The sequence below is a fragment of the Salvelinus sp. IW2-2015 genome, linkage group LG35 (assembly GCF_002910315.2).
Source record: "Salvelinus sp. IW2-2015 linkage group LG35, ASM291031v2, whole genome shotgun sequence".
NCBI classification, from domain to species: Eukaryota; Metazoa; Chordata; class Actinopteri; order Salmoniformes; family Salmonidae; genus Salvelinus; species Salvelinus sp. IW2-2015.
In genome coordinates, this window is record NC_036874.1 from 5,206,436 (window position 1) to 5,278,524 (window position 72,089).

General features: G+C 41.6%; 2 protein-coding genes across 2 annotated transcripts; both read left to right on the forward strand.

Moving 5' to 3' along the window:
- Window positions 1-12,715: 12,715 nt before the first annotated feature.
- LOC111959204 (ectonucleoside triphosphate diphosphohydrolase 3) lies at window positions 12,716-31,360 on the forward strand. Its single transcript, XM_023980694.2, has 10 exons — window positions 12,716-12,817; window positions 15,280-15,399; window positions 17,220-17,337; window positions 19,214-19,373; window positions 19,678-19,837; window positions 23,937-24,167; window positions 24,870-25,133; window positions 25,250-25,360; window positions 26,119-26,256; window positions 29,686-31,360. Exons 2-10 carry the CDS (start codon window positions 15,283-15,285, stop codon window positions 29,875-29,877), a joined length of 1,491 nt encoding a protein of 496 aa, XP_023836462.1. The 5' UTR covers window positions 12,716-12,817; window positions 15,280-15,282; the 3' UTR covers window positions 29,878-31,360.
- Window positions 31,361-31,747: 387 nt separating this feature from the next.
- On the forward strand, window positions 31,748-55,817 carry LOC111958525 (Golgi-associated kinase 1A-like). The gene is made up of 5 exons (XM_023979776.2): window positions 31,748-32,704; window positions 45,096-46,601; window positions 51,430-51,552; window positions 53,098-53,201; window positions 53,602-55,817. The coding sequence occupies exons 1-5, from the start codon at window positions 32,702-32,704 to the stop codon at window positions 53,804-53,806; spliced, it is 1,941 nt and encodes a 646-aa protein (XP_023835544.1). The 5' UTR covers window positions 31,748-32,701; the 3' UTR covers window positions 53,807-55,817.
- Window positions 55,818-72,089: the final 16,272 nt, after the last annotated feature.

Genomic DNA, 72,089 nt, shown 5'->3' on the forward strand with positions numbered 1-72,089 from the left:
AACCATGTCAAGTGGAGCGGTGGCCTCCCTAATCAGCCCTGACCCTAATGGTCGACTATCTAGGGTGTGCACAGAGAAGGGCATATCCACAGGAACAAAGGGAATCCCTAAACTAAGAGCAAATGAACAGTCAATAAAATTCCCAGCTGCGCCTGAATCTACTAGCGCCTTATGCTGGGAATGCGGGGAAAACTCAGGAAATGAAATAAACACATACATGTGAGCAACAGGGGGCTCTAGGTGAGCCTGGTGCCGACCCTCCTGGGGTGACACGACAGTGCCCTGCCTTCTTCCTTCGACTCCCTGAGGAACCCCCCCAGCACCGACCAGCAGTGTGCCCTCTGCAGCCACAGATGGTGCAGGGAATGGCCCCTCCTCCGATCGCCCTAATTGCAGCACCTCCCAGCTCCATGGGCGTCGGAGCGGAGGTGCTGGGGGATGGAACTGACAGGTCCTGATCCGGACGTCCGTGGGCAGTCAGCAGGTTGTCCAGTCAGATGGGTATGTCAACCAGCTGGTCCAATGTGAGGGTGATGTCTCGGCAGGCCAACTCCCGACGGATGTCTTCGCGCAGACTGCACCTGTAGTGATTGATCAGGGCCCTGTCGGTCCATCCCACGCTGGCGGCCAGGGTCCGGAAGTCCAAGGCGAAATCCTGCGCGCTCCTCGTCCCCTGCCTCAGGTGGAACGTAATGGTCCAACGCCGCGTCTCCCTCACTCCATACGGCGTTGGCCCACTCCAGGGCTTTGCCTGAGAGGCAGCAGACGAGGGCGGACACACTCTCACGCCCCGAAGGAGCCGGGTGGACGGTCGCCAGGTAGAGCTCCAGCTGTAGTAGAAACCCCTGGCATCCGTCAGCCGTCCCATCATACTCCCTCGGGAGCGCGAGTCGAATCCCGCTGGGACCAGGTGGAAGAGTGGTGGACAGTGGGACCTGTTGTAGTGGAGCTGGTGGAGGCGCTGGATAACCTCCTCTCTCCCAACGATCCATCGTTTGCAGGACGCGATCCATGGCTGTGCCCAGGCGTTGCAACATGGTCGCGTGCTGCTGAACGCGCTCCTCCACTACAACTGGGAGGGCGTCTGCTCCTGCCGACTCCATTCTTCAGGTGAGGGATTCTGTAAAGGCGTCTGTGTGTAGCTGGTGAGATGAGTCAGGCGCAGGACAGCAGATATGCGTAATAAAATACTTTACTAAAAAATTCAAACATAACACGTAATATACACGGCCACACAATACAACAAACAATCACTCACAAATACAACATGTAGAACAGGGGGTTAAATAATAAACAAGTAATTGATTAAGTGAAGCCAGGTGTGATTAGACAAAGACTGAACAAATGGAAAATGAAAAGTGGATCGGCGGTGGCTAGAAAGCCGGTGATGTCGACCGCAGAACGCCACCCGGTCAAGGAGAGGGACCGACCTCAGGAGTCGTGATGCGGAAGGCACGGTACATGTAAACAGGGGTAATACTGACTAGTAGCAGGATAAATATATACATTTMAATGGTAATCAATAATCAAAGAATGGCAGTGTAATGCTGGTAATAAATCGACTCAATAATCATATTAGCAACAGCGTAGGTATAAGGGGGTGTAAGTGTGTGTCGTCAGTTATGTGTGAGGGTGTATGTGTGTATGTGAGTGCGTGTGAGTAGCAGTGACAGTGAACGTGTGTGGATGGGCATAGAGTCAGTGTGGACAGTCTGAGGGAGAGCAATAATTGTTAGCCATTTAACAGTCTTATGGTCTGGGGATAGAAGCTGTTTAGGAGCCTGTTGGTCTGAGCCTTGATCCACCATTACCCGCCTGCCGCACGGGAGCATGGAGAACAGTCCATGTCTCGGTCGGGCCTTTCTCAGACACCACCTGGCATGTACTGTACGTCCTGGATGGCTGGGAGCTCGTCCCCACTGATACGTTGGGCCGTCTGCACCACCCTCTGTAGGGCCTTTCGGTCAAGGGCGGTGCAGTTGCCATACCAGACAATGATACAACCAGTCAGGGTGCTCTTTCCTGTAGTCCATGATCAGCTCCTTGGTCTTAATGGCGTTGAGAGAGAGTTTATTGTCTTGGCACCACACTGCCAGGTCTATGACCTCCTCCCTTAGTGAAACAGAAAGCCCATGTGTGTGTGCAGGAAGTTAAAACTGCAAGTGATTGATGCAGATGTAAGTTGCACACTGTCACGGATCCCCCCGTACTGATGCTAATTCTGTTCACCAGTTCCGGAGGTCTATGTCACCAGCTTTCTAGTCTGATTACACACACCTGGTTCCCATTTCCCCTGATTAGTATGTTATATATCTGTTCCCTCTGTCGGTTATTGTTCCATGTCTGTTGGTGGTGTGAGTACCTATGCGTTGGTGCAGCTGTTATGCTGCGTGCTTTAAATATTGTGTACTACGGGTATCGTCCCGTGTCGGTCAACAAGGTTTACCCAAGATCTTTTGTTTGAGTACAGCCCAGTGTTTTTGTACACGTGTTTGTTTTGGGTGTATTAAAAACCCCTATTGTGTATTCCTGCGCCTATCTCCAAAATCTTCTTCCATAATCTTCTTCCGGCGCCGAAAAGAGATGGCCGCCTCGCTTCGCGTTCCTTGGAAAATATGCAGTATTTTGTTTTTTTATGTGTTATTTCTTACATCGGTACCCCAGGTAATCTTAGGTTTCATTACATACAGTCGGGAGGAACTACTGAATATACGATTAACGTCAACTCATCATCGTTCCTACCAGGAATATGACTTTCCCGAAACGGATCCAGTGTTTTGCCTTCCACCCAATACAATGGATCTGATCCCAGCCGGCGACCCTGTGCGACGCCGTAAAAGGGGCAAACGAGGCGGTCTCGTGGTCAGGCTTCGGAGACGGGCACATCGCGCTCCACTCCCTAGCATACTACTCGCCAATGTCCAGTCTCTTGACAATAAGGTTGATGAAATCCGAGCACGGGTAGCATTCCAGAGAGACATCAGGGATTGCAACGTGCTCTGCTTCACGGAAACATGGCTAACTCAAGAGACCTAACGGAGAGTCGGTGCAGCCAGCTGGTTTCTTCATGCATCGCGCCGACAGAAACAAACATCTTTCCGGTAAGAAGAGGGGCGGGGGGTATGCCTTATGATTAACGAGACGTGTGTTGATCATCATAAAACACACACAGGACTCAAGTCATTCTGTTCACCTGATCTAGAACTCCTCACAATCAAAATGTCGACCGCATTATCTACCAAGGGAATCTCTTCAATCATAATCACACAGCCGTATATATCCCCCCCAAGCAGACACATCGATGGCCCTGAACGAACTTTATCTGACTCTTTGTAAACTGGAAACCACACACCCTGAGGCTGCATTCATCGTAGCTGGGGATTTTAACAAGGCTAATCTAAAAACAAAACTCCCTAAATTCTATCAGCATATCGATTGTGCTACCAGGGCTGGAAAAACCCTAGATCATTGTTATACTAATTTCCGCGACGCATATAAGGCCCTCCCCCGCCCCCCTTTCGGAAAAGCTGACCACGACTCCATTTGTTGATTCCAGCCTACAAACAGAAACCTAAACAACAAGCTCCCGCGCTCAGGTCTGTTCAACGCTGGTCCGACCAATCTGAATCCACGCTTCAAGACTGCTTCGATCACGCGGATTGGAATATGTTCCGCATTGCGTCCAACAACAATATTGACGAATATGCTGATTCGGTGAGCGAGTTCATTAGGAAGTGCATTGACGATGTCGTACCCACAGCAACGATTAAAACATTCCCAAACCAGAAACCGTGGATTGACGGCAGCATTCGCGTGAAACTGAAAGCGCGAACCACTGCTTTTAACCAGGGCAAGGTGACCGGAAGCATGACCGAATACAAACAGTGTAGCTATTCTCTCCGCAAGGCAATCAAACAGGCTAAGTCCCAGTACAGAGACAAAATCGAGTCGCAATTCAACAGCTCAGACACAAGAGGTATGTGGCAGGGTCTACAGTCAATCACGGATTACAAAGGAAAACCAGCCCCGTCGCGGACCAGGATGTCTTGCTCCCAGACAGGCTAAACAACTTTTTTGCCCGCTTTGAGGACATACAGTGCCACTGACACGGCCCCCTACCAAAACCTGCGGCTCTCCTTCACTGCAGCCGAGGTGAGTAAAACATTTAAACGTGTTAACCCTCGCAAGGCTGCAGGCCCAGACGGCATTCCCAGCCGCGTCCTCAGAGCATGCGCAGACCAGCTGGCTGGTGTGTTTACGGACATATTCAATCAATCCTTATCCCAGTCTGCTGTTTCCACATGCTTCAAGAGGGCCACCATTGTTCCTGTTCCCAAGAAAGCATGGTACATGAGCTAAACGACTACCGCCCCGTAGCACTCACTTCCGTCATCATGAAGTGCTTTGAGAGACTAGTCAAGGACCATATCACCTCCACCCTACCGGACACCCTAGACCCACTCCAATTTGCTTACCGACCCAATAGGTCCACAGACGACGCAATCGCAACCACACTGCACACTGCCCTAACCCATCTGGAAAGGGAATACCCATGTGAGAATGCTGTTCATCGATTACAGCTCAGCATTTAACACCATAGTACTCCAAACTCGTCATCAAGCTCGAGACCCTGGGTCTCGACCCCGCCCTGTGCAACTGGGTCCTGGACTTCCTGACGGGCCGCCCCCAGGTGGTGAGGGTAGGTAACAACATCTCCACCCCGCTGATCCTCAACACTGGGCCCCACAAGGGTGCGTTCTGAGCCCTCTCCTGTACTCCCTGTTCACCCACGACTGCTTGGCCATGCACGCCCCCAACTCAATCATCAAGTTTGCGGATGACACTACAGTGGTAGGCTTGATTACCAACAACGACGAGACGGCCTACAGGGAGGAGGTGAGGGCCCTCGGAGTGTGGTGTCAGGAAAATAACCTCACACTCAACGTCAACAAAACAAAGGAGATGATTGTGGACTTCAGGAAACAGCAGAGGGAGCACCCCCTATTCCACATCGACGGGTCAGTAGTGGAGAAGGTGGAAAGTTAAAGTTCCTCGGTGTACACATCACGGACAAACTGAATTGGTCCACCCACACAGACAGCGTTGTGAAAAGGCGCAGCAGCGCCTCTTCAACCTCAGGAGGCTGAAGAAATTCGGCTTGTCACCAAAAGCACTCACAAACTTCTACAGATGCACAATCGAGAGCATCCTGTCGGGCTGTATCACCGCCTGGTACGGCAACTGCTCCGCCCACAACCGTAAGGCTCTCCAGAGGGGTAGTGAGGTCTGCAGAACGCATCACCGGGGCAAACTACCTGCCCTCCAGGACACCTACACCACCCGATGTCACAGGAAGGCCATAAAGATCATCAAGGACAACAACCACCCAAGCCACTGCCTGTTCACCCCGCTATCATCCAGAAGGCGAGGTCAGTACAGGTGCATCAAAGCAGGGACCGAGAGACTGAAAAACAGCTTCTATCTCAAGGCCATCAGACTGTTAAACAGCCACCACTAACATTTAGCGGCCGCTGCCAACATACTGACTCAACTCCAGCCACTTTAAAAATGGGAATTGATGGAAATTATGTAAAAATGTACCACTAGCCACTTTAAACAATGCCACTTAATATAATGTTTACATACCCTACATTACCCATCTCATATGTATATACTGTACTCTATATCATCTACTGCATCTTGCCATCTTTATGTAATACATGTACCACTAGCCACTTTAAACTATGCCACTTTATGTTTACATACCCTACAGTACTCATCTCATATGTATATACCGTACTCTATACCATCTACTGCATCTGCCATGCCGTTCTGTACCACCACTCATTCATATATCTTTATGTACATATTCTTTATCCCTTTACACTTGTGTGTGTGTATAAGGTAGTAGTTGTGGAATTGTTAGGTTAGATTACTTGTTGTTATTTACTGCATTGTCGGAAAACTAGAAGCACAAGCATTTCGCTACACTCGCATTAACATCTGCTAACCATGTGTATGTGACTAATAAAATTTGATTTGATTTGAAAATCCTTTATATCAGCGTGACACCCATAGCCTTCCAGCAACCACAAAGTTGTATTAAAAACTATTCCCAATCCCAATTGTCCCTGTAATCCATCGTGGCCATTTCCCTATTAGACATTGTTAATTGGGAGTAGACTAGATAGATAATGTGTTTCGACACTGTCACAGGCCCGAATGGGAAATCACTGCAAGTCATAAGAAGCAAATCTAATTTACAGTCATAGCTATATCCGAGAACTAGCGTATCCTGTTTCAGAGCTTGCGTGTAATGCTTGTGTTGAACTGTGCTTTGATTGCTGTAGTACCACATTGAAATGAGATTAGCACAAAGTGCCCCAGTAATTTAATGCTAATGAAGGTTAGTATTTCACAACTTTACATACAAAGCATATTACCTATTGTACTATGTAACATCCTTTAAGGAGAAGCTGTTTCAGTAATATATTAGAAGTAAGGCTGAAAGATATAATGCATTATGATGCTGTTATAAAAAGAATAATGAGCTTGTATAAATAATTATCATAACATAAAATATTAAATCTGTTAGCATCAAACAGGCTTCACCTCAGGTTTTCAAATGCATCATCTACACATGCGGTACATTAGCAACATACTTTCAGATGACTGATTGTATATAACAGGAGAAAACTGTTCAAATGGGGGTAGATGTCTAGTAGATAACAGACCTAGGTTCAAATAGTATTTGAAACCTTTAAAATACTTAAACTGTGTTCGACTGAGCTTGCCTGGCATAATGGAATCATTAAAATCAATGGAATAGTCCTGAATTCGCAAACATCTCCTATTTGGCACTCCAGGCAGCCTCAACCAAACTATCAAAGTATGTGAAATATTAAAAATATGATTTGAACCCATGTCTGGAGGATATCATGGATGGAATGTGGGCCTACGCCAAACAAACTGTATTTTCTGAGTAAGTCCACATTTCTGAGTAGTTTGGTACTTCATGGAATATACGGTTCCCTTTTCTTGTGATACATTGAACTGCTGGCTATCCAATGCTCCTCTAATAATACTGTCTTTGTATTAGGAGAGACACATTTTGTACACAAAGCAGAGTATCTAACAGTAGCATTTGCCTTACATCATTACATAATTTTCATGAGTTAGTAGGCTACAATGTCAAGATAATATTGATAGATTTGTTGATAGAACTTAGATTTGAATTCAGGAATTCTGTCCCATAGCCTGTTATTGTATAGTGTTCCACTGTTTCAATATCTCATAACGTCATTATGAGAAAATAGCATTTTCAGAAATACTAATTTGACACCTTAAACGTTGTTCTAGACTGAATTAACTCATTTTGTAGAGGCCATTTTAATGGCATTTGTCTCATAATTGATTGATAGTTGATTCCTAGTGCTGCTGGCCGCAGAGAGACCATGTATGATCTGTCTCTTCTCTAATGATCCTCTTTGATTAGCTTGTCCTTCTGTTGGACTTGGACGTCATTTTCTTTTGTGGCTCCTGGCGGTCACCCAACCGAGGATCCAAGAGCTTTCTGTTCTAATTGATCAGGCCACAAGCAAGACCACATACTATTCACGCTAGTGTCATCTCCGAGTGGGGAGTGTAATGCACTGAGATCATTGGGTTCAATGTTATGAATGTTTGGATCTATTCAGATGTCGTAATGCAGTTGTTCAGCGAGGGTGATGCTGATGAACTGAAATGGAAGAATTTGAATAAAAAGGTCAATGGAAAGCCCTGTTATGAAAACAATGCATGGAGCATTTTATAGTTGCAATGCGATCAAAACAGTTATGTTCCAAAAGGTAAATCACAGATGTTCTCAATAGATGTTGTTGCAATATACGTTGCATTTCAGTGTGCAACATTTTTATGCTTGCATTGCATGCATTGTTTACTGCAGGCATTTCCATAGGTAGAGCTTGTATTAAAATTGTAAGACAACCGCGTAACTCCCCTTGAGGTAAGACAACACCTAAGTTTGGGTTAACATTTTAAATAACTATGATAAAACAACTGCAAAAAAGTCTTTACTGTCACAGTGTAAGATGAGCACACACACACACACACACCATCAATTTGCGTTGCTAACTGAATTAAAGTTCACAATCTAAAAGACTGATGTTCGCAGGAGCTATTGTTTGTGTGCAGAGCTATGAAGACAGAGCTTCAGTCAGTATAGGAGATAGTGGAGTATTGCTAGCTTTCCTGCATCTTCCTCCTAAATCTAATTGTAAGGGGCTGCCTTTCCGCTTTCCTCAGACAAACGGGTGTCAGATCACACTCCCAGTAGCTAAAAATACCCCAGTAAATCTCTCTGCGTGACGAATCACAAATCAAATTCAGTTTGATCATCGGCCCTTGCTTTGTATTGTACTCAGCCTTGGACCACACACGAGTCTAGTGGATTTCAATGCAGGCAGCAGTAGTCTAGTTAGCTGTCTTTGTGTGGTACTTTCGACACTGCATACTGTTACTGTAGGCTATCAAAGGAAGCCTGTCCAGCCTGCCCTTCTGAGTGCTGTTTGAGGTTTATTTGTCCATTGATCTGGACAGCAGACTACAGCAGCATATGCAGCCTCCCTTATGACAGGTCCATTGTCATGTGGTCTGTGCATTTCCCAGAACATAAGTTCCACATCATAACACAGCAAAGCTTCTCGGTTTTCCACAGAGTGCTTCAAAATACACTGTTARGGTGCATGTTCAACTGTTTGTGTGTGTGTGTGTGTTAACTGTCGCTTCTGACAACCCCATGCTGAGGCATGTTCATGTTGCCCATAAAATTCTCATTCACCTTGGTTAGAATGGTTACTGTAAAGAGACCGCCCGGCTGGAGTGGTGTTAAGGTGCCAAAACACTGGACAAAAGGACTGTAGGTTTTCTTTTATTTTCAAATGAGAATAATGTTTAAAAAATTAAGAAACTTGAAATACCTTGTCCTACATCAATTAACCAAGGAAGAAACTCAACCCTTGCACAGGTATGTTAGCAATAGCATGACTGGGAGGCAGCCCAGCCTGCTCTCATTACAAATCCTGTGGTTTTTGTGTGGTAATTTGGTGGTACCACATTTTGTGGTAATGTTTGTGGTAATGGTAAACTGTGTGGTAGCTGTATACCACTGGCATTTTTTGACTAGGATGATATGGTCCTATGGTACAATCTGGCTAACTACTTGTCCAGTGGTAACTGAAACAATAAAAATGAGTTTAAACCAATAAAACCTATTGACGTACTGTCATTAAAATCAGATGGGGAAAAACATGGCTGTAAAGTATTAATTACAGCAACAACAAAGGATTTAACTCTTTACATTGTTATATTCAAATGTGTTTTTCCCTGCCAAGCAGTTTTCTTTCGGTTGAAAGTTTGTCTCTAGCAGCTAGCTAAGTCTTCACCTGGATGCAGACGCATTACCTTCTCTGAAAAATATAAGGAAAGGCAGTATATAGATCAGGATTCATACACATTTTGACAGATTGACACATTTCCATGACCATTTCCATTCCAGATTGACACATTTCCATGACCAGTAATTGGTGGCATCTCTGTGTTTTTATGAAAAAATGTGGGATTAAAGGGAAATTTTAAAAGTGTTCAACTTCATATTCATCATCTCCAGCATCAACCCAACATCAACATTTGTGAAAATTGTGCGTTTCTATGTTTTGTAGCAAAAAAGCTAGAGCAAGATTAGTGTTTCCAATGACATCATCAACCAATTAGTAGGCAATTAGTAGGCAATGCCTACTCACAATTGGTCAAAATCACACAATGCACACCGATGATGTTATTGGAAAGACATCTTCCTCTATCATTTAACTACAAAACATAGAAATGCACCATTTTGACATATGTTGATGTTCTGGTGGTGGTGGATATGATGAATATGAAGTTTAACAATTATTAAGTTTCCCTTTAACAATGCGAGGCTGCTCTCTGAATTCATGTATCATATCCTGCCATTGTGCCCTTGAGCAAGGCACTTAACCCCATCACAAAGTAATATAACTGCACTGGTAGTTAGGCTACTGTATAAAACACATGTGGTCAACCCTCCATCAGGAGAGCTACTGGGTGTGCAGGCTTTTGATCCAACTCTGAAACACACCCGAGTGTTTTTCAAGGTCCACATTAAGCAGATACTTTTTTTGAATGTGGTGTGTTAGCGGGGGGCTGTACCAACATTATATACATGTATATATATACAATAGTATATACCAGCGTTGGCCAACCTTGCTCCACTGATCTACTGGGTGAGCATACTTATATTCCAGCCCAGCAATAGAACACTTGATTATCAACCCATTAGGTTCCATAAGTTGAATCATGTGTTTTAGTGCTGGGCTGGAACAGAAGTGTCTCTATTTTGGTTTGGTCAGGGCGTGAGTTGGGGTGGGCATTCTATGTTTTGTGTTCTATGTTTTGTATTTCTTTGTTGTTTGGCCGGGTGTGGTTCTCAATCAGAGGCAGCTGTCTATCGTTGTCTCTGATTGAGAACCATACTTAGGTAGCTCTTGCCCACATGGGTTTTGTGGGTAGTTGTTTTCTGTTTTGTGCGTCTGCACCAGACAGAACTGTTTTGTTTGTTCCGCTTTGTTATTTTTTGTTCTAGTGTTCAGCTTTATTAAAAATCATGAACACGTACCACGCTGCACCTTGGTCCTCTTCCTCAAACAGCCGTTACAAGAAGCCTGCACACCCAGCAGACATCCTGGAGTAGGGTTGGCCTGCTCCAGTTGTAATAGGGTTATACATTGTGTGTCACTTTTAACTGTATACTGCTTTTGGTAACATACACTCTTAGAATAAAAGTTGCTACCTAGAACCTAAAAGGGTTCTTCCGCTGTCCCCATAGGAGAACCCTTTGAAGAACCCTTTTTGGTTCCTGGTAGAACCCTTTTGGGTTCAATGTAGAACCATTTCCACAGAGGGTTCCACCTGGAACCAAAAAGGGTTCTACTATGGGGACAGCTGAAGAACCCTTTAGGAACCCTTTTTTCTAAGAGTGTAGGTATACATATAACCCAGTATACAAGGATAAAGCCTTAGTCTCTTGGGACATTCATTAGGACCTCATCTGAAGACAGGCTTTCATACTGTAGCTCTCCGGTTCTGAGGACAGAAAACATCACAAAGAAACAGGCTTCATTATACAAAAATTAGACAGGCACTGAATATTATATTGCTATTATCTCTCTGTCCTAATAGTTTCCCTTACTAAGGACTGGAACTGGAGAATCTTTTCACAGTGTCCTCCCAGAAAATGACCTGCCGTATCCGGTAGCCTACTCTCTCCCTTTTCTGACAGCTGGAGCTGCAGTCCTTTCACCCTCTTCCATGGCATCTACATGCATTTGTGGCTTGTGGTTTTACCTTACAATTTTAAGAACTTTAAGTTAGCTAGCTTATAGGAAGTTAGCTAGCTGATGATATTTCGTTCACTTAGCTACACAGTAGTCAGCTAGCTAGCAGCTCATACACAGTGAAGTCTGTTTGCTTTGCCACACCAGTGGAACCTTTCCAGGTCAAAAGGGTTCCATGAGGAACCCCTCTGAGAAGGGTCTTCAAGGAACCTCTGTGTAAAGGTACAAACCACAACCTTTTGGTGATGGGAGAGGTTCAATTGTGAACCTTTTTAATAATATATTGTAGAGGTGGCAGCCTATCAGAAGATTGGAGGCATGGATTATTGGAGGCATGGCTTTCAGATTGTTATTTTGGCTACCCGTTAGAGTAAATGTCCTTCCTGTTCATCATATTAAGTTGTTACACTGCACATTTCTATATACCTTGAATAATTATGCATATTATTCCAATATAATATTAATATTTTAAGGTTGCTGATTACATATAGTCATAAAATGGTAACCATTCCAACTTTGGATTTGCATAAACTCTTGAGGAACTCATACACCTCTGTAGGCCTCAATGAAGCTTCAAACCTGTCAGTGTTCAACCTTAACATATAATAACAATATAACAGAATAAATGAACAGATGAACAGGAATGTAATTTACTCTAACGGGTGGCTAAAAAATATCTATCTGTAAGCCACACCCCTAATAAGCCACGCCTCCAGTCCAGGAACCCCTCAACTAACCAAAGGTGCAAATATGAACAATTGACTAGCAATGGTTCCTTGAGGAACTCCAGGGGTTCCTTGAAGATCTCCAGGGTTCCTCGAGTCACCACAAATTCTAAGAGTATACTGTACTGTATGTCAAATAGGTTGGGTTGATTCACTTACCTCACCTGTGTCGGACGGTAAAACTAAACCTGCTACAGTGTGTCCGATATTGGGTCAAATTCTAACTAATGTTCCATGCATTGTTTTCTTCACTGGGCTTTCCGTAAAACTCTGCCTTGTGTTTAAACAATCAATCAATAAATGAAACACTTACCTCACACCCAATTGCAGTCAGTGTATCTACTGTAAATATTTAACTCTGGTCGTTATTGCAAAAGAGAATGTGTTCTCAGTGACTTACCTAGTTAAATAAAGTCTGTTGTGTGATAGATTATCTCTATTGTCTATTTCTCCTAATATAAATTAAACAAACATCTACCGCTTTCTTGATATTTGTCTTCTCAGATGGGAAGGGCCTCTGTTGGGTGTTGCTGGCCTGTGCTTGAGGCCCCTCCTTCTTGGAGTACAAGTCTCCTGGCCTGTTAGGCTGATCAATGAGGAATGAGGAGCTGTATTCTTCAGAACACTTACTTATGCTCTGCTGCTTCCAACTGACGAAGGAAGGTCCACACTCACTCTGAGGTAAGCTAACAGATCTACTCATTCATTCAGAAAAAGACCAGGGAGGATGTATTGTTATCTGCAGGGTAAGATACTGTGTGAGACTACTCATTCTGACCTTTCATATTTAAGTCTATCATTTTTCTATCCGTTTTTTTGTGTATTGCAGTTCATTTGAGTAATTCAGTGAAGGTAATGTAATAACGATCWATTAATAATAACAATACGTTTTATTCCAATTTTGTATTGTCCTTTGAAGGAATACACCTTCAAACCATACTGTGTTAATTAAGCAAATGTTGAACTTTAAGAGATTAACAAAATGAACATGCATGTTTAACTAGGTAAAGAGGTGCAGAAGGACAGGTTTTGTCTTATTCCCAGCACCACAGCAAGAAACACTGTCTTGGTGTGCATGTTCTCATGGAACTCTTTAACCGTAGCAAGTCATGTGAATAAAAACATAGCTGGGATTGTGCCTTGCCTTGGGGTGGAGACTACTCAGTAGAGACGGAGTGTAGTAAGGTGCTTGGGGCACAGTGCCAATAGGTTGGGGTAGGTCAACATCTCACCCTCAGACACTGAAGGCAACATGATACATAGAAAGCAGCAGTATAATACATTCTCACTGTTCCCAATGAAAGATTATTGGTTAGTTAACCTGCTGAATTCGATATGCATTCTGCTTCAGTATACACATTTCTCCATGTAAGAATGTGCAGGACAGTTAATACACTGTGGTTTGTATTATTTCCATGTAAGAAGATGAAGTGAATGAAACAACAACGTGTTCTGAATCTTAATTCATTCGAATCAGTGATTATGTAAGCTCTTTCAAAACAGGTATTTGCTTTGTGTGTTTGATTTTGTATTGACACTGTATTACCGTTAATTTACCCAGACATCAAAACTATCATAACAAACAGAAGGGGACAGATCAGACTGGGTGTTCTATTCAGTCTGGTTCCCTGAAGCGTTACAGATTGCGCAATAGAAATGTAACGGTAATTTCAGAGACAGAAGACATCTGCAGCGTTTCCCGTGAATGCAGACTCTGCTAATGTTGGAACTTTGCCTTTACATTTCATTCACGCTGTAACGCTGAACAACGTCGATACAGATTGAATAGAGCCCTGGGTCTTTACAGCCTGTTTAAGAATCAGGCCAATCTTAAGTGGATGGGGGCAGTTAGCATAGATGGCATTATAAAGTCCAGGGTGGTGTGTATTCTTATCTCTATGTAAGAAGATAAAGTGACTGAATTATGAATATGTGTTCTGTTACTTAATTCATTCAAATCTGTGATTATGTAAGCTCTTTCAAAACAGGTAGGCCTGCTTTGTGACCTCGCTTTTGTGTATACTCCATATGGTGTTTGAGGAAGTAAAATAATATATTTGTTGTTGGCTACTTTGCAGTCATCCTTGACATAAGGATGCAGTTACACTAGTGGTTACCAAGATGGTCTGAATTAAAAGGTCAGAGGTTAGGACTGTAACCTTGTATGAAACTTCATGTCTTTCAGCAGGCAAAAACTTAAGAGTTGAGTGTTTTTGGGGGGACAATATTACCACTGCACTACATTACATATCAGATCGCTATGCAATTAGAAAAGGTCTACAGCAGGGGTACTCAACTCTTACCCTACGAGTTCCGGAGCCTGGTGGTTTTCTGTTCTATCTGATAATTAATTGCAAGCACCTGGTATAAATCAGAAGGGAACAATGACAAAATACAGTGGAACTGGTTTCGAGGTCCAGAGTTGAGTTTGAGGGGCCTACAGTATCCTTGTAAGAAAGAACAACAGCCTTGTTGTTAATTTAACATTATAAAACATCCCTTACAAGGTGTGAAAAACATTGGATTACCTCTGAGTCTGTGAAAGGCTTCAGCTCTGGAAATAGCTCCCACAGAGTCTGTCATCTCACAAATGACAACTGTGACCAGTGTGTTGGTGACAGAAACAGTCACTTTATGGCTAAACTAGACCACTGACAGTCCTGTAGCTGATGACACAGCGCTCATGTCCCAAATGGCATCCTACTCCCTGTATAGTGCACTCATTTTGATCAGGGCCTATAGGGCTCTTGTCAAAAGTAGTGCACTATGTAGGGAATAGGGTGCCATTTGGGACACAAACAATAGGTGATGACACTGACACACAGAAGAAAGAGATACTGGTGATATAATTGCTGTATTTATCAGCAGTTGCAAGCATGTAATTACTGTGTCATAACGTTCTCAAAAAAACAAGTCAAAACAAAAAACAGACAGTGTATTTAGCTTATCAACCAGCTTATTATTAGAATAAGGTGTGCTAGATTATAGAGTTGGTGCAGAAACCTATAGGATGGTAGCGCTCCAGGAACAGGGTTCAGCATCCCTGCTTATTGCATTGGGGTTTGTTCAGTCTGTGTAAGGCCTGGACAACATGATAAATGTCAAATGTCAACGGCTAAAACATGCTGTCCTCTGCCCTACAGGAAATGGCAGGCAAGTTTTGGACATATCTAGCTTTCTTCTTTCTCCTGGCTAGTCTGGCTGTCATCATTACTATGTCCGTGATCCAGGGTCATAAGCGTGTCTTTGAGTCACGTCTGAAGGTAAAAACAACAAGCACATTCCTGATCCTTCTCTTCTCAAATAGCTGTATTGACAGTGTGAAGCATCTGCTAAATGACTCAAATGTAAATGAATTACCTCGTATTTACCCAGACATCAAGACAATCATCACAAACAGAAGGTGACAGATCAGACTGGGTCTCTACAGCCTGTTTAGGAGTCAGGCCAAACTACAGTGAATGGGGGCAGTTAGCATAGATGGCATTATAAAGACCAGGGGAGTTTGTATTCAAGGCAGGTTGGTGTTGGGGAAACATTTGCTCCAAGTGGGACACACTCGAAAGGAAGGACAAAGGGACTCTTGACTAGTTGACTTGATACAGCTTTGGGTAACAGGGTTAATACATCATTTCCTATTAATAAGAAGATGACTAACGTTTAATAATTCTGTGAAATGAAAATCAATCACCTTTAGTCAGCACACCAGGTCTATATATGAGAAGGGAAAACTAACTTCAACTCTGCAGGAACTGAGACTCTGAGGTTAGTTCAAATAGTATTTGTTTTCTTTCCAAAAAATGTAGCTTTATTTAATCTTGCTTGACGCACTGGAATGGTACTAATGGAAAGTAGTCCACAAAAGTGCAAACCCTGCCCATCTAGCACTACAGGGCAGGCTCAAACAAACACTCAAAGATAGCAAATACTTGGCCTGTTTGAATCCATGTCTGGGTCTGGAATGTGTATTATTGCTGCCTTTTTAATTTGATTAGGATCCCCATTAGCCAACACCAATGGCAACAGCTAGTCTTACTGGGGCCTGACACATGACATTTACAATTTACATACATTTAAAAACAATAACATGTAGTGTGTGCATGTGTTTGCATCTATCAGTACATGTCAGTACATACACACAAAAAAATACACACAATCAGTCCTTTTGGACTGATGTGAGGACAAACTTGAACCAGAATCTTGTTCCAGGGGGCAGATCAAAACATTTCTATGGATTTGTCTTCATGCCTGAGTGAGTGTTTCCTGTGTTTACAGACTAGCTGCATTTTTTATGTATTCACGTTCTGTCCCTGTTCTCAGCTTTATGGAAGTAATAATCACATCATAATGGAGTGCAATCATTATGCTTCTAGTCAATCAGGAATGTAGTGCAATAATTGTGTGATAATGATGAGGTATTTGATGGACTGTACTTTAGGGGATAGTGGTTGTTTACCATAACATACATAATTGCCTTTCATTATATAACGATTATGTGCGTGCCACTGCATCATTTCTTCATCTAATAGAATCCTCCTACTCTTGGACAGCAGTAAAGACTATGTTTTCACTCCTTAGGTTCAGATCCACTATAGCTGTTTCAATTGACTTTGACCAGTTTCGTTGCAGGAGGGAAATAATCCTGCAGCAGGAGGATTTGATCATTCAAAAAAAGAAAAACGGATCATTTCTAACAGGAAATTAGTTTTGATAGGCTAGAGTAGGCTATAATTTAGGTGTAGCCTATGGTTGCATTTCAGATACACTTGTATATCGTAGTAGAGATCAATATCTATCTTGTGTTATTGAGCTATATGAAACAAAGGTTGTGTATGGCTGCATTTCAGATACATTTTTGTACATATGAATGTCGCAGTAGTAGGATCTAAGGTAGTAGGACATTTATTCTGTCTGGTTCTTTAGCATTTGAGCGAGCGAGAGAGAAAGAGAACTGCGGGTTTTCAGTGAATTAATCACAAGGCTCATCTGCAACAACAAAGTGATCAAATGAAGATAAACCATCTGTATATGAACTAGCATCTTGGATATGTAGTGTGATTTCCCTGCTCTCCTCTGTGTGCAGTATGGCATAGTAATCGACTCAGGCTCCTCCCGCTCTACTATGTATCTGTATCAATGGCCAGCCGAGAAGCAAAATAACACTGGAGTGGTGAGCCAGACACTCAGATGCATGGTCGCTGGTGAGTCTGCATGTTTTTTAATTTTATTTTATTGGCCCAACCCTCTTCAGAGGACTAAAGAAACTTTATTTTCACAGCTATTTTGTGAAATAGACATTTTACATATATGCACAGTATTACAAAAACCGAAATATATGTTTGGGATAAAGACATACTGAGACATATCCGGTGTACATGATAGTGTTTTCGGTCCTAACTATTATAGAGCATATGCTTTTAATCCCACCCCTCAGCTACTCTCAGCCCATCCCATCTATCTCCGTACACCACCCTCTCTTGATTTCCATGTGACATATATTTTTCAACTGTGCTGTGATGTCTTACATCAATTCTGAACCTTTCCAATCGCATAGTATCCACAAATTGTAAGTTAAAGATTAATATATTTGCTGAGAGTATTATTATATTGCTGATATATTGACTTTTGCTTTCCAAATCGTCCAATGGTGCATTTTGTAGGGTTCATTTTAGATGAATGTTGTGATTTTTCAGCCTCTCCTGAACCTGTGACCACAACAAGCTACATGGGGGCAAAACCAGAATAAATTATCGAATGATTATATCTCTTCGCAGCTAAATCTGCAGAGCTGAGATGGTTGTATGCCTCATATACTGTATACTGTCTAACATTATGTTGATGGCAAGAATGCTGTATAATAATTTACATTTAAAAACAGTGTCTGTATGTTCATAATGAGATGCAGTGTCACTGTTGAGTCTGCATCGTAATGTGATGAACCTGACACATTCTCACACAGGTCACAATCTTTTCCTCATATTTTTTTGTTGTTGTATTTTACCCCCTTTTTCTCCCCAATTTCGATCTTGTCTTATCGCTGCTACTCCCCAAAGGGCTCGGGAGGCAAAGGTTGAGTCATGCATCCTCTGAAACATGACCCGCCAAACCGCGCTTCTTAACACCTGCCCGGTTAACCCAGAAGCCAGCTGCAGGAAACACTGTACAACTAACAACCAAGGTCAGCCTGCAGGCGCCCGGCCTGCCAGAGCGCGATGAGACAAGTAAAGCCCCCCAGCCAAACTCTCCCCTAACCTGGGCGACTCTGGGCCAATTTTGCGCCTCCTTATGGGACTCCCGATCACGGCCAGTTGTGACACAGCCTGGGATCAAACCCAGGTCTGTAGTGACACCTCTGGCACTGTGATGCAGAGCCATAGACCGCTGCGCCACTCGGGATGCCCTTGTACTCATCTTTTTTATGAAGATGCCATAATACATTACTTTTTGGAAAAGGACTTGCATGTGAAATGCACTTATCATCATACAGCCTTTCAGTACTGTATGTCATACTCCTTTTATAGACTATGTTGAAGGGCAATTCCGCCACTTTCCAACCTCATATTCATCATCTCCAGCACCAACAAGTCTTAATATGTGAAAAAAGTGTGTTTCTATGATATGTGGTTAAAAAGGTAAGAAGAAAGGTCCTAAAATAACGCTTCTCTGTGACATCACATGGTAGGATTAAAAGTWAAAAAAACAGTGATTTTCAAAACCAGCAACCTAAGTTTCTAGACCAAGGGAGGGTCTTTTCTTGCTCCCACGTCACTGCGAACCTCGTAGTGTTTGAAAATAACAGTTTTTCACTTTTGATGATGTCATCGGGTAGAACTTTTMAACTTTATATTTTTTTCCACAAAACATGTACTATTTTCACAAATGTTGAAACTGGTCTTGTGCTGGAGATAATTAAAATGTGGTGGAGTTGCCCTTTAAGCACCTGGTTTAAAAGCACTATACATTTAATCCAGTGTTGTATAGTGATGCAGACATGCTAGCGATCTAGTGCATCATTTGCTTGTGACTTTGAGAATAAGTATTGTATGACTCTGAGCTCAGTCTGATTTGATTCCCTAGGCCCTGGTATCTCGGATATGTTAGTTGACAATGCACAGGACCAACAGTCCTGGGCGTCAATCAGAGAATGTATGAACAACATCACAAAAATCATCCCCGCAGACCAACACAATTCAACCGTCATCTACCTTGGGGCAACTGCTGGGATGAGACTGCTACAGTGAGTTGTGGGTTTGTCTTCCTCCAGTGTGAGCGTACCTCACCAATCTTCTAGGTATGGAGTCCTTTATAGTCTATCTGGCTGACCTATCTCTGTTGTTGCACTTCTGGGAATGGATCTATGGTAGAGACAGAAGTAGACGTGTGCATGCGCACACATGCACACACATACTGATCCCACACACAGAATACTAATAGGTTTTACACCATATTTAATCAACCTTCTGTAGGCCTATTATTGATCTCTAAGTTCTCTACTGTGAATAATATACAAGCTCAAAATCTATCTCTCTCTTGATTACAAGTTCACAGAATGAAACAAAATCCAATGAGATTTTAAGGAACCTGCAGAACTACCTCCAATCTCTGCCGTTTAACTTCCAAAACGCTTCCATCATGTCAGGGGACGAGGAGGGGCTGTACGGCTGGATCACCGTCAACTATCTGATGGGAAACTTCCTGGAGGTACATTACAATTTTGTATTAACTTCAAAATCTTTATAATTTTWWTTTTTTTATTTTATTTCACCTTTATTTAATCCAGGTAGGCAAGTTGAGAACAAGTTCTCATTTACAACTGCGACCTGGCCAAGATAAAGCAAAGCAGTTCGACACATATAACAACACAGAGTTACATATGGAGTAAAACAAAACATACCGTCAATAATACAGTAGAAAAATAAGTCTATATACAATGTGAGCAAATGAGGTGACATAAGGGAGGTAAAGGCAATAAATAGGCCATGGTGGTGAAGTAAATACAATATAGCAATTAAAACACTGGAATGGTAGATTTGACAGTAGATGAGTGTGCAAAGTAGAAATGCAAAGGAGCAAAATAAATAAATAAATAAATAAATAAATAAATACAGTAGGGGAAGAGGTAGTTGTTTGGGCTATTTATAGATGGGCTATGTACAGGTGCAGTGATCTGTGAGCTGCTCTGACAGCTGATGCTTAAAGCTAGTGAGGGAGATAAGTGTTTCCAGTTTCAGAGATGTTTGTAGTTCGTTCCAGTCAATGGCAGCAGAGAACTGGAAGGAGAGGCGGCCAAGGGAGGAATTGGCTTTGGGGGTGACAAGTGAYATATACCTGCTGGAACGCGTGTTACGGGTGAGTGCTGCTATGGTGACCAGCGAGCAGAGATAAGGCGAGACTTTACCTAGCAGGGTCTTGTAGATGACCTGGAGCCAGTGGGTTTGGCGACGAGTATGAAGCGAGGGCAACAACTTCAACTACCTGGTGGGAAACTTCCTGGAGGTACATTACAATTTTACATTAACTTCAAAACCTTTACAATAACTTTAGAATGACCTAAATAACTCTTAGGCATATGCATATGTACTGATGTGTGGGTAACAGTCAGTAATGTGTGTAAGTGTATGTAGGAACTCATTTAAAAATGTGTGTAGTTCTGTCCTTGAGCTGTTTTTGTTTATTGATGTTCTGTATTATGTCATGTTTTATGTTTTGTGTGGATCCCATGAAGAGTAACTGCTGCTTCAGCAGGGGATCAAAAATAAAATAAAAAATAATGGAAATTTTTACACAAAATCAATGTTTATACAGTATATGTAAATGTAAGGGGTAGAMCAGCTTTAATATTGCATATAGATTGTGGTTTATATCAGTGTAATAATTATATGGAAAGTAGAAATCAAAACTGGATGGTTTTGAAGGAAAYTATATTTACAAAAATAATAAATAAATATATGGGGGATTGGAAATGATGCAGACAATTATTTCCAATCCCCCACATATTTCTTTCTTATTTTTTAAATATATTTTCCTTCTTTATTATTTGACTATAACCCTACCACCCCTCCCCTAATTGAAGTTAACTAATGGACAACAATACTTAGGCTTCTACTTCCAGCTTATACATACCATATGCATTTTACGGACACGGTGCAGTTAACATCAGTTATCTTTTATTTTATACACTTTTTACCCTTCAGCTACCCTCAACCCATATCATTTATTTCTGAAAACCATCCAGTTTTGATTTCTATTTGCCATATATTCTTTAACCTCTAATTCCTCCCAAACCCGGATCCGGGAGCACCCCCCACAGTAAAAAAGCTGACTAGCATAGCCTAGCATAGCGTCACAAGTAAATACTAGCATCTAAATATCATTAAATCACAAGTCCAAGACACCAGATGAAAGATACACATCTTGTGAATCCAGCCATCATTTCTGATTTTTAAAATGTTTTACAGGGAAGAAACAATATGTAAATCTATTAGCTAACCACGTTAGCAAAAGACACCACTTTTTTTACTCCATCAGTGCCATCACTAATTCGACCATAAAAGATATAAATAGCCACTAACCAAGAAACAACTTCATAAGATGACAGTCTGATAACATATTTATTGTATAGCATATGTTTTTTTAGAAAAATTTGCATATTTCAGGTATAAATCACAGTTCTACATTGCAGCTGCAATCTGAAATAGTGCCGAAGCTGCAGAATATTACAGAGACAAACGTCAAATACCTAATTACTCATCTTAAAACATTTCTGAAATACACAGCGTACAGCAATGAAAGCCCAACATCTTGTGAATCCAGCCAATATGTCAGATTTTTTAAGTGTTTTACAGCGAAAACACAATATAGCATTATATTACTTAGCAAAATAGCAGAACCAAGCAATTTACCAGCAGCACAGGTTAGCGATCGTAACAATACAGCAAAATATATAATTTTGGACTAACCTAGATATACTTCGTCAGATGACAGTCCTGTAACATCATATTACACAATGCATATAGGTTTTTTCGAAAATGTGCATATTTAGCAGCACAAATCGTTGTTATACAATGTGATCAGTGGCAACAGGTCATGCATTCTGGCCGGCGCCATCTTGGAAAGGCACCTAAGTTTACGATTATTTATCGATTAGATTGACTAAAAAATACAGGTTGTACAGCAAATGAAAGATGCATTAGTTATTAATGCAACCGCTGAGTTGAATTTTTAAAATTAACGTTACTAGACATACAGTGTGCGTTACAGCCAGACTAGTGCCGCAATATCGGCGGACAAATGCGTTTACATTTTTCACATAAATACGGAATAACATCATAAATAGTTCTTACTTTTGGACAGGCTTCCATCAGAATCTTGGGCAAGGTGTCCTTTGTCCAAAGAATCGTTGCTTGGTTGTAAAACGTCGTCTCCAACTTCGGAATTAGCAGCTAACAATAGCTATGTGGCCACAACATTCCCAAATCCCAAACGCAATACTAAGGAAATTCGAAAATAGCAAATACTCGCATAAACTGATATAAATTCGGTTTAAAAATATTTCGTTATGATGTTTCTAACACCTATATAATTAAATTACAGACGGATATAGCTAAGGCCGATAACTGAGCGTTTCAAAATGCCATCTTGAGGTCTTGCTTTGCGCAATGACGAACGACGAAAAGAGAGGGCACTTCGTTCCTTGGCCTTTTATAAGGCTCTGAGAACTACGTAGACACTCCATTCCACTTCTCATTGGTTACTGACATCCAGGGGAAGGCGGGTGCAGTTCATGTCGACCCATAGGATACATATATGAGCTTTAAACTGATCTGAGAACAGAGCCTCGTTTTCAGACCTTCGCAGTTCCTGTCATGGATTTTGCTGCAGAAAGAGTTCTGGTTCACCCACAGACATAATTCAAACGGTTTTAGAAACTAGAGATTGTTTTCTATCCAATAGTAATAATAATATGCATATTGTACGAGCAAGAATTGAGTACGAGGCAGTTTAATTTGGGAACGATAAATGTCCAAGTTGAAACAGCACCCCCTGTAGTGTCAAGAGGTTAACTGCGCTGTGATGTTTCACAAAAGTTCTGAACCTTACTATTCTCATAGTTTCTACAGATTGTAAATTAAAGATTCATTTTTTAAATAATTGTTCCATTAAATTATTGATCAAATGACCGTGGCTTTTCATGTCACCCAGCAATGCTTTTAGCAGAGTTAGCTTTAGGTAAATGTTGTGATTTTTCAGCCATTCCTGAACCTGCGACCAAAAACAAGCTARATATGTGCAGTACCAAAACAAGTGACCTAATGAATCTGTCTCTTTGCAGCAAAATCTGCAGAGTTGGGATGGTTGTATCACCAATGCATTCTATTGGTTGCAAGGATTTTGTATAATCATTTAAATTGAAAAACTCWAAGTTTTGAATCCAGCGTTGTTTTGTATACCAGTTAATAAACCATGTGCTATGGAATCAGCACATCAAACATCTCTTCCCAACTATTTTGCAACCTGGAACTGATATCTTTTTTAATTGATCAAAAAAGAGTTTGACCAACTTTGGTCTTCAATGCAGGGCCGACAGAAGTTCCTTAGCTTCTACAATGCTTAAAATAAGATTGTTTTGCGTCTCTATATTGAACCCTTTTGAGGGCCATGTATGAAGCGAGCTATTGAACCCTTCAATATTTATTCTAGCAGTGTAGAGTTTTTATCACAATACAGTACAGTTCTTATCATTGTGTTTCATAAAGATCATCATTGATTTGAAAACACCAATCTATCCTCTGGTTTGTAGAGAAACATATGGAATATGTGGGTGCGGCCTGCCGGAGGGAATATGGTGGGTTCCATGGATCTAGGAGGGGCGTCCACCCAGATAGCGTTCACCCTCCCAGATCCCAACGCCCGGGGAACAGACATCATACGGGTCTCCCTTTATGGCTACGAATACAACATCTACACTCACAGCTTCCTGTGTTATGGGAAGAACGAGGCAGAGAAGAGAGTCCTTGCTGCTTTAGTGAAGGTACTGTGTAAAGGAAATTTGGGTTTACTTCAAATACTATTTATTTTCTTCCAAATACCTGATTGGTCAAGCCTGGAGTGCAAAATGGGCTGGGTTTGGAGTTTTGGGACTATTCCAGCGGTAAAGTAGTTGAAAGAAAATAAATACTATTTGAACCCAGAATCTGTTATGATGTCATCCCTCACATTCATTCCTGGCAGCATTGTCAACATGATGATGATGATGCTTTTATACTTAGCTAAGTGCTGTTTTTTGTGTAATTAATGCAATCCTTCTGGCTAAGTCCTCAACACCCATTAATATCTAATTACCACATCCTAAGAAATCTGAGGACACCTCATTACCTTGACACTTTACTGTCTCTCGGAGATGAGGCAAAGTGCATTATGGTATTAACCGTATTGATCTGTCCATTTCTATATGGTTTGCTTTGCAAGCTTGGTCGAAAAGTGTCTGTTTTGCTAGGATGGTAGATAATGCATGCACAACTGAAGACAGCCATTTTGAGGAGACAACAATGTAAATAGTGGTCCCACTTTACTTATAGTTGTTCTTATACCTGTGTAGCCTAGTAATGCTGTAATTACTACAGTAGAAAAGAGGTTCAAGCTCAGCTATTGATCCTTTGGATTCCTTCTTCATGAATGTTCAAGTGACATACTGTAAATACTTTTACTGTGCTCTCTTTGTCTCACTGATCAGAACTCTGAGAATGCTACACATGTGATCAACCCCTGCTTCAATCTTGGTTACAACATGACTGTGTCGGCTGAGTCCATCTTTGGGACTGAGTGCATAGAAACTCCTGCCGACTACGACCCCAAGCAGATGATCACCCTGAAGGGGTCATCAGACAACGGAGCCTGTAGGGACGTGGTGCAATCCATATTTGACCTGACCTCCTGCACGAAGAACTGTTCCTTTGACGGAGTATACCAACCATCCGTGGGACCCGGGGACTTTCTGGTACACGCGTACACGCACACAGACAGACAGACATACTGTATATATAGGGCATATTTTGCAGTTATCCAATAAATATTGTGTCTGTCTGAGCTCCTAATGTGTGTTCCATCCCTCAGGCCTATGCTGGGTTCTTCTACACTGCTCAGGCTGTTGGGCTGAAAGGCATTTCACAACTGAACCAGTGGAACTCCTCTACCTGGGAATTCTGCTCCTGGGACTGGCCCACCGTGAGTCCATGTTGTTGTTGTATTTGTTGGTGGTGGTGGTAGTGGTCACTCTGCTCCATGGACTGGACCACTGGGAGTCCTTTTACACTGGCAGCTACTGATGTAGGATCTTAATTTGAGCCAGTGTGCTACAGCAGGAACAGAATCCTGCAGCAACAGGAAATGTGAATTATTATGTGGATTATAATTAATGGTATTTTTTGTAGGGGTTTATACTTTTTTCGTTAGGGCAAATCAAGTCTGAAATTTCAAAACTAGAATACACTACAAGTTTCTCAGCAACAAAAGAGTGATCAAATTAAGATCCTACATCTGTACAGCAATTTTCACATTTATAGCTGTGACAGAGAAAGGGAAGAGCTTGACATTAGCTAAAATAGGGGTAAATAGATGTTCTATTTAATGACGTGGGGTAAGCTTACTCCTCCTGAGAAAGAGTGGCCATGCATTCCAGGACTATTGGGATCTGTAGGTATATAGAAAAGTGAACAACAGGTTAACTGTACTGTACCATCTGAGGTTAATTTATGAGGACCTTTCCTGGGTGGTGTTTTACATGGAACTACACACAGACAACAGAGACATATTTTGTAAGACAAGGGTGCTGTCCAACAATTATCAAGGTTATTGCAATTATTAGATGGTTATTGTACTATTAGAAATGTATCATTAGAAGAAATGATTAGAAAATTGCCTCAACACATGGAAAATGTAATGGATAGACAAATGGAATGTTGTTTTTTTCCCTTCTTTTTTAGCTCACGCTAAAAAAGGACTGGATAACTGAAAAATACAGAAAGTCCTACTGCTATTCAGCTCATTACGTCCAGACATTACTTGTAAATGGCTACAAGTTCAATAAAGACACTTGGAAACACATTGACTTCCAAAAACAGGTAAGTGTGGCAGAATACAGCCAGGTACCTTGGAGGATCCAAACACATGCTTCCAAATGAAACAAATGTTTTTATGGTCATATACTGTACTGCAAAAAGAGAAACCAATATAAATGGTGGGTATACTATCATTAACAGAGGTCAAGATCTTGACAAGGAAGCGGCTAGAATCGTTTCCTATGCCCCCAGGAAATGGAACTTCTGATGGAAGTCCAGACTGGAACTTCCAGCTGAAGTCTTTGTCTGTTAGACTCAATGAAGTGTAACATGAAGTCTTTCTTTCAAAATCAAAGCACAACACAGACTGGTTACAGTAGCTTGTTTGACATTATGAAAAATGGGGGATTTGTCCCCCYAYATGACGATTCTCTGTTTTTCATTCTTACAAACAAGCGAGCTACTGTCTCTCTGTCCTTTGTGTTTTGGGTGTCAGGAGAAATTGATGCCCTTTGTCCCATCATCAGAGGGGGTTGAAAGACATGACTTCTTCAGTGGAAGGAAAGACAGATTTTAGAGTAATTTCCCCCTGGGGGGCATAGTTTGCCTCAATTATTTATAAACGGCAATCATTCTTCTAACTTGTAATGTTCATTATTCATTGTTGTCTTTCAGCCTTTTCTAATAGACTATTGATGTTAAAAAAGAAGGCAGGTCGCCCTTGATACAAGTCAGTATTCCATGTCCATCCATGTCTGATGACGTTGGGAGACGATGTGGAAACCGGCCACTAGGGGCAACAGTGAGCGCTGTTATCTTCAATTAGGTTTAGGTTTTGCTAGGGCGTTGTTGACGGGGATGGCGGATGGGCATAAGCATCTATAACTTCGAAATTTGACGTTTGAGAAACATGGATGAACTAATGTCTAATTCTGATGTGAGACTGTGAGAGCTTGTAGCAAAAAATATATGATAGAGAATGCCAGAATTGGGAAAAGGGTCAGGATTTCTGAACTCCAAATCGACCACTAGCCCCTACTCTCCTGCCACTCATGTAGATCAGAGAGGATTGGAAAGGTATAAGTAGTTGAGGGGTTGGGTTAAATGCGGAAGACACATTTCAGTTGAATACAMTCAGTTGGATAACTGACTAGGTATCCCCCTTTCCCTGTCTTGTCTGTCCCCTAGGGTGTAGGAGACAGTGGTATTTAAAGGTGGGATTGCCAAATTTAAAACTTTTTTAAAATTAAGAGTACATACTATTTTATTGGACAATATACAAACGTTTTTTAAGAAAGATAATTTGAAAACTACAATTTTATTGAATAAATGTGTTTATTGCTTCTCTTCATTTTTATAAGAGAGCTGAACATTTCATGAATTGAAGGTTATTTGTTGATGTGAAAATCAAAATGTACCAATTTTAATGTTGTATCATTAGATTTGGGGCGGGTTGGGATCGCCATAATTTCTAACGGAAAAAATGGGGCACCCAGAAATTCCTCGTTCCGGTCCTTGTTTTATCATCTCTTCGTATGGGACCCAGAACTTAATCGAGAAGCTGACCAAAGAATTTAGTTTTGGGTTAACCAAGATTAGGGTTTAGGGCATGGCAGATTAGGATTATGGTGTAGGGCAGGGCAGACTAAACTGGGGCCCGTGGGCCAACGTTTGGTTTGACCCGCCAGAATATTTTTTTTTAACTTAGTCAGAGTTAGAAAAGTAGAATACACAAGGTGCAATTTCGAAATTTGGTAGTGCATTAGCAGTCTACAGTTCTACTAGTAATCATCACCAAATTAACAACCGGGCACACAGGGCATGTGCCCTGGAGCCCTGACCTCTAGGGGGCCCCCATTGATTTTGTTAGTCACTCAGAAAACATATGAACATGGCATAAGTCATGGAAAAATGTGTAGAACGGCAGGAAATTCGCTTTAAAACTGCAACAACAAAAAACACCTCATGGCAAAATGTGTAGGATTGCAGGATATTACCTTTTGAAACTGCAACATTTTCTCAACGTCCTATGGAAACATGAGTAGAATTGCATGAAAATTGTTTTAAACCTGCCACATTTTCTCTACACCTATGGCAAATGTGTAGAATTGCAGAGAATTTACTTTAACACTGCAACAAAAACAAAAAAAGAACTACCAAGAGGGGTGGCACTAAAATGTTTTGCCCACGAGGTGGGTGGGCCTCCCAGCCAAATGTCGATTAGGGCCCCCAAAATGGCGCTTCTGTCTGATGTTTTCCTGAAGGTTCCAATACCTTTCTGATGCATTTCTGTTACTTCCTGCTGAAAATACAAATTGTTACACCTTTCCTATTTTCAAGTTATGAGCCTTATGAACATACAGACCGTTTCTGTGCCACAATGGTTACATTTTTTCATTCATCTTTAATACTGGTAATAAGAATGTGTTGATAGGTGTCAAGTTATATGGCTACAATTTGATTAATGCTTGAAGTGTGATTTTATGATTGCTTACTGAAAAGTTGTTGTTTAAATACCCTAAAAAGCTATTGTTTACCTTTTATTTTTTAAATAGATAATATCTATTTGTTCAGCCTGTGGACCATCACTCAGATTATATTTTGGCCCACCAAGCCCAAAAGTTTGATCACCCCTGGTGTAGGGGCTATGGTGTAAGGCAGGGGTTCCCAAACATTTTTGGTCCGTGATCCCATTTTGATATCAATAAAATGTTCACCACCCCATCATGCAAAAACAGTGATGTAATCAACGGCCAATATTAACTTTTTAAATATTTGCTATGACAGTTTATTACAAATCAGTCTGACAGATCTTCAATCTGAAGAAAGTATAGTTTGAAGTGGCTGAGTTGCATCAGAAAGGTATTGGGAGGTTCAGAAGATCATTAGGCAATAATGTTGTATGATCTTCTGTGTAGAAAATAACACATAACTGATGTTCTTTTCCCCCCACTATGATTTAGTCTTGTCCACTCTGTTCTAATGAGGCTTGTGGACATTGTAGAGGGAAACAGACACATACGTGTTCCTGAGAGTCTCATCTTTCAGTGATGGGGTCATAATATTTTGTTAAAACAGTTAACAAGTTAAAACAGCTTAAACAGTTCAAAAGATAGAGCCACATGTGTAGGCAGAAAACAGAAACCACTCTGTTTATTACAACCACATCTAGCGGCTACCGGAAGTTACTGACACAATAAATCAAGCGACCCAGGTTTAGTTTCACTCGCGACCCCATTTTCAAATCAGGAGATCCCTAGTTTGGGAAACACATGTCTGTTTTAAGTGAGTCTGTCTGTCTTCAAACTGTCTTGTCAATCCTCTACTGTCTGGTGTGCCCCCTAGGGGTCGGCAGGGGGGCGCGGGGGTAAAATGACCCAAGTGAAAAAGTCTGGGAACCCCTATTCACAGGTGTAGGGGCTAGTGGTCAATAGTCTGTTTTAAGTGAGTGTCTGTCTGTCGCTCCTCAAACTGTCTCTCTGTCCCCTCCAGGTACATAACACAAGTATAGGCTGGAGTCTGGGCTACATGCTACATACATCCAACATGATCCCTGCTGAGGCCAAGCTGGTGCGTCTGCCCATGGCCAACTCTGTGTTCGGTGGCCTCCTCTTCCTCTTCACCGCCCTCACCATCGTCAGTGTCATGTTCCTGGTCATCAAGGCTGTGCGTGCCTGCTACTGACCACCACTAGAGGGCAGTGTTCAAATAACAGTTACACCTAAGTTTGCAAAATTACAGTAACTTTCCCAAAATGTGTTTTTTCCAGAAATCCGGGTTGGAAGATTCCTTGAATCAGGAGGGAATGAGCAGGAAATCTGGGAATCCTCCAACTGGGATTTCTAGAAAACCTTGGAATTTTGGGAAAGTTACAGCAGTTTTTCATCCCTAGTTACACCCGATGGAGGAAAGTGCTTCTGGTCCCATCCAGACACAGTTACAGCAGGCAACAATAGAACATGGACAGGTGGAAGGTATTATCACCAGATATTATCATCATCAGATAAAGAGATTTAACAGGATCTTAAAGCCCACGTGCAGTCTTATTCATTTTATTTTTTAAATCATCACTATATGTCTAATAAATCACTGTGTGTGTTTATTTCATGAAAACTCCTAATATATTTGCTATTATTTATTTTCCTGAGCCTCCTTTTGCCATTGAAATGCTCAGTCTGATCGTGTGGGTGTGTTGATACAAATGTAAATATATTTACATACACAGCCCTGATTGGCAGATAGGATCGTCTAGACTCTAGACTAGAGCCTACCCCGCTTACCCTTTCAAAGTAGGATGAAACATATGCAAATAAAAGTTGACTCGTCATTGGTCAAAATAATCAGATTGTGATGTCATACTGTGGGCCAGAAACTCCCTCCCACCTAAACAGTGTTGTTTTGACCTCAGTGTAGAAATATAATTTTAAAATATAGGGAAATAACGTTTTGACTGCACTGCCCCTTTAAGCACTTACAAATGCATAACAAATTGGAATTCGTAACATATCATATGCATTGCAGGGGAATAAATAAAACATTTTGCAAAAGGTATCATATCATACAAAATGGATAAAATTGTACACAATTGTGCAACATTTTCGGGGTATTTCGGGGTACTTTCAAAACTACTGGCTGAAATTATACAAAACATAATAATGTATTTTAAGCTGTTTAAAGGATCTCCATTCCATGTGTTTGTTTGAGTGTTTTCAGTGAGAAGATACACTTGAGAGTCAGTAATGCATTATAAGATCTTGTTCACTACTTTAGGCTCATCCCAAACAGACGAATGAGACAATTCTAAGAGATTCAGTGACTTCAAACGCTCAATTGGTCTTTAAAGTATGGTAAAAGAGAAGTATTAATTGCATAATGAACTGGTGAGCAAAAATGATCGCCGTTTGCACTAAGTCATCAGCTATACAGTACTGTAGATCAGGAGGTTGAATGAAGGTTGAAGGTAGCATGGTAAACACCTGAAATGACTAAAATCTCTTTATTACATATTTTGCTGGATGGCATGGCATTATCGGTTATCTACCTCCGAGATCTTGCATGTTTCTCGTCTGATGTACTATATCAGCAAATCCTTGTCATGCAGTCATTTTTTGTTGGTTGAATGTTCCATATTAACAATAAACTGAACATTACCCATGATGTTATCATCTCCAGACTCCAGCTAGTTATATCTGTGTCCTCCCTCTTCTTAACCTTACCTAGCCTACTTCCCCCTGTAGACTTTATGTATGTGTTCTGATTCTCCACACTTGTGTGCACTTGTATTTTCCCCTTCAGAAGGGTGGAGATTTGGGATGCATTTTCCTTTTTAATCCGTTTTTGACTGCAATTCAATGTGCCCTAGGTCAACAGCTACAGTACCAGAAGGGGGCAGTCCTTGACCATAAAGATTTACCTAGTGAGCCAAGAATTAACATCCATTGTCTTTTAATCCGTTCATGGTTGAAAAGCACCTCCTCTTCAGAGAAATCAAACAGTTTTTTCTTCATCTCTGAAGAGGATAGAACCCTATGGGCCAGTTTCCCAGACACAGATAAAGCCTAGTGCTAAACTAAGAATCACTTTCAATGGAGATTAGGTTGAGCATGTTTTTTAGTCCAAGACTAGGCCTAATATTTGTTCCAAAAAATAGCGCTATGTGTTATTAGTTAAAGTTATAGACCTAATTGGTAAGGGGTCTCTGTTAGATCTGTCCCCTGTGACTCATTTGCCAAGGGATGGATAGTGGGCCTAATACTTTACAATTCAAGCACATTTCAAAGTGGATAAAAAGCTACATTAATTAATGTTTATGGGTCTGGTTCTTATCATTTATTGCTCTCATCCACCAAGGATATGTGCGTGTCTGTTATTCAAATTAGGCTTCATGACTAATTTAAAAACGTGCTCTGCAATTTCAAGGCGCCTGTCTCCAGTATATGGACAGCTAGACCACGCAAGCGCTGCGCGGGCAGGCCGCCTGCTCTCAAATTACAGCGCATTCCTAGAGTCTACCAAATACCCATCTAGTCCCAGAAAGAGGACTTTTACTGTGAAATAACCTTCTCCGAAACGCACGGGTCCCTCGGGAGTGAGGGCTGCTTGTGATATATGCCTATGCTCCACTAAAGCAAAACTGTGGGTTGGGATTTCTTCTGGAGAAGTAGGCTACCACGGAAGTTTGAAGCCACTGAAACGTACTTAAGTATTGTAATTTGCGAGATTTATTGTTACCTTTATTAATGCCAAAGTACCCTACAATGATGACAACTGCAATGTAGCCTATAGAAGGAGATTAAACATAGCTGAATTCAAATGATCAAGTGATAGTCTATTGAAAAAGCACTGTGGAGAAACCGGAGATTTTACGCACGCTGCTTCTTCAGAACCAATGCTGTCTAGTCTTCAATAAAGTTTGTGTAACCATATCTACATGGTGTCGCCGGACGTGTTTGCACTATAATAAACGCTGTAAACTTTCCTTGTGGAATGCACCCGAGTGGGGAAAACGATGGTAAGTGTGGTTCATGTTTCCTTAAATCAGCATTCTATTTTTGCTGCCCGATAACACAATTTCAAACTTTGTTTTATTCTGTGCATCCACGTGAAAGTGCTGAATTTGCATAGTCTTGCTGCACTTTTGTTGGTTCTGTTCCTGATAAAGCTGCAGAATAGACAACTTCCAAACCGTTTGGCTAAAAAAGCTAAACCAATTTTATCTGTAGACTACACTATATCGCCGAAATAATGTGCCTTTATTTCATGTGATACGGAATTGTAATCCTATTTAGCCTGAAGGAAAAGAAGCAATAAAGTGGTCAGCTCAGAGCATTTGTTATCGGTCATATTTTGACACATCAGCACCAAGAGCTGACTTCTACTATCCATTCTGTCTGTTGTGCACTGACTCCTGATCAGAGAAACTTGTGAAGTGTCATTACTTATGGTAAGAGTATCAGTAGAATGAGAGGAGAGACTAGAAGTAATAAACGTTTATATTCTGATTATCTTGCATATTGAGAAAGCATGATATTTTATTATATTAATCTGATAGAAAATGATATGTTCATGCCTTACAAATATTAAAGTTGATAGTAAACCCTCTTACAGAAAGTTTAAAAAGGTTTTAGTCAAAACACTCTTTCAATTAGGTGATCAGGAATCAAGTCTCCCAGTTCCACCAGCCAGCCCCTGCAGTCTCACAGTTTCTTAAATGATTCCATACATGTAGACAGGAGACCCTGGTTTGAACAGCTCCATGGAATCCAAGAATAACTCCAACTTCTCATCTATTGGACCTTAAATGAAGCATAAGGAGTATTGTGTCATGAATTTTACAACCTGTTATTTATTGTGTTATTTTTACATTTTGAGGAGCGCTACTACTCCTGGCAAAAAAAGTGTTTGGCACCGATTGGAATTCACTGCTGTACTCAGGCACACAAAAAAAACTCAAACCCCACAGGATATTGGTTAGACACAATGCACTGTGAGTGCCGTCCATCCATGGTTGTATTCTCAGCTGGGATTTCAGTTCCTGGGTTTGCTTTGAAAGTGAAAGCAGTGCCATAACTTTGTGCGCTTAAAGGGAGGGCCGCTGTCAAATACTATATTCCAGGCGGTATTGGGTCTCGAAGCAGAGCAGTCCAAATAAGCCCATGGTTCCTGTCTCAGATGGGATGGAATGTTTGTTGCCTCAATGCATTATGAATGACCCATGTAATATTGGCTTCCAAGTAAATCTGTTAGGAGGACAGGACTCCACACCACTGCAGTTCAGGGGGACAAAACAACGCCCTCTCAATTTAGAAAACACTTAACATTATGTTGCCCTTATGCCATAAACTAAAGATAACATTAAGTACTTAACATTATTGAATTGTAATGAAAAGACTGGAGTCAAATACAGTTTCATATTAGTCCTAAACAGGTTCTACAGTAGCTGTGGATCTCATTATATGGACTAGTAGGACTCCGTGAAGTAGGCAAAATTACCATCCAAACACTAGCGTCTGAACTTTTATAACTCACATACTTTCCATCTAGTTTTTTTCTTTCTTTGTGTGTGTGTGTGGTGTGTGTGTTGTGTGTGTGTGTGTGTGTGTGCGTGTGCGTGCGTGCGTGCGTGCGTGCGTGCGTGCGTGCGTGCGTGCGGTGCGTGCGTGCGTGCGCGATCAGTGAAACCCATACAGTATACACTTTCATAGGTTTCAGTGTGCACTGTGCAGGAATTCTGCCTAGTGAGCTGACCTTTTCACTGGGAAGAAAGGAACATGTCATAACAGCTCTGAGCTCTGGCTATAAGCTCCTGTTTTATGAGGCCTGATGGGTTTGGAGCATCTTTACATCTCCCAGAGAGCATGAGGGGAAGATGGCTCCTGGTAAAAGGTTGATGGTAAGATTAGACCGGGTATGTGGCTGCAGGACTGTGTGTGGTACTGAGGTTTCCAGAGTGTGTATATTGATGAAAAAACAGGTCCAACTGGGGACCAGGAAAAACTCTGATGGTTGTAGGTTGTTTATAATCTCAGTAATCCACATAGAAAAATACATTTGCAGGAGGGGGGAGAGGAGAGGATGGAGGGGAGGAGAGGAGAGGAGGGGGGATGGGAGGGGAGGAGAGGAAGAGGAGGGGGAGAGGGATGGGAGTAGAGGAGAGGAGGGGGAGAGATGTGAGGAGAGGAGAGGATGGGAGCAGAGGAGAGGAGGGGGGAGAGGATGTGAGGAGAGGAGAAGGATGGGAGCAGAGGAGAGGAGAGGAGGGGAGAGGATGTGGGAGAGGAGAGGATGTGAGGAGAGGAGAGGATGGAGAGGAGCAGGAGGGAGAGGATGGAGCAGAGGAGAGGGGGGGGAGAGGATGGGAGCAGAGGAGAGGAGGGGGGAGAGGATGGGAGCAGAGGAGGAGGAGGGAGGAGAGGAGAGGAGAGGAATGTGGGGAGAGGAGAGGAGAGGATGTGGGGAGAGGAGAGGAGAGGATGTGAGGAGAGGAGAGGAGAGGAATGTGAGGAGAGAGAGAGAGGATGTGAGGAGAGGAGAGGAGAGGACATGATGTGAGGAGAGGGAGGAGATGTGGGGAGAGGAGAGGATGTGAGGAGAGGAAGGAGAGAAGAGGATATGAGGAGAGGATTGTGAGAGAGGAGAGAGAGGTCTGGCAGGAAGTTTCTATCACCATAATAAGTGGTGATTTTGTTGGTAAATCAAGCTTTTGTCTTGTGTTTTTACATTACGATGATGAAAGAATGTAATGTTGCTTATTCTGGGCCAATTTTGCACCAAAAATGTCATCCTTCTTCTGAGGTTCCTCTCTTGCCATGGCATGTCAGATTAAAAGCAGACCTTCTTAAATGTGCTCACACACTGCAGCCATATGGTTAGAACATTCTTGCTCATGTTTTTCATAGCTGTCACTAAGGCCTGAAGTTTAGAACATACAGTATATCCCTAGGCATCATTCCTTAATTTACTAACATGCATGACTGGTGGAAGCATGACAATTCATTTAAATTGTTTAGTCTATCAGGCTTTTTTGTGAAATGTTTAGATTATGATTTCAACTTGCAACAGTTGAAAAGGCAAACATGRGCTCAAGTCGGTACCAGTGTGTGTGTGTGCAGTGGTGGAAAAAGTACCAAACTGTCATACTTGAGTAAAAGTAAAGATACCTTATTAATAGAAAATGACTCAAGTAAAAGTATAAATTATTTCAACATTCAGACATCATTTACAAACGAAGCATGTGTGTTTAGTGAGTCTGCCAGATCAGAGGCAGTAGGGATGACCAGGGATGTCCAAGTGCGTGAATTGGACTATTTTCCTGTCTTGCTAAGCATTCAAAATGTAACGAGTACTTTTGGGTGTGAAGGAAAATGTATCGAGTAAAAAGTACAATATTTTCTTAAGGAATGTAGTGAAGTGAAAGTAAAAGTAGTCAAAAAATATGAATACTAAAGTAAAGTACAGATATCCAAAAAAACTACTTAAGTAGTACTTTAAAGTATTTTTACTTAAGTACTTTACACCACTGTGTGTGTGACATTATTTATCACTGTGCAGGCAGGGTCTGGCACGGGGCCTATAAAGTGCACAGCAGAGAGCACTGACTACTATTAAGGCTCCTGCTTAACGTCTCTGTGTGTGTGTCTGTGTGTGAGTGTGTGCGTGTGTAGTAAATCACAAATGTATTCAGCCGGCTAAATGCATCAACAGTGTGCCCCATGGGAAGTCAGTTGTCAGTATTCATTTACATGCATAGAATACAATGTTATCAGCAGCTAGCCACACTGCCACAGGACAGTCAATTGACCTTAAGCAGTTTATACTGCAGGTGGGTGATACCAATTTGTAATTCAACATCACACTAGGACATGCTGCTCTCATACATCATTTGAATAACTACACACTAGTGTCCTGTTCAAATACCTTTGTTCTTTTGGGAATATCTTGAAAAGTAACTGACTGATGACCTCACCGTAGGCTACACTGATCCTCTTGTCTTGTAGGCGTTACCTTGTAGATTTTCCTCTGACACAGTGGCAGTATAGCCTTGGGGAATGTTTGGATCATGACCATCCTGTGTGTGTGTGTGTGCAGTGTGTGTGTGGTGGTTCGGTGGTGGTGTGTGGTTGTTGTGTGTGTGTGTGTGTGTGTGTGGTGTGTGTGTGTGTGTGTGTGTGTGTGGTGTGTGTGTGTGTGTGTGTGTGTGTGTGTAGAATATGTGTAGTGGTCTCTATTTGTCTCTTTTGTGTCTGATTGAATTTGATTGATATCAAGTAAACACAATCAAATTTATTTACATCAGCTGATGTCACAAAAGTGATATAATCAGCACTGGCTGACTTCTTCAGTCTCACACTGTGTGTGAGTGAATCATTGACTGCAGCAGATCGGCTGTTGTCACACTCCTATACTGAGTACTGACGTCTCTGCCATACAAAGAGGCGTTGCTGATTCGTGCACACGTATACACACAGGCACACCACACACACTATACACACAGGCACACACACACACACGTATACACACAGGCAGCACACACACACGTATACACACAGGCACACACACATGTATACACACAGACCAAAATAACATACACACAGGCACCACCACACACGTATACACGTATTACACACACGTATAATACACACAGACACTACACGTATACACACAGACACATACACACAGACACATACACATATACACACAGACACGTATACACACCGACACATACACGTATACACACATACACGTATACACACACGTATACACACAGGCACATACACGTATACACACAGGCACAAACACGTATGCACACAGACACATACACGTATACACACACGTATACACACACAAACACACGTGCACAGGACAGGCTAAGCAGCAGACGGTTGCCCCTCTTCCCCTCTCTATCTCCCCATTTCTCTTTCACACTCTCACTCTCTCTCTCTCTGTCCTCTCTTTCTCTCACACACCTGCAGAGTTCCCTTTGTAGATTAACATCATCAAGTCATTACACTGAAGGTCTCTCTGTGTGCAGTGGAGAAATACACCTGTATCAGCCTGGCTGTCACTCAGAGAGAGGCTTGTTTAAAGAGGAGAATAAAAGCACTGTTGTTCTGTTTGGGCCCCTATCTCACCACTCTTTCTCCCAGGTCCCGGGGTATAAAGCAGAATATAGACCTATGACTAGCCCATTATGAGAATGGCTCTCTGTGGTATAGTAAGAGACCAGTGGAAAGGAGGATATTGCTGATGCTGACTGGAGAGGCGAATGATGAGCAGCAGTTTCCGTCTATGAGACGAGCTGGTTTCTTTTCCCATGGGATGGGGTCGTTGCAGTGAAATATGCATCATCAGGTATTGTGGTATTGTCAAGGTCACTTGGAACACAGCATTGCTATAAATCTAGAGAGAGCGAGAGAGAGTGTTTGAGTGTGCGTGCGTGCATGTAAGTGTGTGTGTGTGTGTGTGTTTTGTCTGTGTACGTGTGTACGTGTGTGTTGCCAGTAAGACTACTTTAATCCAGCCTGGGGCGTCATGTGCATTACTGCACCACTTCCTCTCTCTCCCAATCTCCCCTCATGAAACTGTGTTCAACCAACCACACAGTGTATTCCTTTCCTCTCAGTATAGCCATCTTGCGATAATGTTTTGCTGTGTTTTGCTCCATAACACTTCCGGTCAGTGTGATCTCTCAGGCAGCAGAGATGTGGTGACTGATTCAATTAAGGTCTTCCCCTGTCTGACATCAGTGGAGAGATCTCATGCTGCCTTTTCCATGCCATCATGTCATATTACTGTCAGATTATGGACTTTGTTCTCCCTCACCAGTCACCAGTCACCAGTCAACACTACAGCAGAATGGTTTGTTGTGATGTTCTGTGTGGTTTTACAAAGCAGTCAGTGGATTTATTGCATTCTTTGTTAGCGTTTTGTTGTATGTGGTTTATTGAAAGGGAGGTTCTCGCTTATTTTTCTCTTTCAAAGTTGCCTCAGCGCTGGGACTGAATGGTCATGTGAGACAGCAATTATTCCCTATCTTTAACTAGAACATCTATTTAATGCACACAATAATAACCTACATGAACATGGAAGCAATTCATTTCATGTTAGAAAATATCCCCTAAACCTCCTGTGCCCATTCGCACGAACCGGCTCGAAGTTCGTAACAAAAGGGAGACAACGTGGAGACAAGGAATAACAAAATATATTTATTAAATAAAGTAAACTAAATACAATTAATAATGGTGTGTGTAATCAGTAGTGTAAGTGAGTGTTCTCATGCATAAATGTCATGCATAAAAATCTATAAAGGTGTCTGCATGGAGAGAGTCTCCTCCATGAATGGGGAAGAGGTGTATTTATCCTGGGACACACCCGAGCCCAGGTGTGTCCCATGTCACTGACGACCCTCCCGGCTCCGCCCACCGGCATCCTAATAAGGAAAACGAGAGTAAAGAGAAAGAATACGGCAGTCAGAGTGGGAGGGTCGTCACACCATACACACAGATAGACACACGTGCACTTATGCAAATAGATATGTTTTCACACAATTTCACACGTACAATTCATACATGCCCTTTACCAAGTAGATGATGTCCATTAACTGAATAATATTCTGTGTGTAGTCACAGTGTATCCTTTTTTCCATGTTAGAATGGCGAGAGAATGTACTCCTTTGTTCTGCCATGCAGGAGTTTCATTCTCAACGGGTGATTAACTACAACATATCAGCAGGAAAGAGAGAGAGCCTCCCTCCACATGCTAGTGTACGTGGTTATGCTAATAGAGCTGCAGCCCAGTGCTTTTCCAGAGTATGACTGTGACAGTCCCTAAAGCCTGACCAAGCCAGTCTGTTCTCCTCCCACTGAACAAGGCTACTTTGGGAGCTCTTTTTAGGTGCTATTCTCTGTGTAATATTAATGCTATTCATCTACAGTATTCACCCTCTCCCTTTCTCTCTCCCTTTTTCTCTCTCTCCCACTCTCCCTCCCTACTTCCACCTTTCTCTCCTCTTTCTCCTCCTCCACCTCTCCGCTAAACACAGAAAATAATGAGACTGATTTTCTCCTAATCTTCTTTGAATCCTGTAAAGCATTTGTTGCATGTCTCAGCATTCCTGCAAACCTGTCCTCGAGCGTTCCGTCTACTAAAGGAGAAGATATGTAAAAAGAATGGAACAGAAGGTAACGGCATCAGACACCTGGCCTGCTGAAATGAGTGGGAGGCTATAGCCTAATAGAATTCCAGCCTTGCGGTTGTCATAGCTGGAATTAGACTGAAGTGGAACACAGACAAATGCTGAACAACAATTGGTAAAGATCACTGCAAGAAAGGTAATTGACGAGGATGACTCCACTCAATAAAGTTAAGCTACTGTATACTTCCTCTATTCTTCTAGTGTTCTTTGTGTTAGATAAAGTTGAAGTCTGAAGTTTACATACACCTTAGCCAAATACATTTAAACTCAGTTTTTCACAATTCCTGACATTTCATCTTAGTAAAAATTCCCTGTCTTTAGGTCAGTTAGGATCACCACTTTATTTTAAGAATGTGAAATGTCAGAATAATAGTAGAGAGAATTATTTATTTCAGCTTTAATTTCTTTCATCACATTCCCAGTGGGTCAGAAGTTAACATACACTCAATTAGTATTTGGTAGCATTGCCTTTAAATTGTTTAACTTGGGTCAAACATTTTGGGTAGCCTTCCACAAGCTTCCCACAATAAGTTGGGTGAATTTTGGCCCATTCCTCCTGACAGAGCTGGTGTAACTGAGTCAGGTTTGTAGGCCTCCTTGCTCGCATGCGCTTTTTCAGTTTCTGCCCAACATTTTCTATAGGATTGAGGTCAGGGCTTTGTGATGGCCACTCCAATACCTTGACTTTGGTGTCCTTAAGCCATTTTGCCACAACTTTGGAAGTATGCTTGGGGTCATTGTCCATTTGGAAGATCCATTTGCGACGAATCTTTAACTTCCTGACTGATGTCTTGAGATGTTGCTTCAATATATCCAACATAATTTTCAATCCTCATGATGCCATCTATTTTGTGAAGTGCACCAGTCCCTCCTGCAGCAAAGCACCCCCACAACATGATGCTGCCATCCCCGTGCTTCACGGTTGGGATGGTGTGCTTCGGCTTGCAAGCCTCCCCCTTTTTCCTCCAAACATAACGATAGTCATTATGGCCAAACAGTTCTATTTTTATTTCATCAGACCAGAGGACATTTCTCTAAAAAGTACGATCTTTGTCCCCATGTGCAGTTGCAAACCGTAGTCTGGCTTTTTTATGGCGGTTTTGGAGCAGTGGCTTCTTCCTTGCTGAGTGGCCTTTCAGGTTATGTCGATATAGGACCCATTTTACTGTGAATATAGATACTTTTGTACCTGTTTCCTCCAGCATCTTCACAAGGTCCTTTGCTGTTGTTCTGGGATTGATTTGCACTTGATTTGCGTTCACCTCTAGGAGACAGAAAGCGTCTCCTTCCTGAGCGCTATGACAGCTGCGTGGTCCCATGGTGTTTATACTTGCGTACTATTGTTTGTACAGATGAACGTGGTACCTTCATGCTTTTGGAAATTGCTCCCAAGGATGGGAGACATGTGTAAGTCTACAATTTTTTTTCTGAGGTCTTAGCTGATTTCTTTTGATTTTCCCATGATGTCAAGCAAGAGGCACTGCGTTTGAAGGTATGCCTTGAAATACATCCACAGGTACACCTCCAAATTATGTCAAATTATGTCAATTAGCCTATCAAAAGCTTCTAAAGCCATGACATAATTTTCTGGAATTTTACAAGCTGTTTAAAGGCACAGTCAACTTAGTTTATGTAAACTTCTGACCCACTGGAATTGTGCTATAGTGAATTATTAAGTGAAATAATCTCTGTAAACAATTGTTGGAAAGATWACTTGTGTCATGCACAAAGTAGATGTCCTAACCGACTTGCCAAAACTATAGTTTTGAAATTTGTGGAGTGGTTGAAAAACGAGTTTTAATGACTCCAACCTAAGTGTATGTAAACTTCCGACTTCAACTGTAGGTGCTAAGATGTGTTGTGTGGCCATGTAACAGATCATATAGCATGTGAGCTGAAAACCGTTCTACAGCAACCATGCAATAAAACAATGACTGTGTGTCAATTTCGTGCTGTTTTTGTGATGATTAAAATTCTTATCTAATGTGACACCAAGGCATTTGTCTTGTTGTTTATTGTGCTGTGGTTTGGTGTTGAGCTGTGTATCGTACCCCCTTGCTGTGCATGTCTGGTATAAAGAGAAGTGCTAAAGCCACTAAGAATCAACACGATGTCTTCATGTTGACACAGTCACATGGTCACACAGACACACAGACATACAAGGTGCTACATGCCTGACCACTAATTAGAGCGGGTTGGCCAAACCACTGGGAAAACAAACTGAGTCACTGGACAAGATGACACTTGGCTTACATCCCGAATGGCACCCTATTCCTTATATAGTGCGGTACTTTTGACCAGGGCCATAGTGCACTAAATAGGGAATAGGGTGCGTTTTGGGACTCAGCCTTTGCTTATCCTAACCAATGCTCCATAGCTTCACCCGCCTGTGGCACAAAACCCACAAGAAAATAGACCTTGTGTTCGTCTGAAATGACACCCTATTCCCTATATAGTGCACTACTTTTGTGCAGGATTTGGAAAGGGTCAAGACAGGGTGCATCTGTATCACTTCCACAAAATTCCAGAACTTTGGAATGTGATTAATGAGTTCTTGGAGAGCAGGTTTCATCAGTGAGTGTGAGTGAGTCTTCTGGCTTTGCCAGGTGGAGGCTGGTGCAGTGCGTCACTGGAGTGAGGGTGTTNGTTCTTGGAGAGCAGGTTTCATCAGTGAGTGTGAGTGAGTCTTCTGGCTTTGCCAGGTGGAGGCTGGTGCAGTGCGTCACTGGAGTGAGGGTGTTGGACCGTGGCATGGTGAAACTTCAYCTTTATCCACCCACCGCCAAAGAATATCTCCGCTGATCAGGAGCTTATTACAATGTACAGTACAGTATAGGTGCAGGACATATCTTATGCAAATTAATCCCTAGATATACACCCTATGGGCACTTCTGTAGATATGAGAGGATTGCAAGCACCTGGCCTATCAGAGGGCAAGATGGAGRTACCACCATATTCTGGTGATATACTATATTCTACCTATCCAACTATCTCAGATCTACTATTCATATGCCTGGGGGTTAGCTGGGTAAGTCAGCTGGGTAAGTAATAAATCTTATTCAGACAGGGATCTCCACGGACATCTAAAAGCCCATCAGGACCCTGACTCAGTCAGAACTACTGGCATGACATTCTTTCAGAAGAGCATAATGAAATCCATTCGCAGGTGGGGTCTGGGAAAGCTGTAAAACTGTCGTCAGCCACCGACTGGGAAAAGATCTCATGGGTTTGAAACATTCCTTCGGTTGAATTCCCTCAGAGAAAGAGAGGAGCGAGAACAGGACAGAGGCAGGCAGAAGGACAGCTGATGTAGGTTGTCTTTCTGAGAAATGACTGCTTTCACCTACTATTGGTTATGTAATTAGTAGAGTTGCGTTGTGGGCCAGTAAAGCTGATCCTTGATGGCAGTTTCTCACTAGTCACTGTTACTAAATATTCATCTAAATGTAACGCAGACAAAATAGAAAAGATTAGAAACAAAAAGATGGAAGAAGCTAAGTTATATTCACAATAATACTGTATGTATGTGAAGATCGAATGGAACCATAATATTTAGTCTTTAGTATTTTATTAGGATCCCCATTAGCTGTTTCTAATAGGGATCTTCCTGGGGTCCATACAGAAATTAAACATTACATCATACAAAACATCGTACAAATTGACATGATTGTATTACAATTTTACAATACTATATTACATTACTAAGAATAATGTGTGTGTCTTCAGAGTCCACGTTGTGCAGTGAGGTGGTGTTTTAAGGGTCATTTTTAAAAATATTTTATTGCTTGGTTTAACTGAGGTGGGAGAGAGTTCCATGTAGTCATGGCTCATAGCCTCTATAGCTATACCATAGCCTCCATAGCTCTATACCATAGCCTCTACAGCTCTATACCATAGCCTCTATAGCTCTATATCATAGCCTCTATCGCTCTATACCATAGCCTCTATAGCTCTATACCATAGCCTCTATCGCTCTATACCATAGCCTCTATCGCTCTATACCATAGCCCTCTCTAGCTCTATACCATAGCCTCTATAGCTCTATACCATAGCCTCTATAGCTTAAGCATAGCCTCTATAGCTCTATACCATAGCTTCTATAGCTATACCATAGCCTCTTATAGCTATAACCATTAGCCTTTATAGCTCTATACCATAGCCTCTATTCGCTCTATACCATAGCCTCTATAGCTCTATACCATAGCCTCTACAGATCTATACCATAGCCTGTATAGCTATACCATAGTTTCTATAGCTCTATACCATAGCCTATATAGCTATACCATAGTTTATATAGCTCTACACCATAGCCTCTATAGCTCTATACAATAGCCTAATCCTTACATTGATATGTGATTCAGATAAATAACTGCCTCTGGATTTACCATACAGTAGGTTTGCATAACATTGAGAGCATATTCCATAGAGATCCATCTGAATGTATTTATCTCTATGGCATACATACTCTATATGCGATGGAGACTTTATGGAATGGGACCGGTTTGTATTTAGGCCTATGCCACAGAAAAGTAATTCATCATCACAGAGGCTGCAGTAGAAGTAAGCCATCCAGAATCTGTTTGTGTCCCAAATGGTACCCTATTCCGTATGGGCCAGTCAAAAGGAGTGCACTATATACCATTTGGCACACAGTGTCTGTCAGCACATTCTGGATGATCTGGTGTGCAGAAGGGAATGCTGCAATATCTATGTGTTTGCCATAGTATTTGTCTCAACTCAGTAACTGTAACTCTCCTACAGTATAAGCAGAGGAAAGCCCAGCTATGGCTGAAAAAGGCTTTATTTACACTTGTGTGCATTGCAGACGGGATACATGTGGATCAACTCTCTCTCTCTCTCTCTCTCTCTCTCCCTCTCCTTAGTGTTTTAAACAGAATAACTTACCAAATCATTTTTTTTAAGCACAGGTTGTTTCATTTTTATGTTTTTGGTTTGCCCTTGTCCTTCAGTCTGTGTACCGATATTTGCATTTGTCAACCTCTGAGAGATTTAAGTTCCCTCTTCTGTAAACACACACTGGAATCTGAGCTGTTCAGTTCAAGTGGCCGACCAGTGACCGTACAGTTTACAGAGTAAATATATGATCTTTGATTTATGGCTCTGCTCCATTATAATCATGGCTTTTTGGTGGTTTCCTCCCAACTACAGACCTAATGTTCTCTTTGTTTCCTGTTTCCCATGCATGCAGGCCTTGAGAGTGTGGTCCAAGATCTGCTGCAAGAGGTGGGCAGTGTGGGCCTTCCTCCTCCTCTTTACCCTGTCTGTGGTGATGATCAACACCCTCCCCTTCCCCCCCTCTGAGACAKGCAGGCTGCCCTCACGAGGCCTGAGCTCTGCTGGAGCCGYAGGGTATAGAGCGAGYGCTAGACCCAGGGAAAGGGCCWCATTGGCCCCTCACRACCAKCACCATCTTCCTCTACCCCTCAACGGTCARAGTGGAGGTTGGAAYCAGAGTGACAAAGTCAAAGAGTCCTCKAAGCATCACCTGGTSAWGGKCCAGCCCAAACTGGATAGGYGAGCAGCTAGCATGACAGATGAGAGAACTCACAACAACTACAAGAAGAATCGTAAAACTAAGGGCATCGCCTCCAAAAGGAAAAAGAAGAAAGAGATGATGCCAAGTTCTAGTAGAGAGAAACAACATGATATCCAGCCATTGACAGTCAATGCTGTGCTAATAAGGCATGATGGAAGCCATCTAACCAACTACAGTGGTTCAGAGCTCTCCACCCAGCCACCACCTCTTCCCAGACAAGGGAACCTCCACCCAGCCGTGACCCAGACTGTAGCGCACAGCCAGAGCCGCCCTTCTACTGCCGCCCTTCTACTACTCGGCCTGTCTGACTCTGAGCACAAATGTACTCCAGATGAACAGAGGCAGGACCAGGGGCACACCAGGCAGACAGGGCAGGCAGGGAAAGCAGGGAGGAAGAACCTAACCAAGCAGCAGGCTGTGAAAAAGGTCCCCAGAGAACTCAGGAAACGTGACAGACAGCCTTCGTCTGGGCGTAAAATGACCCGGCCCACAGCGGAAACAGCAGCAGAGGCAGAGAAAGGGAGTGAGGGGGAGGCCCACTGGTGTAAGATGTCAGCTGGAGAGAGGGAGTTCCCAGACACTGACACACGGAGAATAAGGACTGAGGACATTGCCTCTGTGCCATGGCTCAGCAAGGACGATATTCACAAGATGGAGTTCCTCTCGGGCAGCGAGGTTATCAATAAGGCCAGGGTCCCAGCCCACGGACAGGTCCTCCATGTAGGGCTGGGTGCCCCTCATCATCCCCCTTCTCCTGGGGCTCCATTGGCTGACCACAGTGGGCACTGCCAACAGGGTCTGTGTGCCCTGATCAAACGTCCAGACGACTGGTTCGAAGTCTTCGCTTTCCATTTAGACCGTGTTCTCGGCTTGAACAGGAGTCTTCCCACAGTGTTCAGGGCCTTCCACAGTGACATCTTGCCTTATAAATACACCAGAGGGGCAGCCAGACCCGTGGTGTGGTGGGACCCAGGCATCCAGCACCTGGCTGATGATGACAATGACCAGAACTCGTTCCCTCTCACCTGGCCCCAGTACCAGAGCCTGCTGAGGGCCAGGTGTGGCAGTGGCAGCGGCATGGCCCTCAACGAGACCCCCTGTGTGGGGGTTCACCATGCGGAGTGGGGGCGCCTGGCACTCTTTGACTTCCTCCTACAGGTATAGAACAACTAATAACACTCTGTATCCTCCAATCACACTTGTTAAACCCTTTTATTTAACTTATTGACAGCATTGATTTGAACGTTTAAGAGATACATTGGCTAGAGTTAAGAGGTCAGAAAAACTGATAGGTAGTGGATGTGACTGTTAGGTTTTATATGTGACTGTTAGATTTCATATGTGACTGTTAGATTTTATATTCCTCCTAATGCCAGGCCTTCTAACCTGATCTTAATTCCTAACCGTATCCCTAACCTTAGCCATAACCTTAACTCATTTTTATTCTGATCTGCCACTCAAATGTACACATCCAAACTGATAGCGTTCTATATCCTTTCAGTCACACCATGTGAAGACTACCTATGGAAATAATGCATAGACTAGAGTTCTGATTGAAATCTCACCTCACCTTGAGAGATGTAAGTTTTGTAAAGTTGTTATTCCAGTACGCTGTATAAACTGACAGTTAGCTAGTGATTCACTTAACGTCACTATGGAGGGCCCAGTTGATAAGGACTCATGAGGTCAGGCAGACTGGGAAAACTCATGGCAGCCAACGGTCCTTGGTTGTGTCACAGAATGGCACCATATTCCCTATATAGTGAATTACTTTTGAATATAGCCCTATGGGCCCTGGTTAAAAGTGGTGCAATACAAAAGAAAAAGGGTGCCATTTGGGATTCAGCACTTGTTTTGCATTTATATTAAAGAACATTCTCACTGGATGAAATCCACCGACCTCGTCTAATAGTAGGCTGGCAGTCCTTGATAATGAGCCTATTTGAGCACTGGATTGTATTGCCAAGGTCTTATCATCTGAAGAACTCTACTCACTAAACTGCCTTTGATTAAAAGATGCCGGCCAATGAAAAGAGTGTGGAGATCTCTCTGTCTGGAGCGATAAATGTAATTGATTATCAGATAATGATGTTTTTTCATGGATCACAGGTAGAAGGGTATTGTAGTGAGTGCATCCCATCAGCTTACTAGACATACAACATAATAAGTCAATTCATTCTCCCACTAGATGCATTGAACATTATCATTCTCTACAGATGAAATGAACATTATCAATTCTCCCTACTCTACAAGTAGATGGAATGTATCATGCGCAGTTCAATACAAAAATCACACAATGTTTGTCTCTAATTGTCACAGCTTTCGCATCACACTCGTTTATAGATCTGCGAACTTTGCACGCAGTTTGGGTCTCTTTATCGTGTAGAAATGAATGGCTGATGGTCTTGCTAGCCGATGGAATATTTTGATGCGTCGTATGTGTGTGTGTGTGTGTGTGTGTGTGTGTGTGTGTGTGTGTGTGTGTGTGTGTGTGTGTGTGTTGTGTGTGTGCTGTGGTGTGTGTGTATGTGTGTGTGTGTGTGGTGTGGGTGTGTGTTGTTGTGTGTGGTGTGTGTGTGTGTGTGTAAAGCTGAGACATCCTGAGAGATGTAATTAATACAGGATTGATAGGCCAGCTCTGCACAGTCCCACTCTAAATGGAGTAGTATGTCAGTCTAACTCTGCATGGGGAATATCTAAGCTGCCATTAGGGAATGAGAGGTGGCAATGAAGCCAACAACCCAATGATGTTTATTGCATGTAAGAGAGAGTTAGTACGTATGGTATAGAGAGAGTACAATGTACAATATTTGATACACACAAGTACACACACACCAGTCTCGGTCTTCATCAGGCTTCTAAAGACCCAATGACTGGCCGCTGGCAGTGTGAAGTCAAAGTCAGGGTTGCCWTGGTGATGCTCGGCAATCACGGATYCCTAAGTCCACATTAGGAAGGACTGAGAGGAAAGTGATAGCAGCTGCTCCTTTCGCTGTCCGTCTCTAAAGCCAAAAGAAAGTCCATTTCTTTGTTTAGAAAAAATCCCAGAAGAAATAAACAGTGTGCTGGTGCACTCGGATGGGTGAAAACTACAAGGCCATGGAGACTTAGTATTAGGTGCTCTTTGAAAAGGGTGGTCTATGACTGGCAGAACAATTATGGGGATGAAGGACACCACATAGTAAACAAAACATTTAGAAAAATGTCATGGGGCTTACTTTTTCCATCCATTCCTTTGTTACTGCAGGGTGAACAGTCATCGTTACATAGCCAATACAGATTGCGGGCAGAATACATATTGTTTCAGAAAATAATGTCTCACAATGAGAAGGAAACAATTTTTCTAAGGCATAAAGAGGCTGAGTAAACATAAAAAAATTAAAATGCCTCTAAAAGAGATGAGTCACAAATTGCATTCTTTGATTGTGTTCAATCTATATTCTCTCACTTTGGAGGCCATTACAGCATTTTATCCATGCCACCCATTCTATTAAAAATAGAAAACAATTTTATAGAACACCCAATCACTGAACCAACTCAGCTGTAGAAAAATCTGTTAAAGATAAAGAAAGACTGTCTTATCTCTCTGTGAGATGGAATAGAAWGGGTAACTGAACTGTGGGGAGAGATAATAGTGGCTGAATACAAAATGGAACGCTATTCCTATATAGTGCACCAGATTTGACTGGCTCTGATCAAAAGTAGTGCACTATATAGGGAATAGGGTGCCATTTGGGATGCGAATAGCCACTGTATGAATAATACATGAGTAGTCTCTTTGCAGAAGTCAATACCTGTAACATGGCCAACTGTATTGATTGTATTGATTCAGTGGAATTGCTGACTGGGACCCTGTACCACACTTGTTCCTACCTGCTCATTTAACACATCTAATGGCTCTGATGCGGAACCTAACACCAATTAGCAAGGGGAACAGTGTGAAGGACACACAGTCACACACGCACTTTGCCTGGGAGAAACAGAGGAGACAGAGGACCTTGCGCCAACTGTCCTCGTTGTTGGTTATTGCCTTGGATGCTTTGAATTGCCATTGTAGGCTAAGAAGGCTACCAAAGTATTGTTATGAATTAGTTGTGAGTAGGCTTTTTGTTTTGCTTGTGATGTTATTGTGTGTGATATAGACCTTAATAGCATGTCTTGTTTCCCAGAGACTTGGTGGTTGTGTAATACTGTATGTCAACACTGGAACCGTATCCAGGAGACTCTTGTACTCTGTCCCTACYCGAATGAGTGTATTCTAGTGTAAGGGTGAAATGTAGTAGGGATGTGAGAACTCCTGAAGGCGCTAAAGAAGTGAAGCAAAATGGTGTGGTGTGAGTTTTACCACAGAGAGAKCCAGACAGCCCTGGGGGCATATCTCACCTTGGTAACACTCAGAGGAGTGTGGCAATGCCTTCACTTCTCAGTTTAACAACAATGACGACATTGCTCCCTTCCTCCCCTGATAGTTGGTTTGTTCTGCGGTGTAATGAGGAAGAGAATGATACCACAGGTGTTGATGTTGCATCATTATATTTAGGGATTTTTTTTGTGTGAAAATGCAAATTCAAATAAAGTGCAGTGAATGCATACATGCATGAAAAAATATAATATGATGGGTGTTAACTTTGAAAAAAGAGCTTCCTTCTTTAAACAGTGTTTATTGAAGTTGGTGAAGTGGAGAGAAGTCAGCCTGAAGTTACAATAGATATGAATTTAAAGTACAAGTTTGGCTTTTCTATAGCATTCTTGTTCATAGAATTGGACTTAATGCAATAAATTAGGTGGCAAAAGAAGCAGTCTTACTGCTTTCGCTAGCTTGCTCTGGTTTGCCCTCACTGCAGGTGATTGACATACAATGACTGAACCACCTCTTTACTGTAATCAACTCTGGTGACCTCTGACCTCAAAGTCAACGTTCCCGCAGGGGTCTGTCTCACACAAGTAACTACCTCCTCATCATCCCTCCTCTCACCTCCTCTCACCGTCCCCCCACTCCTCCTCTCACCATTCCACTCCTCCTCTCACCTCCCTCTCGCTCTCTCTCTCATGCCAAAGGCTTAAGCTGTAACTGTCACTAACTCTATCAACACTTTGCATTTGGATTTCTGTCAACAAAATGATCAATGACTGCATAGCGAACAAGCGGTAAGAGTTATTTGCTATGGTTGATGATTTCAGAAAGTAAATACATTTTCCACTTGTTTCTTGTAGTCACCCTTGATTTTCCTCTTGGAAAGCTGTTCTGGAGTCTGAAGTTCTTTATAAAGAAAGGACCGAAGAGATCCTATAAATCAGGAGTTCCCAACCTTTGTTCACCAGGGCCCCTTTTTCACATGTAAAACATGTCATGCACCCCACCACTTTTTTTTATTACTGTTTATTGAGATAGCATATATTAAATACACCACCAGCTTGAATTTGTTTCATTTGTGGGACCTAGGGAAATGGTGTTGTTCTGAAGCTAATTTCCTACAATTCTACGTTTTTTAATGATAATAATCATAATAATGGATAAAGAATATCGTCTAGACCGTTATCAAACATGTTTTATTATGATAATTTATATGAACACTCAATTAAATTATTCATATTCTATTTTATACAAAGTGAATAGATCAATTGATGGCCACAGAGTCACATTGTATAAGATTTCTTCCCAAGCAAAGTCTGAAATTACGCATAGTCCAATTTCTTTCACTCCTCGACTTTAGAAGGTCATAGCTCAGCTTCTGAATGTCATAGAGACCAATCAAATATAATCCCATGTGCATCAAAGTCGTGTCTTCCTTGGGTGTTTTACCGCTTGTTTCTAGCGTAAAGAATCACAGATGTATGTGTTGTTTTAGATCAGTATACAATCAGGAATTGTAAAAACGAAAACAATTGGGAACCCCTGCTACACAGTTCTGTATGTAATTCCATGGAAAGGACATTGTTGATGGTCAATCCCAACTAATCCATGTTCTTCCATCCCCCCGTGCAGGTGAATGATCGTCTGGACCGGTACTGCTGCGGTTTCCAGCCTGACCCAGCAGAACCATGTGTGGAGAACCTGCTACATACCAAGTGCAGGAACTCAAAGGATCTAATGCTGGTGCACATCCTGGTAACTACCATATCACACCCCAAAAAACATCATATGGACATAATGTARGGGCCATTCTGGCTCAGACAAGGCTTACTTACTTACTTGGACATAATGTAAYATAATAGCCTGAAGGAGGTTWAGGAGGAGGCTTGTCTAAATAATCTAATAGGACAATGTAAACAGACCTCTACATTTATTAATATTATTACTACTATCCAGACCTTTTCTTCTTAACAAAGAGAATTCCGATGTTGGACAAAGATGATCACTATTCTTTTACAACTGCTCTGGAAAAATGACTCCCTCTTTCCACTGAACCTGCTGAACTCATTGCTGATACGTGGTACTCGCTCTTGACAAAGACAAATAGAATTCTATTAAGCACATTACGCTTTATTATTTCAGCTGTTGTAGAAAGGAGTAAGAGTTGACTTTGTATCTATATACTGGATTCTTGACCTAGCTCACTGTAATATAGTGTATCTTCTGCTGTACATGTCATTCTTAGTCTTCTTGATGTGTAGTATATACTTATAGAATTACTCACACAGTGCTATTTGGGTTGTTAACTGGATCTGTCCTGACAATTATGATTTCTCATTTCTTTGTTTTTGAAGATGTTTTGTGTACTTTGACATTTTTAGTACATTGTTAGGAGCTAATAACACAAGCATTTCACTGCACCCGCTATAACACTATAACGCTGTACGTGACCAATAAACTTTGATTTATATGCCAGCAGCATACCACCCTGCATACCACTGCTGGCTTGCTTCTGAAGCTAAGCAGGGTTGGTCCTGGTCYGTCCCTGGCTGGGAGACCAGATGCTGCTGGAAGTGGTGTTGGAGGGCCAGTAGGAGGCACTCTTTCCTCTGGTCTAAACAAAGATCCCAATGCCCCAGGGCAGTGATTGGGGACACTGCTCTGTGTAMGGTGCCGTCTTTCGGATGGGATGTTAAACGGGTGTCCTGACTCTCTGAGGTCATTAAAGATCCCATGGCACTTATCGTAAGAGTAGGGGTGTTAACCCCGGTGTCCTGGCTAAATTCCCAAATCTGGCCCTCAACCATCACGGTCACCTAATAATCCCCAGTTTACAATTGGCTCATTCAAGGAATACCTAGGATAGGATAAAGTAATCCTTCTAACCCCGCCCCCCCCCTTAAAAGAGTTAGATGCACTATTGTAAAGTGGTTGTTCCACTGGATATCATAAGGTGAATGCACCAATTTGTAAGTCGCTCTGGATAAGAGCGTCTGCTAAATGACTTAAATGTAAATGTAAATGTCATCCCCCTCCTCTCCCCTGTAAATATTCCCCAGGRCGTTGCTGCAAATGAGAARGTGTTCTCAGTCAACTTACCTGATAAATAAAWAAATAAAAAATAAAAATATATATAGTTTGATATATAGTGAGAGGTCTAAAAAAGTTATATCTAGTTTAAAGTTATTCTCTCGAGCCTTCATCTCATAATTACTATATTAATATCTATCAAAGAGATACAGTTAGTGTTGATGATACTTTATGCTAAACTATACTGTCTGTCTATGTTTTTTTCTACAGGTGAGGAGGGTAGAGCCTACCAGACTGGTGTTTATAGACAATGCAGGCAGGCCAAATCATCCCCATGACAACCTCAACTTCCGCTTAGTAGAGGGCATCGATGAGTGAGTACAAACATCTATTATCCAGTCTCTATTCAAGGCTAGACAGAATCATGGCAATAGGCTTAGTCTGCCAGAACTCCGGCCAAAAGTACTGCACTATATAGGCAACTGGGTGCCATTTAGGAAGCACCTTAGTGTACAGAAGCTCAGTTGAACCCTACATCAACCCCACATCACACAGCCTTAATGTGTGTTTCCTAAATCCAGTGAAGCGAGTGGGCGGATCTTCATAACTCTAGCTATGCATTGTTGTTATTTCTTTCTGAATAGATGKAGTYTAACTGTTGGTAGATGAAACTAAAATAGSCCACATCATCACAATATGCTCAGTCAATTGGGTTTGWTATCCTTTGTCTGGTATTTGTCTGGATTTAACAGTCTTACTGTATTTTTCTGGCAGGTTTCCAGAGAGAGCCGTATCAGTTCTCCAGTCTGGCTGCTTGGAGAGCATGCTCCTGAGCTCCCTGTATATGGACAAGGAATTCTGGGAGAGCCGAGGGGGGGCACGTGGCCTGAAACCTCTCATCCACACTGTTGAGCAGAGAGGGAGAATTCTGCTGCAGCACATCCACGACAAGAGACTGAGACTGAACAGGGATTTATGAATCCAATGGCCCAGAAGGCACCTAGCAGCACATTCATTTCATCCAGGCAGACGTGGAAGCCTCCTCAAGGTCCCAGCCAGCCTAAAGACACAGGGTGTGTCTTAAATGGCACCCTATTCCCTATATAGTGCACTACATATGACCACAGCCCTTCATTGTCTATAACACCCTACGGGCCCTGGTCAAAGGTAGTGCACTATATAGGGAAGAGGGTGCTCTTTGGGCCACAGATACAGTATCCCGTTCCATGCTGGTTGTGGTTCCCATCCATGTTGTATCCATACATCTTGCCAACATCCCTCAAGCCAAGCAAATTATGTTATTGAAATTGCACCGTCTTCTTCCCTGCCTGTTCATGAGGTGAGTTTTGTATTTTCTAATAAAAAATTGCAGATTGAAAGATGTATTTAATGTCTGTTATATGAGATAAGCGTTTGGCTGTAATCTTAAAATGAAAGATTTTAGATCAATGAATAGCTTCTGAACTGGATCCAGGCTTCTTGTCGATAAGAAAATACCAAACCTTTTATAAGATTGTGCTCCTAAGACAATGATGAGGAAACCCTCTCAATTGGGTTAAAGGAACACAATTATTATTATTATTATTGCTGAACATTGGACTTATTGCCTATGTTCCAGGACATTTAGACAATGTTGACTCCACGCCAATTAATGAACAATGGACAATATATTGAAGTGACCTACAGACTGGGGTTGCTTCCTTGTGGGGATACAGCACATTGCATTCCTATGGGCTAAACTGTTTAGGATAGATGGCCAGTCCTATAGGCTTTGACACAATTCATTTATTTAACATGTTTTTCTATGTTTAAGGTAATTTAAACCATATTGATAATACCAATTAGGATATTTTACTGTTTAGGCTTGCATGTATGTTGTTATATTTAGCCTACTTACTGACTCAAGACATTTCAGCTTTTCATTTTTAATTCATTTGTAAAAAATTCTAAAAACATTATTCCACTTTGACATTATGGGGTATTGTGTGTAGGTCAGTGACACAATCTCAATTTAAACCATTTTAAATTCAGGCTGTAACACAACAAAATGCGGAAAAAGTCAAGGGGTGTGAATACTTTCTGAAGGCCCTGTACACCTCTATTTTCTTCAATCAAGAAACTAGAAATGTAACATATGAGCTTGTCTGACCACCACACTTACTACTTTAAATTTCAGAATCTCCTAAAAGAGACACAAGCTGGCGTTTAAAAATGTCATTACTACAAAATCCTACTTTCTGTAATCAATTTGAAATTGAACTAAATAAATATATAATTATCAATAAAAATTTGGTTAATGACCCTCAGATTCTATGGGATACCACCAAAGGTTTTATTAAAATTAATGCAACTGAATTTGCATCTGGGTTGAATAAATCCCAATAAAAGAAGATATCAGAATTGGAAAGGTTGCTAACTGTGTTAGAGCGTTCTAAACAAACGGTATTACTCTTTCCAAAGTTAAGACAGAATTTAATTTATTGATAAGACAGAGAGCAGAATAGCCAACCATCGAGTAAGACTCAACCATCACTTCCATGGTAATCGTCCTAGTTGTTTACTGGTCAACAACCTACGCAGTAATGATCAATTAGCTGATATAGTGTTACGGGATTTTTGTGTTTAATGACTAAAATATGTATACATTTGACTTAGAATTATAACTAAACAGAATACTACTATATTACTGTAAGAATGAATCTTATTATAATCATAATGTTGAATGTTATGTGTTCCTTGTTAGAAAGAATGGGTTTATCTTCAGACAGGCTAGAATGATGTCTCTACCCAGGGAGGGGAAAGACCTTGGGTTGGTTGCAGATAGTTTAACAGGTGGCAGACAGTAATGAGAACTCTAACTATACTGCCATTGTATCCGAGAGGAGGATGGACATTAAAACCTATGACATCATCTTTATTATATAACCTGATGTAAAATGTATTATGATCAGTACTCTCGAGAATAAACGCTATTGATTGATTGATTTTAAGACTGGTTTCTGTCCATTTAATGCTGATAATTATCTTACAAATTCTTATGTATGGGCAGAGTGTTTCAATTGAATTGGTTGATAAACATAGGAAATAAAATTCCTTTAACATATAGCAACTGTTGAATCTGAAACAGGGGAATTACTACAGTATCAGAACCCAAATTAATCAATCAAAGATTCTCCCGCTTCTATAAATAACCGTAAGGCCTAGATTCAAGGCCTAGATTCAGATCAAGGCCTAAATTCAATCAGATCAAGCCTTAACCGGCTATAGCAGACACCCGCATAGAGTATGTTTTGGCAGTGTCGAAAGTGGAACTGCTTTGGAGCCGGCAAATCAGTGAGATGCTGCTCTTGCAATCATTGTCACGAAGCACACCTGCGCCACTCGAGTTAGAAGTTCAGAATTTGTAGGCTCTTATCAAAATAATTATGTTCAAATTGAAAAATCATTCAACTAAATAAGGAAGATTTCTATCATCCTAATCGAGGTGTAGATTACATTTCAGCTTTTTTTTTACAAGTCTTTGAACTTGTAAACCAGGCTGCATGGGATTTCTTTGTGCAGCGAATGGGAATGTTTGCTTTAGGTATAATTCCACGAGCCACTTGTGGATGTGACAGCTCCAACGCAGTTCCACCTCCGACACCATCAAAACAACCGCTATGTGGATGTCGCTTGAAGCGGATCTAATTGAATAGAGCTTTTCTAAAATTATTAAGAACTTTTCTTCTCTTAACAGAAAAAGCCATTTGGGAGCCGAAATCTCTCTCAATGAACTCAAATGGATAGCATGATAAAGGAAAATCACCTGGAGGGGACGATATTCCTCCTGAGGTCTATATAACATTTTGGAATCAATTAGGTCCACTATTGCTTGAAATTATTAATACAGCTGTTCATTTAGGAGACATGAGAACACAGCACTAATTTTGCTTTTATTTAAAAAAAGAATGGGATGTCACCCAGTGTTCCCATTATCGCCCCCTATCTGTGATAAACACAGATATTAAACTGTTTTCCAAAGTGTTGTTGTCTCGTCTCGAGACTTACTTACCCAAGTTGATCCACACGGACCAAAGCGGGTTTGTTAAAAAGTGTTTATCCTCGGATAACCTCCGTCGACTATTACATATCTTAGATACTTAATCAGAAACAACAGCAATTTGGGCTGTATTATCTCTTGCCACAGAAAAAAGCATTTGATTGAATAGAACTGTAATATCTCTGGTCTGTTTTGGAACATATGGGAATTGGCTCCAATTATTAAAATAACATATGTCAATCCCTCAGCCATAGTTAAAACAGGCACTATCTGTTCTGCTTCGTTTAGAGTCATTAGAAGCAGCAGAAAAGGTGATCCAATTTAAATTAATCTAACCAAATCAGCCCAACTGCCTCTCAAGACCCTGATGGAGGACACCCTCTCTACTTATGGAATCCCAATCATTTCCTATTTAAAATATTTGGGAGTATATATATTTCCTTCTTTAGATAAAACCATTGCCAGAAACTTTAACAGAATGTTCTAATCAATTCAATGTGACCTCAGTAGATGTAATAATATCCCAGTTGCTTTAACCGGCAGAATATCTACTGTTAAAATGAATATATTGGCATGACTGAAATTGTATAGTTCAATGCTTCCCATGGCTCCTTCTTTTGGCTATTGGGATAAAATTCATAGTGTGGTTTTAAAATATATATGACAAGGTAAACTATCCCGGATAAAATGTATACATTTACAAAGAGGGAAAGACGTAGGAGGACTATCCGTTCCAAACTTTTAATTCTATTTTCAGTCTCTAGCATTTCGCCCAATCCTTAATTGGTTTAGACATGATTCTTCTGCCCCTTGGCTGAGTATAGAAATAAATATGGTGTCTCCTATTGCCCTGGAAGAGGTAGTCTTCACTGATATATCCCTTAAACAGTACTGCAAAAAATGTACTTACAGAGAGCATCAAACATGATTTAGACCTTCTTTATCCTGTCTGGGAACGGACACCACAGTGTCCGATTTCAAAAAGGCTTTTCGGGGAAAGCAGAACATACTGTATCATTATGTTAGGTCAGCAAATAGTCACAGAAAGCATACAGCCATTTTCCAACCAAGGAGAGGAGTCACAAATAGCAGAAATAGAGATCAAATTAATCACTAACCTTTGATATTCTTCACCAGATGACACTCCCGGGACAACATGTTACACAATACATGTATGTTTTGTTCGATCAGGTTCATATTTATATCCAAAAACCTCAGTTTACATTTGGCTTTGCCTCCAAAACATCCCGTGAATTTGCACAGAGCCACATCAATTTACAGAAATACTCATAATAAACATTGATAAAAGATACAAGTGTTATTCACAGAATTAAAGATATACTTCTCCTTAATGCAACCGCTGTGTCAGATTTCAAAAAAACTTTACGGAAAAAGCAAACCATGCAATAATCTGAGTACGGCGCTCAGACAACAAATCAAGCCAAACAGATATCCACCATGTTGGAGTCAACAGAAGTCAGAAATAGCATTATAAATATTCACTTACCTTTGATGATCTTCATCAGAATGCACTCCCAGGAATCCCAGTTCCACAATAAATGTTTGATGTGTTTGATAAAGTTAATCTTTATGTCCAAATACCTCCTTTTTGTTCGCGCGTTTAGTCCAGTAATCCAAATTCATGACGCGCGATCACTAGGTGCAGACGAAAAGTCAAAGAGTTCCATTACAGTCCGTAGAAACATGTCAAACGAAGTATAGAATCAATCTTTAGGATGTTTTTAACATAAATCTTCAATAATGTTCCAACCGGAGAATTCCTTTGTCTTCAGAAATGCAATGGCACTCTGGGAGATCATGGCACTCTGGGAGAGACCTTATTCAATCCCCTCTCATTTGCCCCCACTTCACAGTAGAAGCATCAAACAAGGTTCTAAAGAATGTTGACATCTAGTGGAAGCCTTAGGAAGTGCAATATGACCCCATAGACAGTGTGTATTCGATAGGCCAAGAGTTGAAAAACTACAAACCTCAGATTTCTCACTTCCTGGTTGGATTTTTCTCAGGTTTTCGGCTGCCATATGAGTTCTGTTATACTCACAVACATCAGTCAAATAGTTTTAGAAACTTCAGAGTGTTTTCTAACCAAATCTACTAATAATATGCATATATTAGCAACTGGGACTGAGTAGCAGGCAGTTTACTCTGGGCACGCTTTTCATCCAACTGTGAAAATGCTGCCCCTAGCCCAAACAGATTAAACAATGTAAACTAAGCTTTGGTCTTGTTATTGTTCACACAATTTCTATTTGACGTAAAATTGAAAACAAATGTAACTGGGAATCAAAACGGCATGCTCATACTTCAATATTCCTCAATAACGCCTTGCGATCTAGAGGACGTCCTTTTGCATTACCCCAATGGTCCAAATGTGTAATCCGTACCCCTACCGATGTAGTGGTTTGAGAACATTACAAAATGTGAAAGATACATACACATTACCAAGCAACTCCTTTTTCTATAATATTTATAATTTCAGTCAGCTATGCTGGCCTATGGTGTCCCTTGGGAAACCCAACTACCGAAACATCCAATGGTGGGATTTACAAATAAATATCTCCCAAAAAGACTGATTTATAATATATAAACAACTTTTGGAAAGCTCATTCTGAGCTAGTCATTAAAAAAGTATGGTCCACAGATCTAATTGAATCTTAACAACCCTTTACCCTTTAACTGGAACAGAATATGGAAAAATATGACCTTCACATCCCATAATCCGAACCATCAATTTATGCATTTTAAATTTGTTCACAGACTATATTTAACACCAAGGAAACATTTTACAATGAAATTTGCCCCATCTCCCAACTGATCACTTTGTCCTGTAAATCAGGTAGGCACATTCCTTCATATGATGTGGGAGTGCCCTGCAGTTAAATGCTTCTGGGGAAAAGTTATAACATTCATTTCGAAGTGCATGAATTTAAATATTCAATGCTTTCCATCTATTATATTACTTAACGATGACAGCCCCTTGAATCTCTCGATCAATCGCAGAAGATTACTGCTGGTAGGCAGTAAAAAATTGTTGGCTCTAAGATGGCAACCACATCACTCTCTCCCATTTAACCAGTGGATTCAGTTACTATTAGAAGTTATAACATTAGAATTATCACCAGCGAGAATGAATGGTGCTAGTCAATCAACAATTGAGGCCTGGACAAATATATTTGATTCTGTAAAGAACAATCTCAGCTAAATCCCCAAACATACAAACCAATGTACTTTCTTTGCATTCAGGCCCATGGGGAAGGGGTGGTCTCTGGTAGTTTTGGGGGTGAGGGCAATGAGCAACCCCGGTTACTGGGTGGGTTGGGATGTTTTCTTTGGGGTGGGAAGCATGGTTTCCGGCTGGGGAGAGAGGATGAGGGCGGTTGGATGGGGACCATGTGAGTTGAGCGGTTGGAAATCCCGCTCATGGAGCGGTGACTTATTAGTGCCATTTAGTTCACTTTTGTAATACGTTTTTAGAAACATGAGTTTGGCCACTCTGTGTCTTCAGGCTCGTGAAATGGTGCCTGGAGAGCCGGACCGTAGCGGAGAATATCCTCTCCACACTTGCAAAGCCACTGGGGATGATAAACACCCTTTTGGCCACTCTTGCCAGTCTAGGCAGAGATGCAGAGTTTTTATTTATTTTCTAAAGATWTTTAGGCAAAATAACCTGATCAAAACAAAAGCTCCTTGGGAATATATGCCAGGCCTATTGCTCCAAAATCAAATATGGCCTACTGTATAGATAATAGAACGAAAATMAACAAAACGTTTAAGAGATCTGATTTTTTGTTTATAAATGCTTAGCTACAATGACACACTTAGTTATCTACCCAGCTTGTTCCTTTCTTTTAGCATGTGCACGTAGCATGCTGTTGGGATAAGTGTCTTTTCAGATTCAAATCCAATCAAATTTTATTTGTCACATGTGCTGTGAAATGCTTACTTACAAGCCCTTAACCAACAATGCAGTTCAATAAATGGAGTTAAGAAGATATTTACAAAATAAATTAAAGTAAAACATGAAATAAATAGTAACACAATAAAAGAACAGTAACGAGGCTATATACAGGGGGTACCGGTACAGAGTCAATGTGCGGGGGTACAGGTTAGTCCAGGTCATTTGTACATGTACTGTAGGTATGGGTAAAGTAACTATGCATAGATAATAAACAGTGTAAAAACAAAGAGGTGGGGGGGGGGGGTCAATGTAAATAGTCCCGTGGCTATTTGATTAATTGTTCAGCAGTCTTATGGCTTGGGCTAGAAGCTGTTAAGGAGCCTTTTGGACCTAGACTTGGTGCTCCGGTACCGCTTGCCATGTGATAGCAGAGAGAACAGTCTATGACTTGGGAGACTGGAGTCTTTGACAATTTTTTGGGCCTTCCTTTGACACCGCCTAGTATATAGGTCCTGGTTGGCAGGAAGCTTGGCCCCAGTGATGTACTGGGCCGTACGCACTACCCTCTGTAGCGCCTTACGGTCAGATGCCGAGCAGTTGCCATACCAGGCAGTAATGCAACCGGTCAGCATGCTCTCGATGGTCCAGTTGTAGAACTTTTTGAGGATATGGGGACACATGCCAAATCTTTTCAGTCTCCTGAGGGGGAAAGGTGTTGTCGTGCCCTCTTCATGACTGTCTTGGTGTGTTTGGACCATGATAGTTTGTTGGCGATATGTACACCAAGGAACGTGAAACTCTAGACCGGCTCCACTACAGCCTGTTGATGTGAATGGGGCATGTTCAGCCCTCCTTTTCCTGTAGTCCYCGATCAGCTCCTTAGTCTTGCTCATATTGAGGGAGAGGTTGTTGTCCTGGCACCACATTGCCAGTTCTCTGACTTCCTCCCTATAGGCTGTCTCYTCGTTGTCGGTGATCAGGCCTACCACTATTGTGTTGTCAGCCAGCTAAATTATGGTGTTGGAGTGGTGCTTGCCCACGTAGTCGTGGGTGAACAGGGAGTACAGGAGTGGACTAAGCATGCACCCCTGAGGGGCCCCCGTATTGAGGATCAGCGTGGCAGATGTGTTATTGCCTACCCTTATAACCTGGGGTCGGCCCATCAGGAAGTCCAGGATCCAGTTGCAGAGGGAGGTGTTTAGTCCCAGGGTCCTTAGGTTAGTGATGAGCTTTGTGGGCACTATGGTGTTGAATGGTGAGCTGTAGTCAATCATTCTCACATAGGTGTTCCTTTTGTCCAGGTGGGAAAGGGCAGTGTGGAGTGCGATTGAGATTCCACAATGATTCTTTGGTCGTGGACACTAAATCATCGCACCACTTCTCTTGCTCTTGGTCTTCATCTTTGTAAGTCACCTTGATTTAGCACCTGTGTGTTTTATTAGTTTCTTTATGAAAATATTTAGCGAACTCTATGACAGTGTCTAAAGCAAGGGGCTATAGCAGCACACAAATAGACTACAAATGCATGCTGGGCCGGGTATGCCCTCAGCTGCAGAAATGACTGCTACTGGAACGCTACTGGAGCAAAATTGGAGCGGGTGAGAAGGCCAAAGCTCCAGCCTTTGGGAATCTCACTCCACGCTCCAGTCAAATTGGGCACGCTCCGCTCCAACTCCGCTTCACTCACATATCTGATGGGGACTGAGGTGGGAATGGGTCAGGTTTATCTTTGTATGCATTTATTTTGTTTTTGTACCTGTATCCCTCTTTTGAAAAATAAAAATTACCAAACTAAATAAAAAGTTGGTCACAAAAAAAAAGATTGGGCTCCTTGATCCTTTGTACACTTTACTGTATATGACTTCAAGAAAAAACGAGTTTGTTTGGGTAGGAATTCACTGGTGTCTGCAAGTATGAATATGTTGATAAATCTCTTCGCAATAAAACGTTTCCTTGGAGTTATGGTATGTAGGGTCAAGCCAATGACTGTATATAATGGACCAAGCCATCGATCACGTGACGCCATTCATTCCTTTATGAAGAATCAACAGCGAATTGAAGCCAAATGAAGTCGGTTAAGATGGAGATTCATGGAGACATAACATGCACAGTTTAAGCTACTCCAAGAAGGGACTTTGAAGACAAGTTTAGTGCTGCCTCTCTCATTGAGTAATTTAATTTGAAGGATGACCAGGATACTGCAGGCTGCCATTAGCTACTAAATTGTCCTTATAACTTCTTATGTGTGTGATTTTAAAATAATTGGTTGAAGGACATACTGTACATATGGTGTAAGAGAAGCAATTATTAGTACCATAATTGTCTTAGATTTTTTTTCTTCATTTACACAAAGATTGACCACGAAGATTTACATTTTTCCATTCACTATAATGGGGGATCCTGTTTTCTTCCTTGAACTTTCGTGGCTTCAATGAGAGGGGGCAGTCGTTCTCCCTTGGGTCAAGCACAAATGGTATGATTTAAATGTTTTCATATTTTCATATTGTTGACTGTTATGAATGAACAATTATATTTACGCCACACAACAATAACACATTTAGTTACTGTACCCAACAGTGATTGACAAGTGATCAAGTTATCAATGTTCTATGAACAATGAACATTTTCTGCATTTACAGAACAAGATGGTTCATTCTGTACTACTGAGTGAATACAATTGACTGTAATTGACGTATGGACGGAGTGTACTGTTCTTCTTATCCCTGTGCGTCCCAAATGGCCCCCTATTTCCTTTATATTGCACTACTTTTGACCAGCAAATTAATACACTATATAGGGAATAAGGTGCCATTTGGGACACAGCCCATGTTTCATCTCCAGCATGGAGAACAGCAAGATGACAGCAATCTGTAAGTCATTGAGACAGTACATCAAGTTCTGTGTGTGAATCCATGATAATGATGACAGATAAATCAGACTATCTCGATGGACAATCAAGAAGGAATAACATGGTTGTGGACGGAATTGCAGAATCTCCACATGAGACCTGGACGGAGTCTAAGGACAAAGTGAGAGAAATGATCTCTGAGAAATTGAAGATGGACCACAGGAAGATTGAGGTGGAGCATGTCCATAGGACTGGAAACCCCCCACCGGCCCAGGTGACAGGCCCAGGCCAATAGTGGTCAAGTTCCTGAGGTTCAAGGACAAGGTAGCTGTTCTGTAAAGAGCCAAGAACTTGAGAGGAAGGTATATCTTCCTCAACGAGGACTGTCCTGAAGCTGTGCGCCAGAAGAGGAAAGAACTGATCCCAGCCATGAAAGCTGCCAGAGGGTGTGGAGTCATTMCTTACATCTGTTATGACAGGCTCATTGTCCACCCTCCCTACCAGAAACCTGGAAGGGATGAGAGAGCCAAGCCTATGGGTTCATAGCTTCAACCCTGCAGCACACACACACCAATTGCTGCTGAATGTATATTTATTTCTCTTGCTTTGTTTACTCTTTTCAGTATTATGTCTATCTCTGATAAGCTACCCAGGAAAGGGCTGAAAATAGCCCATATTAATATACATATCCTTAGAAATAAGGTTCACGAAATCAATAACTTGCTAACATCAGATAACATTCATACTGTATATTAGCCATTTCTGAGACTCACTTAGATAATTAATTTGATGATACAGCAGTAGCAATACAAGGATATCACATCTATATAAGAGACAGAAAAGCTTATGGGGGAGGTGTTATTGAAGTGTTGTGGTTGCAGGTTCACTTGGCACATCTAAGCCTTTTCTTTTGGGGTGTTGCTAWAGGCCACCAAGTGCTAACAGTCAGTTTCTAAATAATGTGTGAAATGCTTGATAGTGTATGTGATGTAAACAGAGAGGTCTACGTTCTTGGGGAACTGAATATTGACTGGTTTTCATCAAGCTGTCCASTCAAGAGGAAACTTCTTACTGTAACCAGTGCCTGTAATCTGGTTCAGGTTATTAATCAACCTACCAGGGTGTTTACAAACACTACAGGAACAAGATCATCCACATGTATCGATCACATTTTTACTAATACTGTATAACTTTGTTCAAAAACTGTATCCGTACCCATTGGATGCAGTGATCACAATATAGTGGCTATATCCAGGAAAGCCAACAATCCAACTGCTGGGCCTAAAATAGTGTATAAGAGATCAATCAAAAGATTTTGCTGTGACTCTTATGTGGATGATGTTAAAAATATTTGTTGGTCTGATGTGATTAATGAGGAGCATCCAGACGCTGCACTTGATGAATTTATGAAATTGCTCCTTCCAATTATTGATAAACATGCACCTGTTAAGAAACTGACTGTTAGAACTGTTAAGGCTTCATGGATTGATGAGGAATTGAAAAACTGTATGGTTGAAAGAGATGAGGCAAAAGGAGTGGCTAATAAGTCTGGCTGCACATCTGACTGGCTGACTTACTGCAAATTGAGAAATGATGTGACTAATCTCACCAAAAAGAAGAAACTGTATTATGAAGCCAAGATCAATGATATAAATAATGATGGAAAAAAACTTTGGAGTACTTTAAATGAAATGATGGGCAGAAAGACAAATTTAACTCCATCTTTCATCGAATCAGATGGCTTATTCATCACGAAACCATTTGATGTTGCCATTTATTTTAATGATTATTTCATTGGCAAAGTGGGCAAACTTAGGCAGGAAATGCCAACAACTAACAGTGAGCAATGGTATTCATGCATAAACAACTAATAATGATAGAAAATTGCAAAGTTTGTAAAGTTAGTGGAAGTGGAAAATTATTGTTATCGATCAATAATGACAAACCTCCTGGCATTGACATCTTAGATGGAAAGCTACTGATGATGATAGCTGACTCTATAGCCACTCCTATCTGTCATATTTTTAATCTGAGCCTAGAGGAAAGTCTTTGTCCTCAGGCTTGGAGGGAAGCCAAAGTAATTCCGCTACCCAAGCTTGGTAAAGCAGCCTTTACTGGTTCTAACAGCAGACCTATAAGCTTGCTGCCAGCTCTTAGCAAACTGTTGGGAAAAATTGTGTTTGACCAAATACAATGCTATTTCTCTGTAAACAAATTAACAACATACTTTCAGCATGCTTATAGAGAATGGCACTCAACATGTACTACACTGACACAAATGACTGATGATTGGTTGAAAGAAATTGATAATAAGAAGATTGTTGGAGCTGTACTGTTAGATTTCAGTGCAGCCTTTGGTATTATTGACCATAACCTGTTGTTGAAAATACTTATGTGTTATGGTTTTTCAACCACTGCCATATAGTGGATTCAGAGCTATCTATCTAATATAACTCAAAAGGTTTTCTTTAATGGAAGCTTTTCTAATGTCTTCGTGTCTGAATCCTGGCTTAGGAAGGCCACCAAAAATGCTGACATTTCCATCCCCAATTACAACATTTTCCATCAAGATAGAACTGCCAAAGGGGGCGGAATTGCAATCTACTGCAGAGATAGCCTGCAGAGTTCTGGCATGCTATCCAGGTCTGTGCCCAAACAGTTCAAGCTTCTACTTTTAAAAATCCACCTTTCCAGAAATAAGTCTCTCACTGTTGTCACTTGTTATAGACCCCCCTCAGCCCCCAGCTGTGCCCTGGACACCATATGTGAATTGATTGCCCCCCATATATCATCAGAGTTCGTACTGTTAGGTGACCTAACTGGAATATGCTTAACACCCCGGCCGTCCTACAATCTAAACTAGTTGCCCTCAATCTCACACAAATTATCAAGGAACCTACCAGGTACAACCCTAAATCAGTAAACATGGGCACCCTCTTGGATATCATCCTGACCAACTTGCCCTCCAAATACACCTCTGCTGTCTTCAACCAGTTTCTCAGTGATCACTGCCTCATTGTCTGCGTCCGTAATGGGTCCGCGGTCAAACGACCACGCCTCATCACTGTCAAACGCTCCCTAAAATACTTCAGCGAGCAGGCCTTTCTAATCAACCTGGCCCGGGTATCCTAGCAGGATATTGACCTCATCCCGTCAGTAGAGGATGCCTAGTTGTTCTTTAAAAGTGCTTTCCTCACCATCTTAAATAAGCATGCCCCATTAAAAAAATGTAGAACCAAGAACAGATATAGCCCCTGGTTCACTCCTGACTTGACTGCCCTTGACCAGCACAAAAACATTCTGTGGCGTACTGCATTAGCATCGAATAGCCCCCGCGATATGCAGCTTTTCAGGGAAGTCAGGAACCAATATACACAGTCAGTCAGGAAGCAAAGGCTAGCTTTTTCAAACAGAAATTTGCATCCTGTAGCACAAATTTTGGGACACTGTAAAGTCCATGGAGAATAAGAGCACCTCCTCCCAGCTGCCCACTGCACTGAGGCTAGGAAACACTGTCACCACCGATAAATAGACGATAATCGAGAATTTCAATAAGCATTTTTCTACGGCTGACCATGCTTTCCACCTGGCTACCCCTACCCTGGCCAACAGCTCTGCACCCCCCACAGCAACTTGCCCCCCCCCCCCCTGCTTCTCCTTCACCCAAAAGCGGATTTCTGAAAGAGCTGCAAAATCTGGACCCCTACAAATCAGCTGGGCTAGACAATCTGGACCCTCTCTTTCTAAAATTATCCGCCGCAATTGTTGCAACTCCTATTACCAGCCTGTTCAACCTCTCTTTCTTATCGTCTGAGATCCTTAAAGATTGGAAAGCTGCTGCGGTCATCCCCCTCTTCAAAGGGGGAGACACTCTAGACCCAAACTGTTACAGACCTATATCCATCCTACCCTGCCTTTCTAAAGTCTTCGAAAGCCAAGTTAACAAACAGATCACCGACCATTTCGAATCCCATTGTACCTTCTCCGCTATGCAATCTGGTTTCCGAGCTGGTCATGTGTGCACCTCAGCCACGCTCAAGGTCCTAAACGATATCATAACCGCCATCGATAAAAGACAATACTGTGCAGCCGTCTTCATCGACCTGGCCAAGGCTTTCGACTCTGTCAATCACTGCATTCTTATCGGCAGACTCAACAGCCTTGGTTTCTCAAATGACTGCCTCGCCTGGTTCACCAACTACTTCTCAGATATAGTTCAGTGTGTCAAATCAGAGGGCCTGTTGTCCGGATCTCTGGCAGTCTCTATGGGGGTGCCACAGGGTTCAATTCTCGGGCCGACTCTTTTCTCTGTATATATATCAATGATGTCGCTCTTGCTGCTGGTGATTCTCTGATCCACCTCTACGCAGACAAAACCATTCTGTATACCTCTGGCCCTTCTTTGGACACTGTGTTAACTTCACTAGGGTAGGGGGCACTACTTTCACTTCCGGATGAAAAGTGTGCCCAAAGTAAACTGCCTGCTACTCAGGCCCAGAGCTAGGATATGCATATAATTGGTAGATTTGGATAGAAAACACTCTAAAGTTTCCAAAACTATAAAAATAATGTCTTAGAAACATGTCAAACGATGTTTATAATCAATCCTCAGGTTGTTTTTAGTCATAATAATCAATCATATTTCAACCGGACAAAAGCTTCGTCAATATAAAAGGAAAATAAGTAAGGCGCGCTCTCGGTCGTGCGCATGAAAAACCTCTGGGACACTGCAGTGTCCATTCATTCAGAGTGGTCTTACTCTCTCATTTTTCAGAATAGAAGTCTGAAKCAATTTCGAAAGACTGTTGACATCTAGTGGAAGCCATAGGAAGTGCAATTTGAGTCCTAAGTCAATAGAATCTGTATAGGCAGTCAATGGAAAACTACAAACATAAAAAAATCTCACTTCCTGGATGGTGGCACAACATCAAAGCACTTAAATTACTGTTCTATTTTTCACACTTTCTCTACTAATATCTTAGTTGCCATATTTGATAATTCTGGCTTTTTTTTAAAACACAGTGGTCGGTCTACATTTTGTAAATACTGAACTACCGTGTTGCATCTGCATAAACGCCTACTTCGATACTTCAGTGGCTTTCCATCTTATCTCACCGTGTTAGCTAAAATATAGTTATTATTAGCACTGTAGTTGTATTTGTTAAGATTACTTCTTTTCATTTATTGATCCATGCTGTTGTCAGAAAAAATGTCAGCGAGAGAGAGAGGGAGAGAGACCAATCTAGTCAACAAATTCAGAACTCTTGTTTTATGAGAACTCAAGTGGTCTTAAAATATTATCCACTGTTAAGACAATTAGATCCGGAAGGGTGAAGTTAAGATCAGAATGAATGGTGTATTGGTCCCTGTGGGTGAAAGAAAGAGGAGCACTTGAAGAAAGAGGAAATTAGGAATATACTGTATGTATAATTATTTAACTACATGTACTATATATGTGAGCGAAAATAACTGTGAGTAATAGTAGAAGTATTGTTGTCCGTTAGTTGACTCCAATCAGGTTACCGGATGATAGGGATGGTAGGGATGATAGGGATGGTAGGGATGGTAGGGATGATAGGGATGGTAGGGATGATAGGGATGATAGGGATGATAGGGATGGTAGGGATGATAGGGATGGTAGGGATGATAGGGATGGTAGGGATGATAGGGATGGAGGGATGGTAGGATGGTAGGGATGATAGGGATGGTAGGGATGGAGGGATGGTAGGGATGGTAGGGATGATAGGGATGGAGGGATGATAGGGATGTAGGATGGAGGGATGGTAGGGATGATAGGGATGGAGGGATGGTAGGATGATAGGGATGGAGGGATGATAAGGAATGATAGGGTGGAGGGATGTAGGGATGGTAGGGATGGTAGGGGTGGAGGGATGGAGGGATGGTAGGGATGGTAGGGATGGAGGGATGGGGGATGGAGGGATGATAGGGATGGAGGGATGGTAGGGATGGTAGGGATATAGGGATGGTAGGGATGGTAGGGATGATAGGGATGGTAGGGATGGTAGGGATGTAGGGATGGGGTAGGGATGGAGGATGGTAGGTGATGGAGGGATGGTAGGGATGGTAGGGATGCTAGGGATGGTAGGGATGGAGGGATGATAAGGATGGTAGGGCAGGAAAAGAAGAAGAAGAAGAAAAAAGATTAGATCCTCATACAGTATCTCCCTATGATCAGATAATGGTTGGAACCTTAACCCTGAGAATCTGCACTACACAGAATGTTAAACAGGGCTGTGTCCTATATGGCACCCTATTTCCTATAGGCCCTATGTAGGATAGGGTACCATTAAGGATGCAGACTTAGTCATATTATTATATGCATAGCTTGGTGAGTCATCATTCATGGTGGATGTTTTGTGAGTAAGAGATCCTCTGGTCCTGGTGTCTTGTCAACCCGCTATGTCAGACAAACACGCATACACATTCTTAGGAGAGCACAGCACAGCACTCTCCATGCATAATTGAAGTAAACAGGAACAGTTCAGGGCTAGCATGCTATGAAACTCAACATTACACGGGAGACAATCTTCCATACTTACAACAGTCATACAGAGTAGACATACATTGGCATCATATAGCCTCTGAAAACCACATGTCACGATGACCAACTCCCCACCACATCTGTTATTCATCATGACAGACTGACCATCTGTGTGTGGAGCGGTAGTGTATTGCTAGTCCAATTTTTTGTTACTGCAGGGTGAATAGTAATCGTTACATAGCAATGCGTATGAATTGGGGGACAGAATACAGATTGTTTCAGAAAATAATGTCTCATAATGAGAAGGAAACTATTTTGTAAGGCATAAAGAGGCTGAGCAAACATAAAAAAATTGAAAATGCCTCTAAAAGAGACTAGTCACAAATGCAGTTCTTTGATTGTGTTCAATCTAATATCTCTCAACTTTGAGCCAATTACAGGCATTTTATCCATGCTACCTCATCTATTTAAAAATAGCAAAACTATTCAAAGAACACATCCAATCACTGAACCAACTCAGCTGTAGAAAAATCTGATAAAAATAAAGAAAGACTGTCTTATCTCTCTGTGAGATGGAATGGAATGGGTAACTAAAGTGTTTCCTATATAGTGCACTACATTTGACCAGGGCCCTGGTCAATACAAGGGCATTATTTACAATAATAATATTAATAACAATATTTTTGAGGGTGCTTATATTTGTCCTGCTACACACAACTGGGCACACACTGGTTGAATCAATGTTGTTTCCACGTGAACCAACGTAGAATAGACGTTGAATTGACGTCTGTGTCCAGTGGGAGGTATGTCATGGAAATATGTTTATTGCTAATCCCAACTCCCCCTGAGACACCGCGGGGATTGGGGTCATGGCCAGGGTCACCATTGTACAGTGCCCCTGGAGCAATTAGGATTTAGTGCCTTGCTTGTGCCATTCGGGACCGTCCCATGGATGGTTGTTCACAGTTGTGGTCTTATTATAAGAGCTAACCTGATCATTGGTAAAACATTTATGACAACTTTCTTGCATGCTCTGTGTTAAAAAATAAATATTTATTGCATGAAGTTACTTCATAATATCTACAGATTTAAGAAGTCTCTTTCTCAAAAAAATGCTAAAAGCTTCAGACAGTGGTACTCCCAATCTATGTGAAAAGATTCAATTGGATCACAGATATTGAGGAATAGTGATTGAGTTTGCTCCCTGACATTACATTCACGTTGATTCCATATCGTTCCAACATGAGAGGAAACGCCTGTATCTGAATGATAACCATTAGGTCTCTAAATTCTATGTCTTTTGTAGTTAAATAAAGTTGTGCACTTTTTCAATTAATCACGATAAGAGGAGTGTTATCATATTTTCTTGGCAGTTTGATGTAAATGTACAGAAAGGATATTTGTCAGTGCTTATACTATAAATCCTGATTATTCCAACAGTGCAAATCTTTAGGCTCAGCTCATTTTATAATCTATGAGTTCCCCCTGAAATCTTGCTTTGATTGGTAGTCCATCCCTGCATGCTATTATTACTGCTACCCAGACATGAATAAAAGACATTTACACATTTGCTGCCGTCTTCAGATTTTGAAATGTTCTTGACAGACGTTAATGTACCACAAATAAACCCTAGCAGAGTGCTTGTGTAATAAGTGGTCCAGAACCATGGTTGCCTGATGACTAACCTCTGGATAAGAGCYTCTGCTAAATGACTTAAATGTAAATGTAAATGTAACCTTGCCTGAGATTTGACCTTGCCTAGGCTTCAGCTCAGCAGGCTAACTCAGTGTTGATGCTTGGAGGACTTGCCGCTTACCAGTTAATTCGCATGTAAATGTTAAAGTTAGTCAGTGCAGATAGACATGGCCTCGAGCCACCTGTCCCTCCCTCTTCAATGTGACTCATCCTCTGCCATTGGGCCACTTTGTAATTTGGCCTCAGATAAGGGCAACAT

Excerpts from the sequence above, each read along its gene's own strand:
- LOC111959204 (XM_023980694.2), top strand. The coding sequence starts at position 15,283 with ATGGCAGGCAAGTTTTGGACATATCTAGCTTTCTTCTTTCTCCTGGCT. Across the intron at positions 24,168-24,869 it reads TCCTTGCTGCTTTAGTGAAG|AACTCTGAGAATGCTACACA; the intron begins GTACTGTGTAAA and ends CTCACTGATCAG. Across the intron at positions 26,257-29,685 it reads ACATTGACTTCCAAAAACAG|GTACATAACACAAGTATAGG; the intron begins GTAAGTGTGGCA and ends TGTCCCCTCCAG.